Genomic DNA, 72089 nt, shown 5'->3' on the forward strand with positions numbered 1-72089 from the left:
AAAAAAATCACGAAAGACTATTGCATGTGCTTACTGATCATGAAATTGTCCGAATTTTGTGATGAAAGACACATTTTGCAGCGTGCAGAAAGGTTGGACTAACAAAGGCATTCGAAAATTTAATTCCAATATCAAAAAAGTGCATTGCTGGAACCATACTAAGCGAGATGTTAAAGAAAGGCTAAGACAACGAAAAAGACGACGAAAAGTACACTGTCACCTTATTCCCCAGACCATCAACCAGTACGTGTTACCAAATCACAGCCGCCATAAAATCAATTTGCATTCCAACAAAAAAACCCAGAAATTAATAAGCCTTATGCGATATAAAAATAGACCAAATAATAAAAAAAGAATTGGCCTAAAAATACATAAACCTACTGACTTCGAGTATATATACTGCCCGCACCTGATTAAAAACTAGCAAAGAAAAAGCGCTCGGAAAAGGATGTTATCGAAATTATTTTAGACAATAACACAACCATAAGATGAAAATTGCTATGATAATAATATTTCGGACAATGACAAAAGAAAACATATCTCTAATTCGCCAACATCAACTCCTAACAACAAGAAAAGAAAGTATGTGTAAAGTCGCCTACATTATAGTGCTAATTTCGGACACTGACACTTGTTCGCCATTATTTTAAGATTTAACCGAAGATGAAGCATTAAGAATTTCAGAAAGTACAACAACAACGAAACTTTTAATATCGATGATTAAGGCAAATAGTATATGATAAATGGCGTACTGTTTACATAGATGACAGCAGAATTTTTTTCACAAACAATTTCCGAATAAGAATGAATTACAGTCGACAACTAATATGTCATTTTTTGTAGAAATAAATAAAATAAAGAACACGGACAGAATATTTCGCCGGCAACCAGTCCCCAGTGTCCAAATACATTTCAACGGCATGAGTAATAGGTAGACAAGTTTTCAGTCGTCCGAAGAATGCGTATACGTTTTGGAGAGTTTGAATAATTACAATAAACATTTTAAATTAAACCTACAAACACAACTTCCTCAAATAAATTTAACCTCAACGTTCAACAATACTTTAACATTTCTTGATGTCATCAACAGACAAGTAATAACGATTGTGGACTTATTTCCATTGCGAACGCAGTAGATTTTTAGTTTAATACTGAGAGTTTTTATTTTAACACACTATACAATGTTTCGGAATTACGAGATCACTTTTAATTTAATAATATTTTATTGCATAGTTATAAACATTATTACAATTGTCAAAATATTTACATACATGTTTATAGAAAAGTTTGAAATAAATGTTATCAAAGTTGTATGCAAAAGGGTCGGGCCACAAGTTATCAACAACATTAGTTACGGCCCTCCCCTTATAGTTTCGTTAGAGTTAACAAGATGATTGGTATGTAAAGTAGTATATGCTAAAAAGAGCATAATGCATAATATGCTAAAAGTATATAATGTATTTAATTTGTGAATTTGCGTGTATAAGTAATATTCGTTATATTATTAGAAAAAAGAGAAGAAAAACAACATTGTATCAAACAAGAAAATGAAGAATTGATATAGAAGAAGAAAAAGAAACTGACGAGAGAAAAAAAGGACAGAGAAAAAACATATAAAGGAGACAAAAGCACACACCCCAACCACAACCCTCACATAGCGTTACATCAAATGTTACAGCGCTTATGCTTCCACATGGCTATTTACTATTTCGTATACTCGCTTAGGTAGTTTGCTGGTGAAATCTTCCTGTATGTTTAATATAGGCTTGGACTTGTTGAAAGAGTTTACTATTATCGTCATCAGTTAAACTGTCTATACCATTCAGGAGTTTATCAGGACTTAAAGGGTGATAGGGTCTAGTTTTTGTAAATAAAGTTAATCTCGCATTTTCATATAAAGGACATCTGAAGAAATAATGTTCAGCATCTTCATAACTATTGCCACATTCGCAAAATGGATCGTCACGTAGAAAGTTGTTAAAAAGATCTGCACGAAGATTGCTACATTTGTTTCTTATTCGAGTGTGTTGAATTTGCATTAATCTCTCACCATGATAGTAGTAGTTTGGGACTGTTGGGGGTTTGTACATCTTTTTAAGCTGATATTTAAAAGCTGCTAGTGTGTCAGACATTTTTATTTCTGGGTTAAGATCATTCCATAATTTCGCTGAGGATGGTATCGTGGAATTAGAATACATTTCAGTTCTTCTTGCCAGTGTTTCAAGGTTATCATTATTTCTAAGATTATATGGGGTATTATTTCTAACAAGTTGAGGCATATCGTCAATTAAATAATGTGGCAAGTAACCTCCCTTATATTTATACATCAATATTAGTTTTTGCATTTTTCTTCGATCAGCTAAAGATACCCAACCTATTTCATTTAATAAATTGTTAATAGAGACGGAACGGGTAAGTCCAGTGACTAGTCTTGCCGCCTCATACTGAATTCTTTCTAACATGTCTTTCTCATATTTAGTGCAATTGTCCCAGACTATTGACCCATATTCTAGAATTGGACGAAGGTATGAAATATATATTTGGTTAATAGTGTTCCGCTTCAGTTTATATTTAAGTAGTCTCATAGAGCCCAATACTTTGCCTGCATAATTAATTATAGAGTTAATATGTTCATGCCATTTTCCATTCTCACTAAGTGTTACTCCGAGATGTTTATGGTGTTCAACAAAGTTGAGTTGGCTGTTATTGAAAATAAGAGTTGGACGGTTATCATTGGTTCTTGAGAAGAACATAACTTGCGTTTTAGCAGAGTTAAAAGTTATGAACCATTGCTCTGCCCAACGATGTATTTTATCAAGATCATGATTCAATGTACGTTCAATGTAATTAACATCAGTTGAAGTAACAGCTAGCGAGCTATCATCGGCGAAAAGGCGTGTTATACTTAATAACGGATCAGCTATATCGTTAATATATATAAGGAACAATAAAGGGCCTAACACGGACCCTTGAGGGACTCCAGCATTTATTGACATTTTTTGAGAGAATGATGATTTTACAAAAACGAGACCACTTTCTTTATTGCCATGAAGATTACAAATTTCGTCCGGATTAAGCTTGTATGATTGAAATGGTATTTACTTTTTTTGTAAAATAATTTTTATACTATAAGGAAATTCAATCATGTGCAAAACAATATACATATACAAATCAAAAGACAATGAACTCAGATAAAATTTAATATCATATATCATAGTTTTATTTTTGTAATGTTATCAAATCAACAGACTTGGAAATCCAAGAGGAACATTTTTACTAAGTTACTTGGATATACTTACTGTATGTGTACATTGAACATGAAAGGCCAGCTTGGAAATTCAGTTATACATTTTAAAATGTGATTGTAGCAGGTTAGACGTATTATATTATGCAATTTCTTGATGGACATGTATTATATGCAGCATAAATTGAATGTGAAAGTGTCATTTTTCTGTGCCTGTACCGTAACGTATTTTGGTGACTTACCGATTCAATAATGCCGTTTTGACTGATCCAATTTGTCAAGGGAAGTAACTCTGAGAAACCAAATGTCAGATTGAAATAAATACTCGTTTCCATTGAATATGGGTAAGGATCGTTACGTTTAAGATTGTCACTACAGACTTATGATATTTCGCTGTCTATGTGTATCTGTTTTAAAGTACACAATGTAAATATTTGGATTTCTACCCCTGGTCAAAAGTCATTTTTCATTTTCTGTTATTTTTGTTATTGTATTCGGTTTATTAATCATCATTTCATTTAATATGTAACTTTTGACTTAACTGTCGTTCACGTATTAATTCAGCCAGCGACAAAGCTAAAATTTTAAAAGCAAAAAGTATCAAATGCATGTATTTAGATACCTGTATGCCACTTCTTTGGTAATTTTATATCAATTTCGTCTGGCTGAAGTTACAAGTTTTAATTGACTTGCTAATGTTTTATTTAACTTCTACATTATTTGAACCTTTTGGCAACTGAAGTATTTAACATTTTCATTTTCCTTGTGTTTGTTGCCAGTACAGAGAATCAATGCAAAAAATATTTTAATTAATGTACTAAAAGAAGCCAGGCTACCAGACAAATCTGCCCCTTACCAAATCGGCCCCTAGCTCAAACGGTTACCTTTTCGGCCCCTTACCAAATCATCCCCATCACATAGACGTTTCGGCCCCTGATTACCGAGACGTTTCGGCCCTTATTTTTATTTTATTTCTAAATATAAGAAAAAAACATGTAATTTCATTTTTTTTATTTTAATAGACAAAGCTATACTGTATACATGCATACAAAGGTATAGATAAAAAAAGATTTAAAGAAAATATCTGTACACTTGAAAACATGTAAAGATTTCTTCACGAGATATTTTTATAAAACGAAATAGAGTTGAAGAAGAAATGTTTAAACTTGTTTTTTTTAAATAATCTTTAAATATTATACACAACTATGTTGCTAATAATATGCATAATGACATGCCCATTGTCTAACATCAGTCTTGACCAAACACCAGATGCCTTTTAAGATGGATAATGATTTATGAATAGAAGAGAACATATATTATATAAGAACTATTATACAGTACATCTTCTTATTAACTACAATTTAATAATAAATAAACAAACACATAGAAAGAAAGTTATACATTTTATGAAATTCAGTAATTTATATTCAAATCAGGTAAGGATGAAAAAAAACTATTATTAATCTTATATTGAATATGTATGCAAAACCATACTGGCTTAAAAGGTGTTTTTAGACAGAAGGTCTTATGGCGAATTGTCATTCCACAGAGGTATCAGGCGTTGGTATTGTGACACTTTGTGTTTACAAGCTTATAAATACGTCTACAAGGATTGTTCCGACTTTCCCAACCGCTAATTCTCACACTTACAGAATAATACCAATCAACTGTAAATAACATTAACAAATTAAAGACAATTATTCATTCACAGGTTTTTGAATGTCTTTTTCACACCCACAACACTTACAGTTTGCCTTGCAAAGAACACATGGTTCAAAGACAATTTTTCTTTGAAGTCTTTAATGATCAATTAATAATTAACAGTTATAACAAATAAACTTTCTTAGATTTTCTAACATTTTATATTAAAAATCAGGGTTAATAGTTATTTAGATTTTAATTATATTTTTTATATCAGCCATATCATTGTTTTTCATGCATATTTGTCTATTTGTAAATTTAAATATGTTATTTACAACTTATTTACAGATCTCATTTACATTTATAAGACGACCTACAATGTTTTACTTTATACTCAAGATAAAAAAATAAAATAAAATTAAGGGGCCAAAATGTCTCTGTTGAAAATCACTAAGGGGCCGAAAACGTATGGAGTCATTTTAATTAAGGGGACGAAATGGCAGGGCCGAAACGTCTTAGGGGCTGATTTGGTAGTAGGCCGATTTGGTAAGGGGCCGATTTGTCTTGATCCCAGAAGCCACAGCAGGCTGCTACTGGACAGGGTAGGGGATTATTGCACCTTACTACAATACCACTTTAGGCAAGGGTACCAGTCAGAATCAATCATAATAGTTTAATATGAAGGAATAAATGTATTTCAGCTTGCCTAGGATGTTGCAAGGCTATGAGGCCACGGTACAAGAGGCTGGTGGATGACATTTTCCCTGTAAACCCTGAGGTGAGAACATGTACATTATTCATGTAGTATTGATGTATAAATACTTGAAAATATTAAAAATTTATTCACTATTACTGAGATGTTAGATGAATCACAAGGCCAATTGTCCAGAGCTTAGATAAAGTTGTACTTGTTGTTAACTTTTTAACTGCTCTGGAAGTTTAATAGAAACACAAGTGATCTGCAGTATTTGAATCAAGCTTTGAGACAGCTGTTTCAGCTGTACTTGTTTCATTCAAATAGATGAGCGCACCATCAACTATTAAAAGTTAACAACAATTTCATTTCTGAACAATCAGCTCATTGTTTATCCAAAGGGTGCATATTTATCCTAAATCATCAAATTGTTATTTTGTGTTATTTTGTTGAGTACAACTGGATGGAGTCAGAAAATCTTTAGAACAAAAGTAAGGGAAGGTGAATTCAAGGTATGAAATCAAAGACATAAAGAATTTCTGATAAATAGTGTTCAGAATCTAATGCTTTGTAAATTATTGTGTAGTTGAAGGTTGATGAATTTCTTTCAATTAAAAACATTTGTATAGATTAGGAATAATCTAGAAAGTCAAAGAATTGTTTAAAAAATCATCATCTTCTTTCATGATCTTTTTACTTGCATTTAAAATTACATTCAAAATACTTCAGGATGGCCTAGTAAAGAACAACATGGACAAGTTGACATTTTACGCCCTGTCTTCCCCGGAGAAACTAGACCGCATTGGAGAATATCTGGCATCCAAACTGAGCCGTGATGTTTACCGGCGCAGAATCACGTATATTGCTTACAGTTATATCTATAAAAGAAGAAAGAAAAAATATTGCATACACTGTCACCATAGTTCCTGTTCCAAAAATTGTTAATAATGGCGATGAAATCAGTTGACAAGTACTAAATAAAATAGGGTTATCTTGTAGTTTAAATTCTCTTTAAGTCATGAATACTTGGTATTCATGATTTGAATGCTCTTACTTGTCCACTTAATAAGAATCTTTGGTAGCATGTTAGATCCCATACTTGTTTAGTTGTGATGTCATGTTGTAAAAGTCAAGATAACTGTAGGCTTCAAACCTGAAGTAAAGTTCATTATCCATATACATGAGAGCAAGGTGATGGTGAAATGTAAAAACTAATTTGTTCATTTCCAGCCTGGTGAAGATAGCAATGGACGCCCTTGACCAGCTGCTTGTGTCATGTCACGACTACTCACTCAACCTGTTTGTTGAAAGCTTCCTCAAGATGGTGCAGAAACTTCTCGAGTGTGATGAGCTGGAACTCCAAGTCCTCGGCACACTTTCCGTAAGTCTATTAAGGCCTAAAAAAAGACCTTCTGGTTCGGTTATGTCGGGTATTGACCCAACCTGTGAAGTAGGTCTTCCTTATTTTAGGTAGTTTGTGTACTCTAAAAGCCTGAAGATTACTTTAGCACCATTCCCCTTTGATGAGAATAACCTTCTTAAGTATAGCCTAATAAAGAAAATAATAAAACAAAGAAGAAAGCTTGCCTAGCCTACCTGTTTCTGGACAAGATGTAACCAAAACCACACACAATATTTTTTTGGTCTAGACTATAGTTTCATAACTACTCACTAAATCTATTGGTAGAAAGTTTTCTCAAGATGGTGCATAAACTCCTCTGGTGTATGAGGTTGAGCTAAAGGTCCTCAGCACACTATCTGTTTGTCTCTTTATGTTCAGTTTTTCAGGGCTCTTTTCCCCATACTTCACCTGTTGTTGGAATATAGCAATTTATCATATGCTTTCTAGTGGTTTATAGAGATTTATCAGTCAACATGCACAGGGCTGGGGCACAATTTCAACATCATTTTTTTAGAAATTAGACTACATTCGCTTACAATTTAGCCCAATATTCTGAAAAACTTCAATAAACTGTGGTTTTAAATCCATTTAAGGCATATTATAAAAAGAAAAATGACTTGTTTGAGTGTAAGATCTCAAATATGTTTTACATTGTGAACATCAAAAGTATACGCCACATACATGTCGATGAAATACAGCTTCTTGTGCTCACTCAGTGAAATATATCTTACACCGAAACAACCGCTTTCATTTAATTCTTTGAAGAAATATTTCATTATCTTAATCATTTAAATCCATGAAGAAATATTTGTTAACAAACTACCAAAAAAAAAGGACAGGATGCAGCAACCTTAAACCTTATGCTGTAATTCGCCTGTAGTCCTCTTCTCATATTCATAATGTCAACTTGCCATGGGTTTGCTTTGTGAATATATTGTCTCACCCATTTTTTTTCTTTTCTTTCCAGTTTGTAAAATATGCCAATATCGAAGAGGACACTCCTTCATATCATCGCCGCTACGATTTCTTTGTGTCAAAATTCAGTGCCATGTGTCATAGCTCGGAGGAGAATGAGGCTGACAGATGCAAGTAAGCATAGACAATATCGTGTACCAATGTTAACGACAGATAGTATGTAGCTAATCGCCCCAGAATATTATTTAGATTATTGCCTGCAAATTATACCAGAAGACTATATTAAGTTTTGGAAAGTCGTTTACCCTACATTCTTAAACATATTTTTGAGTTTTTATTACCCTTTTTTAAACCTTTTCACTATTTTTTCCTGCTGCGCGTATCATCTACATGTACTCTAGGGTTTCATCAATTCTAGCGGATATAATTATTTAATTTGGATGAAATTTTTCTCTATACAAAAGACAAGGGAGATGTTAGTATTTGAGCTTTTAAAAAATAATGTGCGTCTCTACTCCCCTGCAGGATTCGGACTGCTGGATTAAAGGGAATACAGGGAGTTGTAAGGAAGACGATTACAGACGAGCTCCAGGTGAACATTTGGGAGCCAATCCATATGGACAAGATTGTTCCCTCTCTCCTCTATAACATGCATGACCCAAGGTGAGCACCATACTTCCTAGATACATTGAAACTGATGTTTTGAACATGGGAATATTTGTCTGTTATTTTTAAGAAAAAATGTAGGCCAATGTCATAGTCTTAGTGTAATTGGATGCAACGATGCCTGCGTGCATTCCATTGCCTTAACTTAAATAGTTACTAAGGGCTATAACTCTGGCTTAAATAATTATCAAGTTATGGCTCTTGTTTGAATTAAGAAAAAATATGTTGGCATTTGATGTGCAACATTTGTTTTACAATTATTGGATCTAAGCATCTTGAAAATAATATATGAGAATATTATTTAACATGGGTATTCTTTTTACCTTTTATATATTTTATTGATTCTTTCAATAATATGACAAACTGGTCTATTGTACATTGAACATCCAATGTCGATAGACTGTATTTGTTTAAAATAATAATAGTCTAATGTCTGCATAATCTGTATATTTCAAGCTGTTACCTGGTTTCTTGATGTATGATTCAAGTTTTCCAGCTGTTTTCTGACTTCCCGCTGTATATTTCCAGTTTCCAGCTGTTAACCTGGTTTTCAGCTGTATTTATTTAGCTTCCAGCTTTAACTTGACATCCTGCTGTTTATTTCCAGTTTCCAGCTGTTACCTAGTGTCCTGCTGTTAATAATCTGTTTAAGTTCTAACCTGACTGCTGTATAATTTCCTATTCCAGATGTTACCTGACTTTCCGCTGTATATTTCCAGTTTCTAGCTGTTACCTGGTTTCCTGCTGTATATTTCCAATTCAGGCTGTTACCTGGTTTCCTGTTGTTTATTTCCAGGTTTCAGCTGTAACTGTTTTCCTGCTATATATTGCAAAATTCAGCTGTTACCTGCTTTCCTGATGTATATTTATTGTTTCAGTTATTACCTGGTTTCCTGCTGAATATTTCAAGTTTCAGCTGTTACCTGATTTCCTGCTGAATATCTCTTGTTTCCGGCTGCTGACTGCTTTCACGCTGTATATTTCCAGTTTCAATCTGTTGCCTGCTTCTAGTTACATATTTTTAGTTTCCATCTGTTGAATGCTTCACCTGCTGTATAATTCCAGTTTCCCGCCAGTGGAAGTGGAGAGCCCACGTGAAGAGGAACACCCAGCTCAGGTCGCAGAAACCGTGTTCAGAGATCTCATTTGTCGTGCATCATACAACAACCTTAAACCTGTCCTTAGACCAATTCTTTTGTACGTTGACATATTTACTATTGTTGTTGGTATCCCAGTCAAACATGTTGTTCAAAACTATATGTTTGCCATTATTTGAAAATGTTTTCAAATTTTCATATGAAACATAACACACATAAGGCAATAGCATTCTGTGGGTCAAAAAAGCCTTAAAACATCATTTTAGTCAAATTATATTGTATATGATCATTTACTAAAGTATCATCAGAACCCATGCTACATTTACTCTACAAAATATATTGTGGAAAATAGATTAACATGCTAGTAATGCATGAATGTTCATTAACTTCTTGGCAAAATCCATTTTACTTGAGGTTTGTTTGATTACACATCGTGAACTATTCTTGTTTAGAGGAAAAGCACTCAATTGCTCTTTTTGTTACAGGCACATGGACAACCATTCATTGTGGACCCCCAATACGTTTGTGACCAGATGTTTTAAAATCGTCATGTATTCAGTGCAGGTTTGTGTGTAAAATATTACACATATAAAGTAAAGTAATCTTTGTGTTTCAAACCTATATATTTTCACTTCTAGTGCTCTTCCTTTGATGGAAGGTTTATCCTAACTCCTTTCAATTCAATTCATAATCTGATGAAGGCATCTGCGAAACACCTCTGTAATACAAAAACACTTGTGATTGGTCAGACATTATTTTATAGTGGTAAAACAAATGTGATGATGATGTATTAAGTGACGTTATTGATGCTGAAGTGATTCAAATTTTATTCTATTTTAAAGTCCAGTTGAAGTAAAGTTTTTAAAATTACAATTTATGTCCCCGAAGGGTGGCATATTGTAAACAGACTGTCTTTCCATCTGTCTGTCTGTCATGCTATCGCCACGGTTTCAAATCATTTACAAGGGACCTCAAATTTGGTAGGTAGGTTAGTCATGACCAGCAGATGAACCTAGTTTATTTTGAGGTCAGTGGGTCAAAGGTTACATTGAGCTAAAAACTGTTTGCTATCTATAATAGAAGACCAATTTGGCCAAGGAAATTAAACTTGGTTGGTTTGCTGGTTAGTCATAAACAGCAAATGAACATTTAATATTATGGTTAGTGGGTCAAAAGTCATGGTGACCTTGAGCTGACAATCAGTTTCCGTTCAATGATTGAAGTCCATGAAATTTGGTAGCCAGGTTGGTCATGACCAGCGGGAGAACCCTTATTGGTAGGCAGTTTGAACATCTAGCAGATGACCGCTATTGATACCAGGATCACAAAAATGGTAAACATAATAAAGTCATTCAGCTACAGATTTTGCATATTCGATTTCAGCAACAATATGCATATGTGGTGATCCAAGCACTGATGTCACACCTTGACAAACATACGCGATCACCACCGGAAATTAAGGCAGCTATTGTGGAGGTCCTATATGAGTCTGTGTTGATAGCGGCTGGAGCATCTGTTGGTATGAATATAAAGATATAGTAGTTTGTCCAGCCATGATTATGAACAGTCTTACACCCTAATTTAGACTCAGTCTCAGAAAATAACTTTTATTAAATTACAAAGAATCATCTTTATTTCTTTTGTTTTAAAAATAAAATCCAATAGTATTTAAACTCAGCCAATTGCATCACCAAAACTTATGTAGAAGGAAAAATACAATGAAATGAAGATTTGCCTCTTGAGTCTTAACTCAGACTTGTGACTGATTGGCAATATGGCCCCATTTATAGTGATCCAACTATCGTTTCATAAGGTAGAAATTCCGTGTTTTCTGCACCTTTCTTTCAAATTAATCATGGTATCCTTCATAAGAACCATTGTTTTCGATATTTATTCATCCTTTTTGGTAAATTAAAACATATTATTGTATTAAATGTGGTACATCTTATTTGGGAGTCAGAGATCTTTAAGATACAATTGTTGATATTTACAGGTCCGTCAGTGCTGGACGTGTTCAATACCTTAGTGAAACATCTCCGTATCTCCCTTGACAACAAAAATCAGGACAAGGCTATACGCACGCAGGAGAAGAAATTTGAGGAGGCGCTTATTAACACTATAGGTAAGAACATGTATGGTTGGCTCATGGGTTTCTTATCTATTTGTAAATTTGTTGGCCGTATATATGCTTTGGATAAGTGAAGCACATTGATGCATACTCAGTTTTTGGCCTTTTTTTTCTTATTTATTTTTTCACATAAGAGTTCAAATGCCATACCTTGTTTTAAATAGAAGTTTCACTATTCATAACTGTACAGCTGTCACTAGCAACCGGTCTTCCATTTATACGCAACACAGAAAACTACCTAAAAGCAATTCAAGAACAAAATTTTCTCAAAATACAATTTTGTTTGAAAAATTGCAACTTTGTTTGCCGGAAAAAATGTGAAACAATATTAATGTTGAACATATAAATATTTTGGATGTGGAGTGAAGGTTTGACAGACTGTTTATTTAAGTTGAAAGTCGTTTTTTTATATTTCATAGATAATAATATAAAATTTCTTTAGCAAAATAAAGAAGCATAAAGGCCATAAAATGATAACAGAGCTGAACGTATTCTTACCACAAAAAAACATGATAAATGATACTATGTAATATATTTCAGGCCAATTTGCCAACAATCTACCAGACTATCAGAAAATTGAGATCATGATGTTTGTGATGGCCAAATTCCCGCAGTTCGCCCTGGAAGAGGATTATGGGTATTGGTTTTTGTTATCCCGTTAATTACTATTAAATTGAAATAAGTTTTTTTATAATTATGACAATTAATCCTTGATCATGGCAGTGCTAAATATTACAATGGTCTTGTTTTTTCACTGAAAACGCGAGGGTTTCATGGCAGTGCTAAATATTACAATGAACTTGTTATTTTACTAAAACAGTAATGTTTTAGTATTCAGCACTATAATATTTCCAAGGTAATATTATATTTGGCAGCAATCTGTTTTTTTTTAAACTTCTTTCAACTGTTATTCAAGATAATAATTCCGTTTTATGTTAAGGTTGAAAGAACTCTCTCACAGATTGGCAAATAGCAACTTTTGGTGGATTTTGTTTTACTGGACTGAATGTCAGTAATGTAAATCATAGCAGCAGTAAAACTACTTCACTGAAAGCTTGTAGCGTGTATGAAATGTCTATAAATGATTAAATCTTATCTTTGAAATTGTTGACTTTGAATTGCATAAGTAACATGATTTGAATGAAGACAGTGTATGCTCAGTTGGCAATACTGCAATATATTCTACATGTTTATTAATAGCACTATGATAATATTGGTAAAAATGTAGTATATATTGCAGAATTTCTAGTATCACACTGCTGCAGTATTATCATGTGATACTAGAAATTCTGCAATATATGTCGGGCAGTGCAGGTACTAATACCAAATTTAAAAGGGGTTTCCCTATGAATGCTTTTTTGGTCCCATGGAATGTTGGTAAAAAGCTATAAACAATAAACAAATATAGACTTGACTTGGTATACTTTGGAAAACATCAACATTCTGATGATGATTCTGAAGTTTTTTGTTGTTCTTTTTAATTTAATAAGTGTGTTGGTGTTATGCATAATGCTTATTGGCGCCAATCTATGGGAGAAGTTCTTAAAGCTGAACTCTCATAGATTGAACGTTTTGACAACATTTATTTTCGAACGGAAATATGAAAATCTGAGATCTGATCTTTTTTTGTCAGCAGTCTTATATCCCTGGTTTTCAGATATTTGCGCAAAAATTGCCTCATTTCCAGACAAAAAATAATAAAAGACGTCAAAATGGTTAATCTGTGGGAGTACAGTTTTAAATCTCCTTTAATTTAAATATTGTGTGGTGCAGACCCCTTAAATGTATCAATCACATATAGAAATTTGTTCCTAATCTTAGCCAAACTCATTTATAAAAAATAACCCCTTGCAGTTCTAATTCAAATGAGTAAGTACTTTGTAGTTTTAACCCTTAATCAGAAGTGTATGATGATGGAGATTTTAACATCACACTGAATAACAGCAGGTCCTCTTATAGTACATAAGTCTGTCTAACCCATGCAGCATATAATTTAACATGAAAGCTTGTTTGGAGCTTATGAAAACAATTCTTTAACAAATGTAGTAAAAGTCAAATTGACAATTCTAGAAATGTATCCATTATCATGTTTTTCCGGAAAAAACACACATCAACCCCCAAAGTAATTTACCTGTAACGCTTTCATTGTGAAACACTTCCTATTTTGCGTGTGTTATTTATCTACATGAAAGCTATTTATGATTACATTGGGTCAATTGTTCAGAGCTTTATTTAAGTTGTTACGGGGTAATGTCATTCACAACATCTTTTAAATGTGAAATATTTGATGATGTTTTCACATATTTAGAAATAAACAAGTACAGCTGAAACAGTTGTTTCAAAATTTGTTAGAATTATGGCAGATCACAAGTGTATCTATAAAACTTCCAGAGCAGTTATGATCAGAAACTTTATGATGTTGATGTTATTAGGATTATAACTGAACAACCAGCCCATTGTGCAGGTTATATGTCATCTTTCTAAAAATAGAATGTTATCTTTTCTAAAAATAGAATTTTTGAATAAACAAACAACATGTAGAATAAATATACATGTACTAGAAATGTAAGGAATGCTGGGACTGTCTAATCGAGCAATGTGTCGTACGATCACTGATTCAAACTTGTTAATCTATTGGTCATGTAAAACACAGCTAGTTTAATTTTCCAAATGAAACATTCAGTAAGCATACATGCCATATTTTCTGGAGACCATTCAGGGGGATTTGTTCAAAAGGCTGAAAATTCAGGGGGATTTTGGTTGTATTCAGGGGGATTTTTTTAGCAGGTCTAAGTTGGCGAAATATTAAAGTATTTTTAGACGCAAGTACGAAAAAATGTATTCACATATAGTTTGCTTTGAAAACCTCCTAACTTTTTCATTATACAGAATTATTTTATGTCATGATTTATCATATTCTTATGATACACTGTCATGTCATACTGTAATGCACTTGCAGAACAAAAGATGTCATTGCAAAAACATGTTTTCGAGACAATTAAAGTAAATTTACCTTCCTCCAAAGCCTTTTAAAAAATTGTGCTTAATTCTATCAGCTTTGATGACTTTCAGACAATAAGAGAATAGAATTAATATTATTAATTTCTTCCTTCCAAAATAGTAATATTTCTTTGCCTTTGATAATTACTACAAATTAATTGATCACTTGTTGTAAAAGTTTCCTTTTGGCATTTCACCCTTGTGGATTTGTACATTCAGTTACACTCACATACTGTGGTTTCACTTTGTCATTATTGCCTAATGTAAAATTTCTAAAATTTTTAATTCCGGGGGATTTTTATCTCCCGCCGGGAGACCGGGGGATGGATCGAAATTTCGGGGATTTTTCTCCCCGCCGGGGGATATGGCATGTATGGTAAGAGATCTTAAGGCAATGTTTAACTAAAACTCTTATTCTAATGGTAATTGGCCATACACATGTTTATAAGACATGTTGTTAATGAAATTATAAAAGGTCTGCATGCCCCCTATAATGGCTGCATTATGGCTTGACCCAGTCACATCCCCAAGTTTAACTTAAATAAAATTTTAAGCCAAAGGGACATTTGTTTATGAGACATTCCCACCATGAAGCATGCCATTTTGGGATGAGATTTTAGATATTGTATGTTGATAATATTTCTTATACCATTCTCAGGGTACATATGGATGCTCAGCTGCAGACGATGCTCCTAAAGACTTTACTGAAGGTAAGACAGTTTAGAATTTATATCCTTAGATAAAAGAGTCATGGGATCTCCATAATCATATCCGTTCTGGTGGACCATTTTACCTGCCAAAATGGGATACCCTGGATGACAGCGTTATCTCAGTTGATGTCAGTGACTTCAGTATCAGTTATTTCAAATGTCAGTGTATAAATGCTGAAATTGATTTGAAAGAAATACATTACCGTAGGCTTAAATAATTTATTGGTGGCTTTGTTGAACTTGATTTTGAACCCGTTTGTATACCTTACTTTGAATCATAGCAAAGAAATAAAGGTAGTTTTAGATATTGATATACTCGGTAGGAAAGTATCATAAAAGAAGGGAATTAAATGTCCCAGATCAACTTTTTTTACTGGTATGTGCTCTCTTACTCATTTGTTGTTTAAGTTTGACATCTCATTCCCAGGTCGCCACTAAGTACAAGACAGTGAACATGTCCAACGCGTTTCCCCAAGAGTTCCTCCAGCCATTGTTACGTATGTCGCTGTTCGAGGAGGCGGGCATGAGAATCATCGTTCAAGAGATCCTGCACACACTCATAGACAGACACGAAAACTCACAAAAATTCAAACATGTTGTGTAAGTCTCAAGTTTGAAGAGTTTATTTTGATTTTTTACTGTATGTCTGAAGTTTTATATTGCTTTGCATGTAATAGTTAGGTGATTATGTGTGATTTTCGAATCATCTCCATTGAGTTTTATGAGATAATATAAAAGGAATAAAAAATATCTGTAGCTCTGCCTGCAAAACATGTTTCCCCAGCGGCACAGCCATTTTGTTTTCAGTACTGTAGTAAAATGTCAATGAACTTTGTGATAAACCTATTTTTGGCTGTTTTTTTATTGAATAATGCTCTATAGAAAGTTATGTGTTGTTTTGGCCTTGATCATTGTTCCTTTAAACAGGATCTCAGTTATATTCTGGCTTCTGGGCTTGTCCCTGTAGATTCCATTCTCTTATGGTTAATTATGAGAAATTCTATTTTAATATTGCTCTTTATTGCAGAGTAATGAAGGATATATCCAAAGCTGGCATTACACTGGAAAAGGTTTCCAGATCTGATACACTCTTTATTAAAAAGGTACGCTTCCTCTTGATTAAACAGATACACTTCCTCCGTATTTATTTAAAAGATTATTCTTTATCCTTACTAAAAAGGTATGCTTTCTCTTGATGAAAAGGTATGTTTCATCTTAAATCAAAAAGTTACGCTTCTTCTCTAATTTAAAGCTGCGCTACCTCTTTATTTAAAAGGTATGCTTAATCTTATTTAAAAAGGTACACTCCACATTTAAGAAAAGAATGTCTGCATAATTTTTAGCTCTACTGGCCAAAGGGTAGAAGAGCTTATGCGATGGTAATGTGTACGTAGTATGTGCGTCCGTGCGGTCGTGCGTCTGTAAACAATTGCTTGTGAACACGATACAGTCTTCAGTTTTGATTGTATCTCGATGAAACTTGTACAGTATCTAGATATCCATTAGAGCTCGGTTCCTTTCGAAAACCAGCCAGATCCGCCCATGCATGCCTAGATTATGGCCCTTGATAGTATAAAAAAAAGCTATTGTGTAAACAATTGGTTGTGAACAGGATACAGTCTTCAGTTTTGATTATATCTCGATGAAACTTGTACAGTATCTAGATATCCATTAGAGCTTGGTTCCTTTCGAAAACCAGCAAGATCCGCCCATGAATGCCTAGATTATGGGCCATGAAAGTTTTAAAGAAATGCTTTCTATTTTTAGCCAGGTCTGCATGAGCGAATTCTATTTTTAGCCAAGTTTACATGTATATGTTAATTCAAGTCTAGAGTTAAGGGAGACAATTTGCAAGTCTAGGATTTTGAGAGACAATTTGCTTTTTGCTTCTGCAGTTGATTTTGTGAATTACTCTGCCTTGTTCTTGTTGAAAGCCCAAAGGCCATTTTTTAGCTTTAAGTTCTGTAGTTTGCGCATTCATCTTAACAAAATTGGTTGTGAATGTTTAAGTTATGCACCTGGTGTCATTACTGGCCACACCCAGGGTTCACAGGTTTGGTAAACATAAATCTGGAAAGGTTTGAAAATCTTTTTGTGTGTTCGTGCATCCATCTCAGCACAATTGATTGTGAATGTTTGTTCAAATTGATCAATGTTGTCCTAGGATGCCCTTGACTTTGACCTTTTGACCAACTTTTTTTAACTTTTAAAACTACAGAAAATTTTACTATGAGTACAGTTTTGAAAGCATTTTTTTTTTGTCAGATGACTTTTACTTGGCACATATTAAAGTAGTTCATGCAACTAATCTGCTTACAATACTTTCTGGGCTCAGATGTTGAACGTGCTACGTTTTCAGGTAACCCAAACACAAAACATAAACTATATGTCTGTTGCCTTTTACCCATACATACATTCTCTGGATTGATATGGCCACAAAAGCCATGCCAGTAGAGCATAGGCCCTTTTGGGCCTCTTGTTATATAATACCTTCTACATAAATTACACAATTTGATTGGGTAAATTTGGTCACATGATCAAGATTTATACATGTATTCCATACACCTATAAACAGTGAATCAAATAATACCGGTATCTATTGATTTTATGCCTTGGTGATACTGATTTTTTGTACAATTTGTATTTTAATACTAGTAAATGATATCAGTATTAGTGATATAAAAAAATATGCGTTGACTGTGAATAATAATTAAAGAAAATAAAGAAATATTGAAATGTGTAAGAAGTATTAGTCCTCAGTTAGATTTTTGAAAAATAAGAAATAGCCTTTAGATTTCCAAATAAATGCTTTATTTTACACATGCTGGATGCATGTTAATTGTTACAGTACGGGATGCAGATCTACTGGTACCTGTGTGAGAATGTTAAGCTGGAGAGTAACAAGGTGGACAATTTCGAGGCGCTGTTCTGTACAATGGCCCTTATCACCGCTGAGATGGGGTGTCGGGACATCGTGGCTGACCTGGTTCGACTGGCTCTCGATATGCAGGTATGTGTGATGGTGTTCAAGGTAATTGCTTCAAGCTGCTATGCTGAACATTGGCCCTTATCACTGTCAAGATGGGCTGTCGGGACATCATGGCTGATCTTGTAAGACCAGCTCTTGATATGTAGGTATGTTAGATCATAACATTAGTATTCAGTAATTGAGGCTTTATAAGATGGCTCTTATCACCAAGGAGATGGGGTGTCGGGACATCGTGGCTGACCTAGTATGACTGGCTCTCGATATGCATGTATGTTAGAACATTAGTTTTCAGTTATTGAGGCGTTATGCGATGGCTCTTATCGGAGTTTCGGGACTTTGTGGCTAACCTAGAAGGACTGGCTCTCGATATTCAGGTATGTAATGATGGTTTTTATAGGTATTTGCTTCAAGGCCCTTTACAGTACCGGGTAACATGTCCCTTATATCTGGCAACAGTGATAGTCAAGACATTGTGTTAGATCTTGTATGACTGACTCTCTGCAGAAATTCACAATGATAACACAGTTAAATGAGTTACCGATAACACAGTTACCATCTTCAATCAGGGAGGTACATGTATACAAGAGGAATGAATTGCGGGGTTGATGTCATTATCGGGGTATGAACGCAATTGGGTTGGTCAATGTGTGTGGAGTCCGAAGGACTTCACGCGTACTTTGACCAACCCAATTGCGTTCATATCCCCGATAATGACATCAACCCCGCAATTTATTCCTTATATTTACACCAATAAGTCATTATTTCATTCATGAATTGTTAAAAATCTACTTTATTTCATTTAAGAAAACCTTTCAGTAATCCGTTCTTACCCATTCTGTAAATAGAACGACCCGAATATAACCGGAAACATTTTTTTCAAATGACGTCACAATAACGCGGGAAAAGATCAACCACTTGAAATCACTTTAAAACGTAAAAATTGAAACACTTCTGGCACCAATATATTTAAAATATAATAAACTAACACTTTCTAAAATGTTGATCTATATTTTACGGGACCTGCTGACACAATACAACCAATAACAAGATCAATATAAATAATAATAAAATGTTTGAGTTTGAAAATCCGGTGCCAGTGGGCTAAAGTCAGGTTTAAAAAAAGTGCTAAAGGTAAAAAGGGCACATTGAATTGGGCTATGAAGAACTTGAACATTATGAATTTGGCAGGAAATGTTAGAAGTTGTGTTTAATTGAAGTTATATAAGGTTTCAACAGCCAGATATGTAAAGTGTGTATGTATTTGTAATCTTATTATATTAAGTTTTAAACCATACAAAAGAAATATTCGACAGTAATGAGTATTTTATTCTATGAAGGCAGAAGGGTGTCCATGCTGGTCTCGATGAGGGCAGAAGGGTGCTACTGAAAAAGGACAGTGTGCAGCACCCTTCCATTCACCGTTCAGCTAAAACCCTACAGTGTTAATGTTACAGAAGACAATGTTACATTTCAGAATATCTCCTCTAACAACTTGAGCCTACCTCTGACCCACAAGTGTGCTATACATGCACTGGTCGGCGGTTTCATGTGTCTACTGGCCCAAATCTGCGAAATACCAGCGCTTCATCAGTATTCTCTAGAGGTGAGATATGGAGGAAGTTTATATCATCAATTCTTTTTAACTTGTCTGATTTTCAAAGAAAGAAGTTTTGTCATAGACTTAGTGTCATTGTCGGCGGCATAGTTCTCAACATTGAGGTGCAAGAACTTGAACCTTAGCCCAAACTACAAAACTGGTAAAGGTGTTCAAATGAAAATTTAAATGTGTGTGTCTATAGGTTATTGTGACTTTGGCTTTGCCTTGTGCCCCTTAACCGGATTTATTTTTGAATTTCCGACTACTGGGCTTGTCCCTGTAATTATACCCCCCAAAACAAAGTTTGGGGGGGTATACTGGAATCGGGTTGTCCGTCTGTCCGTCTGTCTGTCTGTCTGTCTGTCCGTCTGTCCGTCTGTCCGTCCGTCTTTTTTTTGTCCGGGATTCGCATGATCCTGAGTGGAGTTGTGGCCCCTTAATGAGTTAAATTGGGCAAAATTAGCTTTGTCCGGGATTCATCTTTGTCGTTATTGAACGTATCTTTTTCAAACTTTCAAATATTAATGACCATGATGTAAACCTGTGCCTCCGTGGATTTGGTCGGAATCGCATGATCCTGAGTGGAGTTGTGGCCCCTTAATGAGTTAAATTGGGCAAAATTAGCTTTGTCCAGGATTCTTCTTTGAAGCTATTGAACAAATCTTTTTCAAACTTTCAAATATTAATAGCCATGATGTAAACCTTTGCCTACATGAATTTGGTGGGAAATAAATGTATTGCCTTGTGCATTCTAGTGATACCATAACTAAGGCCAGGGCAAACAACCTAGTTTTGTCCGGGATTCATCTTTGTCGTTATTGAACAAATCTTTTTCAAACTTTCAAATATTAATGACCATGATGTAAACCTGTGCCTCCGTGGATTTGGTCAGAGTCGCATGATCCTGAGTGGAGTTGTGGCCCCTTAATGAGTTAAATTGGGCAAAATTAGCTTTGTCCAGGATTCTTCTTTGAAGCTATTGAGCAAATCTTTTTCAAACTTTCAAATATTAATGGCCATGATGTAAACCTTTGCCTCCATGAATTTGATGGGAGTCACATGATCCTGAGTGGAGTTGTGGCCCCTTAATGAGTTAAATTGGGTAAAATTAGTTTTGTTCGTCCTACTCCTTCGTCATTTTTGAATGAATCTTTTTCAAACTTTTAGCCATGGTGAGAACATTTGCCCCTGTGATTGTGGTTGGAATCACATGATCATGTCTCCAATTATGGCCCCTGAATAAGTTAAAATAGGCAAAAATTATACAGCTTTGTCTAGTTGTTACTAAAAATAGAAAAACGGTTTCCGGACGATAACTCATGAAAGGCTAGACAGATTTGAACAATTTTTGGTACACAGGTGTAACATCAGAAGATACAGGTCAAGTTCGATATTGGGGCTGGTGGGGCCAAGGTCAAGGTCATTGTTACTAAAAATAGAAAAACAGTTTTCGGACAATAACTCATGAAAGGCTAGACAGATTTGAACAATTTTTGGTACACAGGTGTAACATCAGAAGATACAGTTTGGTACACAGGTGTAACATCAGAAGATATAGGTCAAGTTCGATATTGGGGCTGGTGGGGCCAAGGTCAAGGTCACTGTTACTAAAAATAGAAAAACGGTTTCCGGACGATAACTCATGAAAGGCCTGACAGATTTGAACAATTTTTGGTACACAGGTGTAACATCAGAAGATACAGCTCAAGTTCGATATTGGGGCTGGTGGGGCCAAGGTCAAGGTCACTGTTACTAAAAATAGAAAAACGGTTTCCGGATGATAAATCATGAAAGGCTTACAGATTTGAACAATTTTTGGTACACAGGTGTAACATTAGAAGATACAGGTCAAGTTTGATATTGGGGCTGGTGGGGCCAAGGTCAAGGTCACGGTTACTAAAAATAGAAAAACGGTTTCCGGACGATAACTCATGAAAGGCTAGACAGATTTGAACAATTTTTGGTACACAGGTGTAACATCAGAAGATACAGGTCAAGTTTGATATCGGGGCTGCTGGGGCCAAGGTCAAGGTCACTATTACTAAAAATAGAAAAACAGTTTCCGGACGATAACTCATGAAAGGCTAGTTTTTCTTGTCAGCAGTGTAACTTCTAAATTACTCAACATATTTAAATAAAACAGTACATGCATGATAAAAGAAGATGCAGTTTGCAGTAACCTTGGAGTTATGGCCTCTTTTCAAAGGAATGGTTTGCCATTCCTGTGTCCAGGCGGCATTTGGGGGTATTCGTCACTTCTGTGACAGCTCTAGTTTTCATTGTATTATTGATACTACACATACGGTCATTGACAATAGGCACATGTACAGCAAGGCCAATAAATCTGACTTGTATATTTGTTGAGTTATGCCCCTTTTTTGAATGAAAACACATCCTACAAGCTTATGCTCCGTATTATGTGTGAGGATATCTAGATTTAAACATGCATACAAATTCATTTCCTTCCCCAAACAAAATTAGGCTAAGATACATGCCACAGGAAAACCTTCTTTTTTTTTAAACATGTTGCGATTTTTTTCAAATCTGTATTGTTCCTTGAGTTCATGTTTCAAACAGGAAAAATATGGCTTTAATTGTGTCTATTGTAAAATGCCTTTATATACATTCCTATTCAGGTCTTAGACCAACGGAAGCAAAAGGCGGAACACTTGCTGCCAGAATTTGCTTTCAACAGGAAAAATAGACCTACCAGGTAGTTAAAGGGTTACTTGCTTACAATAGATTGCTAATTTTAAAGTGACACTCTAATTCAAAATCAATACATGTATACACATGTGTAACAAACATCAATTTTGACTGATAAATCTTTAATTCTTACTAAATAATACAATTATGGAAAATATAAATTACTGATAACAAGATTGTAACCATGTATTTAATAGCAGAAAGCGCCAAAAATATTAAATGATTGGTGAATGCTAAAAGATTTATTGTGTTCTACTATAGTCTCATAAGGTAGAAATAACATGTTTTATGCTAATTTCTTTCAAATTAAACTTGGTATCCTTCATAAGAACCATTGTTTTCGACATTTATCAATTCTTTTTGGAATATCAAATCGTGGTAAATCTTATTTGGGAGTAAGAGTGCATCTTTAATGGGGTCATTTTATCAATTAGTAAACAACAAAAATATTATAAGGTCAAGTATTTCAGCTGTTATTCGAAGTGAGTGTCTCAAATAAACTGAGTTTAATTATAATGTCAATCAACCAATCATGAAAAGCCTTTCATTGCAATGTGTTTGTAAACCATTTCAAACTCATGGACTTCAAAGGCATTTTTTGAGCATAATTCAACATTTGTTGGAGGGTTCCAAATCAGTATCTTAGTTTAAACACTCCTAATGACTTGCCGAACTTTATTTTGTAATAAAATAAGGATTCTGTAAAAAGTGCATATTACATACCAGGAAAGTGTCCCTTTAATGTATGTTTATTTGTTTCTGATATTTAAGTTACCCAGAGACAGAGGTGATACAAAGTGGGTGGCTGTTCCAACAAGAGCAGATCTCAGATATGTTGGCTAAAGAAGAAATAGACACAGGACGCCTAGCTACCCCATTTACGCAGAAACCATTTGGTAAGGAAAAACTGTTCTTTGTCAACATAATTTTAAAACTTAAAGGGATATAGGGTGCTTCACCTTTTTTTACTCCCTTAAAGCGCTGCCGAAATTCGGAAAGGAAAACTGTTCTTTGTCAACATAATTTTAAAACTTAAAGTGTCATAGGGGGCTTCACCCTATTTTACTCCCTTAAAGCGCTGCCGAATCAGGGTTCCCTCAGGGTTCTAAAAAGTTGTCGCCACTTTTTTGCGGGAGGTTAAAGGGGCCGCAGAATCGCATAGCTAAGATGGTTTCAGCCCTTCCGCTGTCTGGTCAATTACATCCCTGGCATTTTATGCTGTTGATTTTATTCTTATGAATATTGACAAATGTTGTTTTTTTAAAACACATTCTATGACAAATTGCACTTTTGTAAAGATTAAAAATTGTCACCTAAGTGTAATAACTCAATATCTGCTTATATTTCTATATGCAGTTATTAATTTATTTCACTAAGGTGACGAAATAAAGGATTTTGAATATTGTTCTCTTATGTGGTAAAACGAGATAAAAATGAGATGAAGATGAGTTTGAGAAATGAGATATTGGAGCCTAGTTCAAATTTCTCGAAAGTCCTATTAACAGAATTAAGCTAAGCGCACTATTTATTTTTCTATTATATGCCTATCATTTACTTCTTTGAAAGATTGTATACTTTAAATTGGTATTCTCTTTATGATAATAGTTATAAGCCATTTTTCATTTATCAAAATTAAATTTAAGTATTTTGGTGAACAGAAATAAGCTACTTAAACCTTTTAGGCTTAAAAAGTTTTGAGAAATTGGAGCCATCACTTTAAACTGGCCATTTTAGTTGTACTTAAAGCTGTGTTTATATATTTATCAGGTGTTGCTGATATGGAAAGCAGCAGGAGCATTATTAGTGACATCAACTCTATTGCCCTGGATTTCGATAGCCCAGAGACATCGCCCCATCCTGGCAGAGTAAGTGGTGCTTCTAATTGTTTAATGTAATATAGTTATATACTGGTGTTGTTGAACTTAACTACTAGTATTCAAAATGAAAATCAATAAAAAAGGTCAAAATCTTTGACTATTGATAGTGATTTAGCCATAATTTTGCCATAATCTTTTATTGAAAGTATGTTGTTTAAGACTGACTTCAAACAATTTTAGATCACGTTTGGCTCATCTTTTTAAAATTTTAGTAAACTTGTTTAATAAATTCCTTATGTAATGGCCACTACTGTAATATTTTTTATTATTTTCCGATGGTCATTGTTTCAGAGACACGAAAAAGAGGAAGTCACTGTTGAATCTTTGAAGAAATTACTTGGTGAGTATAAAAGGATGTTTTGTATGCCAGTCATTTAACTCATTTGAAAATGCATGGCAATTGAGCAAATATACAGTAATAATGATGTTATATTGCCTTTCATGCGATCTTCATTGTTTGTTTCACATATTGAAGAACCATTTTTTTTCAATCTTGATTTAATAGGTACTTTATTTTTTAGAAATTATGAGGACATATTTATTTTGGTATCCTGCAACTTTATCATATGAAGGAATTTGTCCCCTCCGAAAAAGGAAACTTAGAAATTTTGATTTGAGGCCTTTTTCCATGCAAAATAAAACTTGAAGAAAATTTGAAAAGTTTTCTCAGTGTTGTCATATATGTACTAGTAACTAAGACATTTTTAAAGTTTAAAATGATTTAGTTTGTCTATTTGGCTGGAAGAAATCACAGTTTTTTATAGTTGTTACCAGCAGCGTACAGGCGAACAGCGTCAAGTATTAGAAGCTTTTGTCCAATCATGACCAAATTTGGTCAGAATGTACATGGGCATAATATCTCAGACAGGTGGAGTAATAAGCCATATTGCTCTGGTCACTTGAGAGTTATCTCCCTTTTATTATAGAAATTACCTAAATTTTGTCTTGTGTGATTTACAATCCTTTGTCAAATTCAAAGAAGAAAGAGGTACAATATCGATATGAGATAGTTGTCACATTTCAGACAGCACCATTACCATACATTTAATACTAATGTTTTTAAGATGGATTTTGATATTGATCGAAAACTTCTTGATTCCAGCTGCTGATAGTTTGATAGGCAAGGAGGAAGAGGAGAAACGCCGATTCGAGATAATCCACACATTCCAGACTGCCCCGTTCGAGGAGATAGTTGCACGATCAGAGGCAAAGGTAATGGTCAGGTTCTCGTTCATGCCAATAGTCTAGACAAACCTTAGTTAACTCGCAACTTTTCTCTAAATAGCCTTCCAGAAGTTAGTTGCATGATCTGAGGCGAAGGTAATGGTCAGGTTCATGTTCATGCCATCAGGCTAGACAAACCTTGATTCACAACTTTTCTCTGTACTGTAGTGCCATTAAATAAGTCTCAAAATTAGACTTTCAGGTGAACAAACCTTATTACACTCGCGCTTGGAATCTAACATTTTCAACAATGACTGCTATATTGGATCAAGAATTTGAGCAAGCCTGGGAATCATTTTATGGATGCAGGGCTTATGGGTCTTTGAAGCCCCTCAACCCTATTTATGGCTTCAAACTAAAAATGTTAACGAATTGGGTCTTTGGACTGTTGTAATCCCTGAAATGAAATGTTAGGACTGGCAAAATGTTTCTTTCTTAACATACTTAAAAGTTTCTAACATTTTAATGATAAATCTTACACTTAAAAGACTTTGTGTACTCTTGTGTTAATTTTACTGTGACATTAGTAGAATAATCCCAAAAGCTGTGAAAAACTTTTATTTTTCAGTCTAACCTTTTCCATAACAAGCTGAATGAGATTCTGTCAATGGTAACACAGGGCTCCGAAAGTCCAGGGACGTTACGTCGCAACGGAGAACAACCGCCCACAGTGTTCGATATTCAGTATCCAGAACTATATGTGTACTAGACTAGAAGTTGTATAGTTAGTGGCGCTGTTAATTTGACAGTGTTAAATAGTGATGAGCGCATTTGGACAGTGAACAACCCCCCAGTATTTGACATTAAGTATCCGGAACTCTATGTAAATGAGACGAAATATTATAGGCATAAGCCCTGTTTTTATATTTATTGACATCAACATGAAACAGTGAACAATATCCCACAGTGTTTGACATTAAGTATCCAGAACTCTGTGTAAATGAGACAAAGGATAACAGGCTTTGACCCTATTTTTAAATTTATTGACATATATAATGAAACTGTGAACAACTTTCCATGGTGATTGACTTTATCTTGAACTATACTATGCTTAACAGTGGTGTTCAGGACCTGGATCAAAAGACTACAGGCAATGTTTCATGATGAGAATGCCGTCAATGCCAGATACAGAAGTTTGTTCACCTATGTTAAATGTCAGTGGTGCAACTGAAGCATTTACAAGTGTGTGTTAAAGAAAAGAGAGTTATGTTAACTAGATATGAGATTAAACAGTTGGCTTTCATTGGATTCCCGTGGTACCATGTGTACTGTAACCCTAGTGCCTACATTAATTGTCGTGTGAAGAACTTATCAAATCCTGGGATGAATCAATCTAAGAAATTAAAACTACTATAATAAATATTATTACTGTTAATTATATTCTATGACCTACTGTTTATGTCGATGTTTATAAGAAGTAGTTGTTGGTAAATGGAGCATATTTAGTGAGTCATTCCTGTAGTGTGACACTTATATAATTTATGTTATTGAATATTTTTTCTAAAGATATCGTTATTAAGTTATTTAAAGATAAAGTATAAATGAGCTCAAATACATGTATATTTAAAGCCATATAATGCCACTAACGGAAAAAAAAGAAATATTTTACCAAGTCATATTGACTAGTAATTAGCCTTCTAAATGATTAAGTCAGCAGGCTTGGCTCAGCGAAGTGTTCAATGTGCAATGCCACGCAAATGCCTTTATATAAGCCAATGCATATGCTTGAGCTTCTAAATTACTCACTTGATAAAACAAATTGATGAGTAAATTGTAACTTTACGGTTGTTTTCGTCACTCTTAAAATAGAAATCTGGTGGTCTTATAATCTGCTTAAAGTGACACTCTTATTCAAAATCAATACATAAACATGTATAACAAACATCAATTTTGAGTGATAAACCTTCAACTACTTACTAAATAATGCAATTATGGAAAATATTAATTACTGAAAGCAAGATTGCAACTGTGTATTTAACAGCGGAAAGCGCAAAAATATTAAATGATTGGTGAATGCTAAAAGATTTACTGTGATCTACTATACATTTTTAAGGTAGAAATACCCTGTTTTATTCACATTTCTTTCAAATTTAATTCGGTATCCTTTATAAGAACCATTGTTTTCGACATTTAATCATATTTAAGGACTGTTAAAACAATATTTTTAATTATGGTAAATCTTACTTGGGAATAAGAGTGCATCTTCAATGGATGTTTTGGTTGTCAGATCTCTTTTAAATGATAAAATGTGAATATGTTCAGCGATTCCCTTGGCAGAGGCATGGGCCTGAACACTCAATGGCTCAAGTGCTTTAACCCTTTGCATGCTGGGTAAATTGTCGTCTGCTCAAAAAAGTCGTCTGGTTTATTCTAAATTTCTTTCAATTTACTTAAAACTTTGGGGATATATTGACCGAGTTACTCGGCGTCTGGTCTGGTTCCAAGCTGTTTGCAAAGCCTTTAAAATCGCCATCAGTAGCTTAAGGGTTAATGAAAGGTTGTTTCAATACTTTGTTATCAGTAACAGACCATAGTGAAAAAATACATTGTCAAAAGTTGATCATTTGGACTCAAAGTGGTTGATAATAGATTTTTTTAAAGCTATTCTGGTAGTTAAATCATATAAGAACTTTTATTTGAATGTTTAAGATAAAACTAGGATTTTTTGCCAATGACAAGTGTTTTAACGCAAAAATAGCTCTTTTGATGTACTTGACAACCAATTAGGGTAGTTTTTTAAAAGCAAAGGTCAAAATTCTGATTGACTAAATATCATTTCCTATCATTCATGAAAATCAGTTAGAAACAAAATTTGGCAACTGATCTTTTACATGCATATTTTCAGTTTTAATTATGATTAATCAAACTAACCATTCTGATTATTATTTTATCGTTGTAAGCTGATGAGAGTGAATGTTTTATGATTATAAGGGTCTACATGCACAAGATTCTTATGTCTCAAAACATCCAAAGTCCTTTATTTCTGGATTAAGCTAAGATGAATATTTTTGTTTGGGTATTCTTTGTGTTCAATTTACATTCTAAATAGATTTTGGACTTTGAAGGGAAATTATCATTATGATAATCGCAATAAACTTATTCTTATTTTATAAAATATAGATTAAGTAAGAAACTAATCTTAATGAAATAACCTTTTTAGGCTTGTTTCACTTAATAACTATCCACATATTTGGGCCAGATTCAAATTTCTCATAGTGTCTGAATGTAACGGGTTTATGTATCATATTTCTTTTAGTCAAATGACCAGCATAAAGCTGATTTTTTTCAACCAAAATTAAGTATATCATGAAATTCTTTAAATATTTTCATATTTAAAACTCATCAATCTCTTTAAACGGAGAAAAGTACTGAATTTTTTATTGGAGGGAAAATAGTGAGTTATCCTGTTTTAAGGGAATTAAGATTGTTCATGAAATCAGATCATGAGTGCTAACAGTGTTATAGTTTTGTTCTGAAATTCTTTTATAATTAAATGGGCATTGCTATGATTTTGTTTCAAATTTACTGTTTGGGCTGTGACTGTCATTCAAAGGTGCAATATTTGAATTTATGATGTGATGAGAAATAAATTATTTAAAAATGAATGACTTAGTTGTGTTTACATGTTTAATAATAGACCAGTTGCAAAACAAAATGTATACATGAACTTATACATGTAGCTACAAATACCAGCAGTTAAACATGTAGCTACACATACATTCACTTATACATATCTACGCATACATGTACATGCACTTATACATGTTTCTACATATACATGTACCTGCACTTATACATGTAGCTACAGTCTAGACGTATATAATAGTACATGTACTTGCAGTTTGGTTAAAACGTCCTTTGCGAAATTTGACATTAAAGTTGAACGTGTAGGTTTGCTGACAATAGCATGGATCACTTTCCCCTAGCTAAAATTATAAAAATAGTCATTCTAAAGTTGAACAATGTACGGTATTCACCATGAACACGTACCCGTACAAGTTGTTGTTCGCAACCTCCCTATTAACAAAAACACTAGTATTAAGATTTAAGGTTTTGCTCACAGTACAACTTCACCTTATTGTTTGGTTAAAGTGACCCTAAAATAATACTTTTACCTATGCCTGGTGGTGGAAACCGAAAGCTAAACTAAGTCAAAATTGGACCAAATATTTCCTGAGTTTGTCTAATATTATAAGCATACTATATACATCCCAAACAACCAAAAAAAAAACTATCGTAGGAATAGGTCAGAGGGTTATAACCAGAAAATCCAACATGTCTTTTTAAAATGAAAATTTTCCTTTTAATCGCAAAATTCTACATAACGACAAAAAAATCCCCAAGGGGAACTGTTTTTTTTTTAATTTGGCAAACCCATCTTCCTACTTCTCGCACTACCATGTATTCTTTTCATCATACTGTACAATAATTATAACGGATACTATTACAACTTAACATACAGATAGTAGCTGTTCGCTTACATTTGTATCCTACTATCAGTGTAACGGTTAAACGTGTTTCAACGACTTCCCTTACATATCTATAGAACTAGGCAATCTTTTTACCGTAATGGTTGAATGTAACCTTACCTGTTACTTCCGGTCCAAGAATGCCGGATTCAGACGATTTGTGGAAAGTGTATCAGGAATATTTCGTTTTCTAAAACTGTTTGTGGTGTTTAATGGATAATCTGATAATAACTGTAACAATATCGTCTGTTGTTGGATAAATCTAGATGTTGTACCGAAGCTCAGTTGTCTTGTTTTGCAAATCTACATAAAATTTTGGATATCCCGGATACTCTGTTTCGGATAATCAAAACATAAGATTATCGCAGCTATATTGCACATCTTATGGCATATTAGAGCTGGCGATGTATTTATTGAATGGTAAGACATATTTTACTTGTAAATTCACTTGAAAATGTCCGCCATTGCAAGTTTGGCCAAAATAAATAAATTCCTTGTTTCCACTTGTAAACGGTCCCTTGTAAACATTTCAAAAAATAAATAGGGTAGTAGATAGGAATAACTATCTTTCTATTTTTTTTTTGGACATCCTGGATTTTATTCCAAACCGACCTATATCACTCAGAGATTATCACTATTTTAGGAAGTTTTAAAATGAAATGGCCAAATTTTTACATGTTCACTCAAATTAATTAATTTATTTGCAAAGGTATTTTATAACAATTTCAATAAAACAAACCAATGTGATGAACGCTGTCACTTGATCTTGATCCCCATTTGATGCGCGTGACGCTGTCACTTGATCTTGATCCCCATTTGATGCGCGTGAAGGCAGTGATAACTGTACATACAGCAAAGGGTTCTCCGGTTTCCCCCCACAACACAAGACCACACTCTCGCGTAAAATCGTGCCAACGAGAGTGATTAATATAATGTTGTAATAACTTGTTTCACAATCGTTGTAAAATAATTATATTTAAACTAAACTAAGGGGAAGTAACTGTTGTGTTGTATTTGCCTTTTGCAGTGCTCTGTTTATTGGAAGTACATGTATATACTCTGTTCGATCCTGGCGAATCAAAACTCCAACACCGTATCTTCATTTTTTATTAAATTTTTCATATTTTACATAGCTGCAACACATAAACACAAAATAATTTATACATAACACATTTTAAATATAAAATATGCACAAATAATAAAAACAACAGGTTTGAGTCCCAAACCATCTGATCTAATATTTGAGGATAATGAAAAAATGTAAATAAAGATAGCCTTAATGTATCAAAAAGGTCGTAGAAAGTTCAACCAAATCATGGCAAGTTTATTTTTTAAATTAAGGATGTTTTATAATTCAAAAAGTAGAAATTAAACTCAGGCGTTTAACTTACAATCTTTGGACTGTCTAAGTCATAATTGTAATCAAAAACATTTAATTTCATGGTCCCTTAAAAAGTGCACAACATACGCGTCCCATTGCGCCTGTTGCGCACACTATTCAGAATAAACTAGCATGTAGTAGTAACTAGTTATATAAAATTACACATATATTTGACGACAAACGAAATCTTGGTCATTGAGGTTATTGCACAAGAATGATCAGAAGGGTCATAAAACATGGAAATCTCCTACGCAGTAATCTCCCTTGACGAGCGGAGAATAATTAAACACTGTATAGGAAAGGGAAGAAACCGCTGTATGGCGGAGTTGGAAAACATGGTATACATTGTTTAGTAAAGGCGAATAAATGTTAAATTTATGTGCCTATTTATGAATCTTATGCAAGAGAATTCCATGTCATATACATATTTATATATTGAAGAAAAAAATACATTAATCCACATTAGGCCGGGCGTTTTGATTACAACAACAGACAAGCCAAACCAGTATTGTAGAATAACTTTCAGTAATAACACCCTAGCTTTAAACCATTTTGCATACCCATTAATATTCTGACAAAAGTTTATCGAACATGTTGGAATGAGTTCATCTTTCCTGTAAATAACCGTTCGATTCATGAATTTCTTGTATTAAATAACATTTATATATAAGTTATATTAAACATATGCAACGATTTAAATTAAATTGAAGAAATTGAACATTTAAATTGTAACATTGTACAGCTATTTTCTGTCTTTGCTTACATAAAGAAGTAATGCTTTTTTGGTATTTTGTAAACACAGACGTCCATATTCAAGTATTTGCTTAGAAAAATGAGTCTTTAACTACAGAAATGTATGCTGAAATGCAATGCTCTACCATTATATCTATAACAACTGTTATCCATTCATGATTTTTATTCCATCTCTACCAAAGTTACAAACGAAGATATTTGAGAGGTTGCGTATGCTACTTGTACGGGTATGAGTATGTGTTGACTCATTTTTGCGCACTACGTCATCAAATATGTGTTTATGATCAGTTTGAATTGAGAATTGCATGTACGTTTGCACGAGGAAACTGATTTCGGCGATAACAACGAGTCTACAAGTACAATTTCGAAGACTACACTGAAATTCAACTGTAATTATACTTGTGCATATAGGTACAAGTTCACGTACACGTCGTGTTTCGCAGCCTCCAGTGTGTGAATACCACATGATATATTACGTCATATATGCTACGTCGGATTGCAACATTTTGCTTAAAATAAAGACTTAAATCAAAGATAACTTTTCTTATACTGCACCATTTTTAATAAAACAAAGGGCAGTCTATGCCGTTTAAAGAGCCCGTCTTCGTTTTATTACCGAAGTTTCACAAGGTGATTAGTTTTATCAAACACTTCGACAAGCCTGTTTCCGGAACAATGTTTTAACAGTGCTCCGTCAGACGGCCGTATTGTGCAAAGGTTTTTCGAAGTGTTTTAAGAAACTAAACTCGAAATCAAACTCTGGTAAAAGACCGAATGCGGGGCTCCGTAAGCGGCGTAGACTGCTTTATGTTTCATTTAAAATGGTGAAAATATAGTGAAGTTATCTTTGTTTAATGTCTTCTTTCGAAGCAAAATATTGCCTTCCGACGTAGCATTTATGACGTAATTTATCACGTGGTATACACAGACTGATACCACATATTGACCGTTTTGACAACTTTATTTTTTGTCTTGAAATGTGCCATTTTGTGCTTTGATTTGTGGACCAGTGACTGCTGACAAAAGATCAGATCGCAGTTTTCATATTTACGTTAAAAAATGAAGTTTTATTTTAAAAGCATTACTAACGCTTTAAAAATAATGATTTTTTCCGCATTTTTCTAAACAATTGAGTTCCATTGGCGTTTTATATTTAAGCCTAAATAAGCTGATTCTGATACATTTTCTTTTTAAATGTCAAACTGTCTATCTGTGAGAATGCAGTTTTAAAACTTACAAAATCATTAAATGCGTTTCAGAATAATGCTTATTATCTTAGAAGCCTTGATTCTTTTGACTTAGGGATGATATAATATCTATCAATTTATTACAATATTGAGAGTATAGTTTGAATATGGCGTCCGCAATAAATGAAAAGCGATGATGTATTGTATATGTCAGGTCGACATATACATAAAACTGTATAACACATTGCACTTTACCCGTTACAGTTAAGACGAAGATATGCTGTAAACAAAGTTTAAAATGCAAATAAAAGAAAGCAAAATGTTTCACATATTTCAGAAAACATATCTATCTCATTTTCATTAAAGTAATTAACAAATGTTTCACATACACCTCAAAAGCCTTATCTGAATCGATAGCAATTTTAACAATGCACATTGTATACTTGTACCATATATTTGTAATATAAACATTTTCTTCGCAAGTTTGATTATATATACTTTATTACTTATGCTTCCCTATTTTAAGGGATCCTGCTCTTTATCTAAAAGTTGTCAAAATGTATCAATGTTATTACATAATTATTAAAAACCTCATGGCATCAGATACAAGAAATTATTAGATATCTGATGGCCTCAGATACAAGTAACATACATTTGGCGATATGTTAATTAGTTTGCATCATGTGAAAAGATAGGAATGGAATATATTAAGAAAAAAACTACGAAAAAATACATTAACATAATTATACGTATCACTTATTAAAGAAAAGCGGAAGGCTACAAGGTTTTCATTGTAAACATGGTAAAAATAATCTCTTTTTTTTGCGAAATGCTTGAAACAATTATAAGGAAATAAAACATTAAGGAACTCGTTCACTTTTTATATGGCCAGCCATCAAATAATATCTTGTTAATTGTGAGCCAACGGCTTGTAACAGTGATTAAACGTCACCAAACGTTCAAAATAAGAGCTCTGCTATACTGAGTTTTTAAACAAATTGTGAACTGAAATGCACCTTTGGGCCGAAAATAGTTAGTAACGCTTTTGAAAATTGAATACGTTAAGGCAAAAAAGTTACAAATGTCAGTTTAATTGATTATCTGACAGTTTGTGCTTGTTTGCTTTTTGTTAATGGAATATCATGAAACTGCTTTGGCAAGATTTAGATTGAGTGCACATTCATGGAAGATACAACAACACAGTTAGAGATAACGGTAAATGTAAAATATGTAATACCAATACGATTGAATCAGAGTATCACTTCTTGAACATTTGTTTTTTTGTAATCTGACCTGAGCACTTAATATGACCTGAATCAAATCAATGTTTGCCAATATAAAAGCTGTGAATGAGTCCCTTTTAACAATTATGACCTATTATTGATGGGTTTTGCCCAAATATAACCCTTTTTATTCGACTTAAATAAAATATGTCCAAAAACGTATTCACTGTATAGAATTTATGATATTTTACAATTGAATGTAAGTGTTTATTAAATCAATCATACGATATCGTTCTGTGAAATATACGATACCAATGGATATACAACATAAAATAAACTAGCAATGTGCATAAAACCAAATATTTCTATGCTATAAATCGAAAAAATGTTTGATAAAAATGTATTCAATTTACGCCACATGGCATAATAACCAATTTACATACATGTTAAAATCTACACTCTCTTTCAAAACAAGAATTAAGTTGACCCTTGTGCATTTTATATAAGCAGTTATGCACATGCAGAATCTTATAGAACCGTGTTTCTACATTGTTACTAAGCGACGTATTATAACTATAATATCAGATTCGAATCGACCTGTCATCGATTTGAAATAACAGATTTTGAATCGGCCTTTCATGGATTTAAAATATCAGATTTTGAATCGGCCTTTCATCGATTTGAAATATCAGATTTTGAATCGGCCATTCATCGATTTTAAATATTTATAAAAAAATATTGCACGGTAAATGTGAAAACACTTCTGAAAAAAAAGAATTAAAATGGCATAGAATAATTTAAAAAAATCATAATGAAAGTAAGAAAACGTGTTTTTTTATTTCTAATAACACCTAAGGTAATCTAGTCATTATGATAAATACACACGACAACAATTCGCATTCAATTGGCACGGCCTTATTTACTCGAGGAGAAAAAGAGGAAAGGATCTGAGTGACCTTAAATGAAGAAGCACTTAGAACCTTTTCGCGTTATAGTCTCACTATTTCATTCACTCTTGTCACAAAGGTATAACGATGTATGAGTTCGATGTATATATCAACAATGACTTACAAGCAGTGAAAACAGAAACAGTTTATGAAACATTGTTATTCTTGTTTAGGAGTGAAACACCTCTGCTCGAACGATAACAAATAATCCTTCATTCAGCGTTATTCTCAGACCAAACCACTTTACATTTACCGTTATTCTCAGACCAAACCACTTTACATTTACCGTTATTCTCAGACCAAACCACTTTACATTTACCGTTATTCTCAGACCAAACCACTTTACATTTACCGTTATTCTCAGACCAAACCACTTTACATTTACCGTTATTCTCAGATCAAGCCACTTTACATTTAGCGTTATTCTTATTTCAAAACTTTAAGCGTAGTTCTAAGGTCAATGTCTTGAAATTAACATAGTACTAACCATTGTTCTCATTTCAAGAACTTGAATCTAACTTTACTTGTAGAGGTATTCAGTCAAAAGTTACCATAACTGTGAGTGGCATCATTCTCAGTTAAAAAACACCTTCAATATATGTATGTCTAACGGCTTGCAATATGAAATGATAGGCCATCTTTGAAGAGTGAAGGATTTAACAAGTTTAATAAAGAAAATGGCACTCTTATCAAAGATGTTACAAGTTCGATAAAACATGCTACTTGCATCTTGGTAAAAGTTCCATTTTTAGTATAACTGCTTTCTAATACTAAATTATTACAAATCACGTGACACAGATTTTATTACTGACACTTGCATGTAATAAATAGTACAGCTGTTAACGATATGTAAACATCGAAGGGTGACAATGCTTAAATCAGGTCAACATATAATTTACAATTCTCACATTTGTTGCCGAGTCAAAGTCTAAAAAAATCTATAAAACTTAAAATAACAACGGGTAATTTATACAGACGGCATACTTCACTTTTGTATTATAAAATTACGACTAAAAATTGCTACTAACATTACACTAACAAAGAATGGTCAATTTGGCAATTAAATCGAACAGAACACAAATAATGTTGGAATATTCTGTCTTAGATCCCAGAAACGTGTATTACGTGTAAATGACGTCTAACGAAGAACGGTTACAAAATAATCACATATGTATCTTCTCGTGTCTCCCATTGTCCGAAAAAATAATTGTCTTTGCGAGAACACTGAACTATTAAACATCCGTTCATTTAATAGCGTCAAATCTGCGCCCGGACAAAAAAGCACATTCGCCCCGTACATAGTCCCATAGGGAAAGACGGGGCGGCAGTGAACACAGGTAGATATGAAACACGCCATTCGTTCTAGCACAAACATCTTCTGTAGCACATATCTCGCGGCGGCTGCCCTTTTTTAATGGTCAATGTAAACTTAACAACAAGACTTAGAGAGCACCTTCTCTCCAAGTTGTGCAGCATCCAAATCTACCCGGAGAAAAACAATTAAGAAAATCCTAATAACCATATAACTCCCTAATTCATGAGTACTGTTGTATAAGTTTCTTATAAATTTGAGAATTTAAAAATCTCGGATAGGAATCTCGATGCATCAAAGTGTATATTTGCAACTGTGCCTCGTCGAACGTGTGAGGTGTCGGGTCCACCATATTTCGATTTATAACTTCTCTTACTCGCGAGTCTAAACTAACCTGAAAATGAAAAGAAAGGTTGTTTACAAATAAAATTATGAAGCAGATGATTATGATTATTCCCAAATACTGAAGTTACTACTCTATATTCCTTTTAGCATTATACAGGGTGAGGAATCACGTGACTTAAAGGGTTCCCCACATGGGTCACCACGGGTCACAACCAATGTAAACAAACAGTAATCGACTTTAATTTCTAAATAACCTTTTTGACAGAAAAGCTATGAAATATTTCTTATCCTATAAACTACTAGCTATTTTCTGCTTCTACACGTGTGAAATATTTGAGATCTGCTTGTACATTTTTGTACTTTAAGGTTGCAATTCTTGGCAAAATTTTAACTTGACGCTATTTTGTAGAATATGCAACGCTGAAATTTTGGTCAAGGATTGCATCATCAAAATACAAGCAAATCTAAAATATTTCATCCGGGGTGACTTTAGGTGAGAACCCCTTTAAGTCACGTGATTTCTCAACCTGTATACATCCTAGCATGTTTCTAAATCTTATTTTTATTTACTTTAAAAAAATCCTACTATCTCACAAGTAGTATTCATCTATAATACGTTCAACTATCACATTATTTGATATGTCGTATATGCATTACAATGTTTATAACATCTGAGAAATACATATAACATAATTAATATACATATAAGATTACTCTTACGGTGAGATGATAAAGATATAAAGCTTGTATATATCACATGAACCATCACCGTATAGGATGTTTTTCACACATCATATAATTAACATATAATGCGTAAATATCACATGAACACTCACCTCCTTAGGCGAGAGAATTGAGATGTAGTCCTCATATATGAGACGAGCTTTCTCTTCCACAGCTTCGGAGCTCTGCTCCTGCTTGAGCTCCTCACATGCCAACCAAAACAACATGTTCTCTTCGCTGTACTCTGACCGCAAGAACTCGCGGAACACTTTCCGACCCGCTTAAAGAAAAGAGGATTTTTTTTAATCATGTAAGCTACAGAGTATATTATATGGACATATTTGTGTAAAAAAGTCCTCGACAAGTTAAACTATAATTGTGAAGAAAGTTATATTAACTGCTGCTATATCACTCTCATTGGCATAAGGCTGCGCGAGAGTGTTGTCTTGTTATTGTACGGGAAACCGGATTGCTCTGGAGAAAATCCTCGATTATGGGACAACGGAAATAACTTCATGATTTTTAAAATATATTCATGAAATGCTTACATAATTTGCATTGCAACATGATTATGAATGTATCCGAGTACATTGTAAGCTATAACCGTACCTTCTTAAGAGTCATTGACAGTAAAAGGAGAAAACATCAACTACTGTGGAGTCTTATCTTACAAAATTTCAAACATAGTTCAGCTTTTATAAGAGGTAGAAGAGTTGTTAGATTTGTTCAACTTGTATGCTCAAGAATTTGAGGCAAAATTGTCTTTTACTAAAATGCACAGTGAACAGAAAAATCCTCGATTGTCATTGGCCACCTAGTATATGCTACCTTTTATTACTTACACCAATTTAACAAATAAGCCTTGGTGGAAAATAGACTGATTGAAACATAAAACTAAGTTTGGTGCATTCGTCAGAATCAATCTACGTTAAATGTGTAAACAGAAATTTTGAAAAATCATCGACTGTCATTGGCCTACACAGAAATGCAAACACCTTGGGTATATAGAGAATCAAATCCAAAAATGTTACAATTTATCTTTGCTTGATATTTGGTAAACCAAATAATTCTAGGTAGAACGAATTTATGTTTTAAACAAACCTTTGTTTTGATAAAATTGTGATTAAAAACTTTATATTTTGATGTTGGAATTTCTAGTTTCATTTGACGTCTGTTCCTAAAATAGTTTATTGTGTGGGGGTTTATATTTGCTTATCCTAAAATAATATGTTTAGATATTGATGGACCTTTTTGTGTTTGCATAACACTTTGTTGGATCTTGTTGCAATATGCTTAGACAGTGATTGGCCAGACTTCTAAAATATTATGTTAAAAGTTATCTTTGTTTTTTTTTTTTTAAAGAAAAGTTTCAGTTTTCGTTAATGAGATAGATTAAAGATGCATCAGCCTAATAAGCGACATGTTGTTGTTATTGTTTTCTTTTGATTCGTACTGCATATTTTTTGTTCAATGTCATTTCCAGTAGGATTACATGCATTCATTGCCATTGTCAAAAAAAGTCAGTTGCACCTATTGTAATTTATACTTTTTGCTTTCCTACTATGTTGCAGTGTCATCGCAAGGTTCACTTCAAACAGATTATGTCAAACAGAAATCGGAAACACGTTTAAAAAATTGAAAAATATGTTTACCTGCAATGAAAATCAGAAATGAAAAAAAGAATAAGCTGCTTCTTAATTAGATATTTTAGACTAACATAAATTATTTGTGTTAATTTAAAACATTTCTGATATACATGTGTTTGATAATAAGCTCATTGTTTGTCATGTAGGATATTCGTCCTGACCATGAACTTGTAAATGGCCAAACGCAATTGTGCCGATACCGGTCAATCTGAACCTAGTAATTTTCATAAGGAAACATATATTCCTTATGACGGATAATGAACCATGTCGATGGCATGGAGTCCGAACCAAAACTGACTAATTTCGCTAAAAGCTCCACTAACAAAACTCTTGAAAGTTGATGACTTGTCTCCCGATATAATTTTGGTATACATTAAAAGGGTAATTGCTTGCTAACTACCAATATGAAAAATCCATTATCCATAAAATTATTACAGTTTGTGTGTTTGCTTCTTATTTCGATTGAACTTTAATGTAAAATGAAATACTTTGCAATTTTTTAAGCCCAAAAATGTTGGTTTTCTCTAGTTTTTTAGGTTAACATTTTGGTATTTTTTCTGCACATAAAACCCTTTCAAGTGACGCCAATATAATATGTGGTCAACCGTCATCACACATTTGAATGTTTTGGTTACTTAAACTTTCACTTTCACAGATATACCGTTTTTACAACTTTTTTTTATCTTTTGGCTCTGCAAGTTTTGCATATATATCTGCAAACTAAAAAGATTACTGACAAAAGATCAGATCGCAGATTTTTATATTTCCGTTCGAAAAATTAATTTTATGGCTTAAACCGTTACTAACGGTTTAAGAAGCTCGTTCCAAGACAAAAAATAAAATAAAAAAGTTGTGAGAGTGCAGCTTTATAAGTGCATATATCCAGCGTAAGAACCCGACGTACGAAGGTAGAAGGGTAGTTGTTATGTCTTGACCACACCGCAAAGTCAGTTCATAGAATTTATGAATGCCGTACGTGGTTAAGTACTTTTTTAAGTCGTCAGCTTGTCTCATGACATCACGTTCGTAACCCGATATTTTCACAAAACATGTGTTCGTGATGGAATGAATAGAGAAGTGTCATATGAATACGTAAACAAATTATAGGAACTATAGATTACAATACGTTTATGGTCTAGACTATTTATGCATAGTATGTGGGCGGGAGAAACAATATAAAAATCATACTTATTAGTGATTTTAGTGATGCAATCACACTATCTTTTCAGAAACACTCTGACATTTGCTATTGGTTAAGAATTTACGGGTGTAGCAACTTTGATATTTTTAATTGGTTTAGGAAATTACCAATAAAGCATTTTTATGACTATTGGTATGGAAACTAGCGGTGATGCAACAATGGAAATTTACAATTGGTTTGTAAATTATTTGTGCAATTTCTTTGATGTTTGAATTCGGTTTAGAAATGAAGATGACTATTATAGTATTCAAACCTTCTCAGCTCCCAAGCGAAGTTTGAATTGAAATTTGCTGAATAGCTTTCATATTTGACTATTGGTGTTCAAAATAACAATGACTAATTTGATGGTTTATGCAATCTGGTGCAGCAAACTTGACACTTGACCTTTAACGAAATGTTGGAATACTGGCACAGCGAACTTGACTTTTAACGAATTTTCGGGATTATGGTGCTGCACATTTGACTTTTAACGAATTTTCGGGATAATGGTGCTGCACATTTAACTTTTAACGAATTTTCGGGATAATGATGCTGCACATTTGACGCTAACGAATTGTTCGGAAAGGGGTGCAACAAATTTGACTTCTACCGAACTGTTGGGATGCCGATGCAGCATCATTGACCTTTAATGAAATGTCGGGATAATGTTGATTTAAAATTGACCTTTAACGTATTGTTTGGAAAGGGGTGCAGCAAATTTGACTTTTGACGAATTGTTTAGATACGGGTGCGGCAGACCTTTTTAAGTTATAGGGTAACTGGTGCAGATACACTGACATCTGAAAATTAGATCAGTAAACGGCTGCAACACTTTTGATTTATACAATATAATATTTGAACGATATTTCCAATGGTGATAAAACTTTGAAATTTATCAAACTGTATGGAGAAAAATGGTCGATTGCTTTTTATTTCGAATTTTTAAAATGTATTTGGAAATACCTATGAAGCAACTTTTATGTTTAGTTAATCGGCGTAGCCTCTAAACATTTTGTAACTGCTTTTGAAAATGAATCGACTTTCATGTTTGAATTTTTGTTTGGAAATTTCCGATAAACAAACTTCCATTTTTGCCTATTGTTTTTTTTAAATACCGGTGAAACAATTTTGATTTACAATTTTCTCTTTTATAAATATTTGACTTCCGGTTGGGAGCAGATGTGTTTAGCAAGTTTGGCTTTGATCAATTGACAAATTTACTTGTATTGTTATAATACCAAGAAATTACAGTGACAAAATTTGACCTAATACAATAAATCATTGCCCACTTCTAAGCAAGTAACTTCGAAGAAATAATTAGTATTTTGTATTGTTTCAAAAATATAATTCTTGGAATACTTGTTAATCAAGGTAACATTTTGATGAACATTTGATGGGGGCGTTCTGAGAGCGGCCAAGGCAAGGATATGCAAATTCTAGTTAAATTGCTCAAAATATGGGCCAGCAGAAAACCAGAAATGTCAGTTTTAAAGAAAAGGCGCAATACATGTTATAATATATAATTTGAAACCGTAAACAAATAGTGAACAGCATCAGTAAATCGTGTAATGTCCCAATGTCTTCAACAAGCATAAGTGTAGCAAGCATAAGTATCTTATTTTATTTAGCAAAATTACTTTCTTAAACTTGATTTTAAATACAAAAAAATAAGTTGATCGTGATAATAATAATCATCTAAAGGTCTCAGAATTCTTTAATACGAGATAAAGACACAATCTATACTTGGTTCTATATCTATACTTGGTTCTATTAAAGCTTATTAGAGACTCTCTTTTCGAGAAATTTCGCTTAATGAACATAAGGGTATACGTCTTTAATTCTTCTTTTACATATTCGATCTACAGTAGCTAAATAATATAGCCTTTCGTTATACCATACATTACCACTTTTGAAGACAACTGCACTTTTACTTACTTGCTTCTGAAAGAAAACAGAAATTGAATAAATAAATGATATCATCATCATCATCATCATCATCCTCCTCCTCCTCCTCCTCCTTCTCCTCCTCATCATCATCATCATCATCATCATCATCATCGTCAGCATATGTTTTTCTCTTAACCATATTCCAGTGATTAAAAAGATATATGATTGATATGACATAACTGTAATAGATTGAATAGTTCACGTTCAGGAAACATTCACAAGATATAGTAAATACCCGATAATGATCTGACAGTTCATATAACGTGACCATAAGCAGATCGACTTGATATGTAAACCTATTTATATCACTTTGTTAGTGTTAATAACCATGCTTATCGATATTACAAATACACTAAAGATATTAAAATGTATAATGTATACTACTCAAATTTTGCTACGGGTCACATGTAATTATTTTGGTTTCAAACTTCATTACCGTTGTAGGAAGCAACTGCTATGTTATGCTTTATCAAAAGTAATTAGATAATAACTGTACAACACAATGATTATTTAGGTAAAAAGTCAATATTAAGTAAACTGACATCAAAATGACCTCAAGATAAATATTAAGATTTTCTAGTGCGATACATGTATATAAAAATAGCAAATGGTTTCTAAAAACCGTTTGTCAGAAAAGACACTTAACTAGATGAACTTTGGTAAAACGAAATGTTATTTTTAATTTGTATCAACATCGCCAGTCAGTAATGTCAAATAAAAACGCCGCCTAAGCAGTTGAAGTAGCTGACATATTTTGCATAGCATATTTTGAGTTGTATACATAAATGTATAATTACTTTTCATGAGCTTGTCAAAGGATTCTGCCCAGCTCCGTATTTCTTCTATCGTTAACCTGAAAAAGCAAAATAACAGTAGGCCTCATTAATAAGAGAAACTCTTCATACTTTACCAATTTTATACCGAAAATAACCCTCCTCTAATAACCGCCAAAGTATCCCTATAATAACGACCTAGTAATTGAAGGTATGAATAGTTTACGAACGCAATAAACAATAATTATATGTTGGTTTAACTATATCTGTATCTGCAGAGTGTTCGAACTGCCATAATTAATCATATTCATGTGTTACATCTCATTACCACAGTCGTCGATTTTTCTGAGTAATAATGATATCAGTTTCCGAAATAATACTTTGGTTTGTCATGTCAGACATTTTTATATTTTATTTTTCAAAATTAAAACGTCCAATTTAACTTGTAACGCAGATATACATTGAAACTAGAAAATATTCATTATACGGAATTCAGTCATGCTCTCGTTGAGATTTAATGACCTCACAATAGATTGCCTTACTACAATATCAAACTCGGAAACAATGTTACATTAGAATTACTCCCCCCAGAGAGGGTTTCTTTGGCGTCAGCTTTTGTAAGTCTGATTTCAAACGCACCTCTTCATTTTCAAGACCAACCAGCTGATCTTGAATGCTTGCAGTATGCTTTGATACTTTTTCTTTGGGACGAGCCCCAGTATCCGCCATTTTTGGCAACGACCAAAGAAAACACACGTCCGAACCGGATTAAAACTAGAGAACAAGTGAGAAAGGCGCCAAAATAAAGAAGGGCGGACAATTAAACATTCGGCGCTAAGAAAGAGTTCCCTCCCTTGATAATTATTAAATTTTCTCAAAATTAGTTAAATTACTCCCCCCACTCAGTGTCAACTAAACAAATACTAACTTGACAAGCATTAACTGACTCGATGTCAATAAATCAATTACTTACTTAACAAATTCTAACTGACTATATGCCAATAAAACAAAAACTAACTGACGATATTCAATAAATCAAATACTTTCTTAACAAATTCTAACTGACTCTTTGCCAATGAAACAAAAACTTACTAACTCGATGTCAATAAATCGAATACCAACTTAACAAATTTTAACTGACTCGATGTCAATAGAACAAATACTAACTTAACAAATTATAACTGCCTCAAGTCTATAAAAAAACTAACTGACTCAATTTCATTCGATGTCATTAAAACAAATACTAACTTACTCAATGTCATTAAAACAAATACTAACTGGCTCAATTTCATTAAAACAAATACTAACTGGCTCAATTTCATTAAAACAAATACTAACTGGCTCAATTTCATTAAAACAAATACTAACTGGCTCAATGTCATTAAAACAAATACTAACTGGCTCAATGTCATTAAAACAAATACTAACTTGCTCAATGTCATTAAAACAAATACTAACTTACTCAATGTCATTAAAACAAATACTAACTGGCTCAATTTCATTAAAACAAATACTAACTGGCTCAATTTCATTAAAACAAATACTAACTGGCTCAATTTCATTAAAACAAATACTAACTGGCTCAATTTCATTAAAACAAATACTAACTGGCTCAATTTCATTAAAACAAATACTAACTGGCTCAATTTCATTAAAACAAATACTAACTGGCTCAATTTCATTAAAACAAATACTAACTGGCTCAATGTCATTAAAACAAATACTAACTGGCTCAATTTCATTAAAACAAATACTAACTGGCTCAATGTCATTAAAACAAATACTAACTGGCTCAATGTCATTAAAACAAATACTAACTGGCTCAATTTCATTAAAACAAATACTAACTGGCTCAATGTCATTAAAACAAATACTAACTTACTCAATGTCATTAAAACAAATACTAACTGGCTCAATTTCATTAAAACAAATACTAACTGGCTCAATTTCATTAAAACAAATACTAACTGACTCAATTTCAATAAGACAAATACTGACTCAATGTCATTAAAACTAATATTAACTTACTAAATGTCATTTAAACAAAAACTAACTTACTCGATATCATTAAAACGGATTCTAACTTACTCAATGAAATTAAAACAAATTATAACTTGCTTAATGTCAATAAAACAAATACTAACTAACTTAATGTCAATAAAACAAATACTTTCTTCCCAAATGTCATTAAAACAAATACTTACTTACTCAATGTCATTAAACAAATTCTAACTTGCTTAATGTCAATAAAAAAATTCTAACTTACTAAATGTCAATAAAACATACAGTTTCTTTCCCAAATGTCATTAAAACAAATACTAACTTACTCAACAAAAACTAAACCGCCTTACACGACCATCCACGTTTTTTCTTTGCACAAACAAGATTACGATATCAATATATGCAACCACGACAAAAAATCAATTCTTCACAAGAATGATATAGGTTACTGGAAAAAAATATTCAACAAAACTTACATTGTTAATGTAACAATACAGTCCGACGATGTCCAGAAAACCGCATCCATTGAATTAAAGACTGTTAATTCCATATAGGAATTACTTAATTATAATTCAGTACCAACTAAGGAAATTGTACACCAATAAATATTGATGTTTATGGCATAAACAAAATATTTCAACAATCTTTAAACAAACACGACTTCAACTTGACTCTATCCAGGTAATACTGAGTCTTTCTGCGAATTTCTATGACTACACATATGTTATATACAACGTCATTCGCAGCATGTTATGATTGGCGAATAACAACTGTGGACGGGAATAACTGTGAACTCCGTTCAAAGAACCCTACATTAGTCCAAGTCACATAATCATTTCAAAAATAGATTTCTCTGAATAATCGACTGGGAATACTACACCTCCAGTAAACATTTTTTGCTTCGTGCCATATACGAAGTACTATAAATGCTGCAGCTCAGTTTACAGTAATTTATCGGCACCCATTATCATCTATCGGTACGTCATATGGCGAGCGTATCAAATCCATTATAATTCTACCAGTCTACGAAGGGGTACCAGCACCAATATGGCCATACTGCAAATGGCCGAAACGACAAACAACAAACAACTCGTACATATTTTGCCAAGACATTTCCTCCTTAATAAGGACTAAAATCACAATCTTCCAATGCGTAAAGCAAGTCTACAGTATCGATCTACTCGCCTCTGTCTGCTAGTCGATATAAATGAAATCCGCCATACTTACGGGTCTTCGCATACAGGCTCCGCGTTTTTCGTTGCCGATCGGTCAGCTTTACTGGGGCCATTTTTCACTGTTAAACTGAAATTGAATGAAAACATTGCTCACACATCCATATGGCAGTCACGTAGGTCCTGTTTCACTTTATTCCGAACACCTATCGATAGTAACATATTTGCCATATAGGAACGGGCGACATTTAAGCTTATATATGATGACACCAGGCTAAAAATACAGCCTCAGTGTTGGGTGAAGCCAATGCTACACCAGCTGAGAGGGAAAATCAATCGGAGACAATGTACAGGCGATATGACGTCAGTGTGGACTTGCGTTCCTTCTGGTGAGGCGAAAAAGGAAATAAAACCTTAAAGCTGAACTCTCACAGTTTTAGTTTTTGTCTCATTCACAGCTGATTTTTAATTACTCACAGTAGAATAGATCTAAATCGTTTGGAAAACTGCCGATTTTTTTTATTTAATAGAGCGTTAGTAGCTCTTTTAGTCATAAATCATCAACTTTCCAACGTTAATTTTGAAAAACTGCGATATGATCTTTTGTTAGCAGACTTAAATTCCTGATTTCCACTGGAATCGTGTATTTGGAGTACTCGGGTACTCGTTGCCATCCCTTGTTTCCAGGCATTTACGCAAACAATTGCTCATTCAAAGACAAAAAAAGTTGTCAAAGCAGTAAATCTGTGAGAGTAAAGCTTTAAGCATTACTTATGTTCAAAAAAAATAAAAATAAAAATAAAAAAAATGATACTTTGTTGAGGGAGGATGTCATCTGACATACTTCCGGTGGTTCTAAGTATAATTACATACTGAAACTTAAAGTGTTAAGTGCATACTGAATTGGTTGACGATGAGAATACAGAAATAATACATTTAGAATTTAATGAGCCGACTGTTCAGAACTTTGTATACGTTAACAACGTGATCAACGGCATTGTTGTTTATGTTTAACCGTAAACTATTTAATGACGTATTTACCTATTTTAGTATAATCAAGTACAGTTAAATCTTGTTAGAAATACAGCAGATCACAAGTGCTTCAATTAACTTCCAGAGCAGTAATGATTTGAAAGTTTACCACGATGACGTTAACAAGGAATTTCTGAACAATCGACCCATGTTTTATTTGATACAAAGGAAAGATAGTGTGTTATCTTGTATGGTTTTAAGTGCATGTGTATATATATAGTGTATGTGTACTATTCCAATTAACCCGATGCAAACATACAAAAAAAGTCAAAAACATTGATTTTGATTTGAATGGAAAATCTGTTACTCTGTAACTGGAGAATGTCACAATTACACTTCCGGTAGCTCTTAGTGCAAATATTTACTTATTTAATCTATGTATATAATATTGTGGTGTTAATGTGGCTAATTCTAAATATGTTTTATTGTCGCTTGTCACTGTTTGGTTAATATCATAACCATATCAATAATTTTGACTGCGCTGAATCACTTTTAAAGACTTAAATGCCTTTGCATTTGCCGAAACATATAATTTTGATTATTGTGCAATTATGTTATTGTTTTCCCGTACAGGTGAATAACATATTAAAAAAACAACATTGTAAGTTACCATTCATATACAGATAAATAAATAGATAAACATTAACATTTTGCCGACTTCGGTATTCAATATACAACTAATCTTCTGGTCATACATCGTTGACTTCTTTCACATTCACTATCGGTCACGCAATCCGATTAGTTATACAATCCTAAGATCCAATTGAAATCAATATTGAATACCACCAACGCAAAATATGACCTAGAGCACATCTGTTAGAGTAATAGGCATCTGGGTATCAACGTTTATAGATAAAACCTACAGCATCAATCACATCATGAATTCTATTAATGATAATACAATAAATTTCAACCATTTACAGACCTTTGAACGCACCCTGTTTACACGCAGAATGGTTCGATAGTATCTACAGTTTATACAGACCTCGTATATGCATAAACGTCTACTAATGCCATCTCGTATTTGCTAATATGTTAACCATGACACACTAGTTTTGTGCAGATATCTACCGTTGAAAGATCTTGTATATGGTCGTTCAATTATGTCTACCATTGAGACAGACCATTTATATGTGTATAATTGTTCGATAATGTCTACCATTGAGACATACCTTTTATATGTGTATGATCGTTCGCTAATGTCTAACATTGAGACAGACCTTTATATGTGTATGATCGTTCGATAATGTCTACCCTTAAGACAGACCTTTATATGTGTATGATCGTTCGATAATGTCTACCCTTGAAACAGACCTTTATATGTGTATGATCGTTCGATAATGTCTACCCTTGAGACAGACCTTTATATGTGTATGATCGTTCGATAATGTCTACCCTTGAGACAGACCTTTATATGTGTATGATCGTTCGATAATGTCTACCATTGAAACAGACCTTTATATGTGTATGATCGTTCGAAAATGCCTACCATTGAAACAGACCTTTATATGTGTATGATCGTTCGATAATGTCTACCATTGAGACAGACCTTTATATATGTATGATCGTTCGATAATGTCTACCATTAAAACAGACCTTTATATGTGTATGATCGTTCGATAATGCCTACCATGGATGGGGTCAAATGAAAATTTTGAACAAACTAATACAGTCTGTTTAATTATCAAGTTGTGCAGCATTATGAATAGAGTATATTTGTTCATTTCCGTGTATAATAGTTTTTTTTTTTTTTTTATTTCGCGTGTGCTTAAAGGGAATAAAAAAAACTATATATATAGTATGACAAAGAGCTTAAAAGTGCATCTAGTCCATCAGTCACTGACATTGTGATATTCTGTTTTCCGCACTTTAAGTACTTATGTATATAGTATGTTGATTAACTTTGACCGTACCACGGGGTAACATCCGGTTGTTCACCGCAGTTTAAGCCAAACTACTGCCTTTGGCAATGAGCTCCACTAAAGAGTAGGATTTTACATGACTTAAACAGACTGACTTGCATTGGTAAGCATAACTCGGATTACTAATGCCTTTGGGAAATATATGAAACTATCATTTTAATATGCTTTATATGGTAACAATATCAATATTTTCATAATTTAATAGTAATAGAATAGTTCGTTGAAAGATTGGAAATAAAACGTTCTATGAAAATATTGAAAATATTTAATTTTCTACATAAATCATTTTTATGTTTATGTTTTTATAGCTCGCGGATGGATATTTAAAAGATGATTGTGAGTGTGTGTGTGTGTGTTTATGGGTGGGGTATATTTTATTGTTCATATGTCACACAACACAGAACAGAAAATTTTATTCAAACCCTGGGTTCTGCACCGAACAAATACTACATACACATTCAATGGCAAACATAAAAGGTGTTTTAACATATAAATGGCCTTATAGTACCCATGGTAAGAGAACAAGCCGTCATAAGGAAATAGATCCATAATCTAGATAATAATTTAGCTAAAATATGTCCGCGAAAGGTATATTTTGAACAAAAACACATTTTCAAGTCACTATTTTTTATATTCACATTTTATGTTAACAGTCATTGAGCTGATATCTTCAGTACTTTTTTGTTAAGGCCTCTAGAAACATAGGTTAAGATCCGAGAGGAGGCTTACACGTCTGGCGTTTGGGTAGGCGTATTATATTACGACAACAGTGATATTAACCTACCTACCAGGTCAAAATAGCCTTCGAAAATACAAAAATATACCAAAATAATCCGCCATTTTATTCAGCACTGTTTAGAATTAGTTCGTTAATTTCAATTTCCCATTTTTCTTTACAGTATATATACATGTATATGTATATGCGCTTCCTTTTTATTTGCAGATACGTTCGAAACTTACATTTTTTAGAATGAAAGCTACCAATCTTTCTTTATTTTAAAACGATGACTTTCCTTATACTCAAATATAAAAATACCGACGTCATTTCCAGACAGAGACGGACTACAAACATGGACCATCCTATAAAGTTTAAATTTAATTTTGCATATTATCGACTCGATTTATTTTTAATCGAACTCGCATACTTCCTATTTATTTTTAAATAAAACAAATCAGTCACTTTTTCAATATGCCGTATAATGTATATTTATTCTTGAATTAAGATTTTGGACTATTAAGGACTATGAAGCATATCTTTGCAAAATAACCACGCCCCGTTCTTTTGTTTCGTTAGAAAAGGAAGAATATTATACTTAGGGTATAACTAAGTGAGCGGTCAACTATGTTCTTTTGTTAAACGTAAACTACGTCGGAAACGGAGTTCAGGCATTAGATACCTGTTTTTTGTGTTTTCTTTTCAGTTTAATTATACATGTATTTCTTTGTGTAACGTTTTTGGAAAGATAATACAATATCACCAACATAAATGTAAACGTTTTACAGGATTAGTAGTTAAAACCTTTGTCTAGTGCACACAATGTCGAAAATGAACATCATCTTACCAACACAGGATGGCCACCGTCTCCTCATCCCCCATCCCCCGCGCTACCCTTGACCCCGTGATGAAGTGTGACCCCGTGGTGAACTCGAGAAAAGGGACCAACACAAGAGAAAAATGTCTTTGATTTCTTTAACACACGAATATGGATGAAGGAAACTTTAAATCTGCAAACGACAGGAAACCAAACGTTAATACCGTTTTTTATTGCATTTTCAACGGTATTTTGACCTGGCGGAGCGTGGTTATTTATTCAAAGGTGTGCTTCAATTTTGGTGACGGGTACTCTCATTTTCTTTTAAAAACGAACCTAAACTCGATTTATTATGTTAACCAGACTGATATCTGTTTAAGGCATCCTCTCCCCGCCAGGTAAAAATACCAAACTAAAACAATTCAAAACAACAATGTAAACATAATTCATTTCAGTAATGATAAAATATTCACACGTATAATGAACACCAAAAAGAATGGGTGTATGTGTGTCTGAGATTTTATCATTGAAAGATATAAATAAATCTTAAATAAGCAGATACTGAAAGCGAGGTGGTGTTTTCACCGGCGGAGAGGGATCATTGCATTTAGTGCTGGAAGTCATTTTCTGCCAAAACAACAGCTCAGCATCTCTGTCCACTGAGAACCAAACAGTATGTTGGTAACGAACTATACAATTTGATTACGAAATTTACAATTTAATAAGAGATATTGATAAATCGACAAAAGGTAAGCTTGAACTCAATTTGTCATACAACAAAGCTATAGTCTAAGTAGCATTCAAGTACAGTGGGCAATTCAAGTGATCTGGTACATTCGACGTGTGAAATGTTGAAACGGTTTCCTCAACAACAACAAAGGTAGGTAAAAAACTGTTAATTGCGCAACGGGTTCAAGCATGTCTTTAGGCAATTCCCTACGCAGTGATCTCCCCTGACGAGCAGAGATGATCTCTGACACTGCCTGGATTTAAGCTTTACCAAATATGACAAATTGTTTTTTTTCAACACCCATGTATGTAATATTGTATTCAAAGTTCCATTAAAGATGTTGTCTTCAACAACACAAATGTTTGTTTAAAAAAAAAACAAAAAAACAATTTGAACTTTGAATTAACTAGACGTCTGAAAACTATTTAGACATACGTGTCGCTTGATATGGTATTTAAAAAGCTTCGAATATGTATATACTGAAAGGGACTTGCTCATGTCTTTGTAAAATGCACATTTTTCCTATGACGAGGTAAATTGTGGCAAATTATTAGGAGTGTTAAAACTAAGATACTGAACCCGGCTGGAGCCTTCAACAAATGTTGATATGTGCTCATATTGTCTTTGAAGTGCACAATTTTGAAAAACGTTAAGTTGTCCTTGTGTTTATGAATGAGTCCTTGCGGGCGTGTGGTTTTGTTGTCAATTTGTTTTACTTCATTGACTGTACCAGCGTGGGTTCTCCCCCAAACTAAAACCAGATTTTTTGTTATACTTTAAGTATATTCGTTTCTGAAGTTTCGGCATCAAAGAGTAAAACAGTTATTATTTAAGTGTTTTCAGATGCATTTTCGGGAACAAAAAAAATTGTGCAACAACATGAGCGTGTCCCTTTAAACAAGCAGATAAACATATCAACTACGTCGTTTGTTTTTATTGTTTTTACTTTTGCCATCACAACATAAGTAGATATTCAGCCGAATAACGAAAGATATATACAAAGTATGCGAACGTATGTTATCTGGTTAAGACGCCCGTAGTTTTAAATTAAAATGCGATGATAAACTCATAAATCAGACTTGATGAATGATTCTTTTATGTATGTTGTGCTAACCAAATCGCCATCTTTCGAACTTGATTTGTGGCGCTTAGATTACAAGGTCTCAGGCAGTGAGATCTGATGAATTAACGTGGAATCGATAACGACAGTATTGGATTTTCCGAGCAGATTTTACGTCTACACGACGCGTCTTAGAAATGGTCTACAGAGAAAAACAGTACACACAGTGAATTGGTTAAGAGAGGCTGCACTATATGGTTGGTTTAGAAAGGGTATTATAATGGTTGGGTTCGAAAGGGTATTTATATGATTGGTTTAGAAAGGGTATTATTATTATTATTATTAAGAATGTGTGTGCATGTGATTGGTTAAGAACCTGTGCCTATGTTATTGGTAAATAATGTATGTCCATGTGAATGGTTAAGAATCTGAGTCTATATACTTGGTTAAGAAAGGGCATTATTGTCATTGATTTAGATAAGGTATTCTCTTTTGATTGATTCAAAACGAATTTTCATTTAAATCCATTAATAGTGATCAATTTGTTAAAAACAGGCGATAATAGGTTAAGAAACACGCGAGGCAACGCGCGAAGTTCCCCATGAATTTCAATAAAATCGGTTTTCATGAAATTTTAGTGTTACTGCCATGAAACGTTAAGTGAAAAACAGAATTAATAAGCAAGTTTTTAACCGTTATATCGAATACTCAACCCCAGACTTAATTACGCCTTAATGGAACAAACATCGAAAGGAGATACTAAAAAGGCTGCATGATTGATTGATTGATTGATTGATCGAATTATTGATTTTTTGTTTGATTGATTGTTTGATTGATTGTTTGATTGATTGATTGATTGATTGATTGATTGATTGGTTGGTTGGTTGGTTGATTGATTGATTGATTGATTGATTGATTGATTGATTGATTGATTGATTGATTGATTGATTGATTGATTGATTGATTGATTGATTGATAGAGAACGGACGGACGGACGGACGGGCTGGCTGGGGCCGGTCGGCCGACCGGTTGGTTGGTTGGTTGATTGATTGATTGATTGATCGATTGATTGATTGATGATTGATTGATTGATTGATAATACAATTCTAATGTCGAACGGAGCAAAACCAGTTAATGTCTTGAAATGGTAAGCAAAACACACCGCTGAATCTTGAGGGGTTTAATCGATTTAGGAACCTTAACCCCACACAAGTAGTTTGGATAATATAATGGAAACAACATTGACAAACGCTGTCAAAGCCTTAGGCCAAAAAAAAGAACTTTGTTTGCACTTACATCACCAACAATAGGGTAGGTAGGTAGTAATACCTTTTTTCCCATTTTTTCGAGAACCGGGAATCCATACCAAACCGAAGTATATCAGGCTATTTCACTTTAGTAGGAAATTTTAAATATAAATTGGTCAAATTTTAACATGCTCACTAAAAAACTTTTTTCGGAATTTACTAAAATATCCAGGTGTCATTAAAAACGCTAAAAAACAGAGTAAAGGGTTGCATGAATAATAAATTTCTGGAGACGAACAGTAGGCCAGTTGATCGAAAACTCTGTCATCCCAATAATTTCATCACTCGAAAACTTTGTCAACTCAAGACAAAAGTGTACTTTTAATTGGATAGCGACTATTTCGTATGCAGTTAATCTTTTTTTTTTTTAATAGTTTTGACTTTTTAACCATGGTTGAAAATAACGTTATTTTCACAGATTTTTGCAGGGGGTGGGGAGCGGGGGTGTATGGTATAAAGTACGTTAGAACTAAATGACAAGTGCCAGGATTTTACATTGAAATACAAAATGAAAATAATTGGTATATTGCAACAATTTATGGGTACGATACAAAAGAATGAAACTAACAATATTTAGATGTGAAAATAATGACAAAATTCTGATGCAGATCACGCAATATTGCCAAGAGTGCTGTAATTAAGGGCCGGCCACAACGTAAACGTCGTTTGAAAGACCATAATTCAAAATGTTTAAAAAAATATTTTAGTTTTGAGGTTCAATATTCAGCAACAGAATTCATATATCAGTTTTAACATATGAAGCTGTAATTAGGAGTTGAGCAACTTTACCGAAAGAAGATTTTATCAGATTTCAAATAAAAAAGCATGTAGGTTTTCCCGGAACTGTCTTAATACAAAATGAATATGTTTATGAGTCAAATTTATCAGAACCCAATCAACAATGTCTTGAGGCTTTGTCATGATTGCAGCATTTAACCCCCCCCCCCCCCCCCCCCCAGATATTTGCATTTTATAACCAGGAAATGAATTTCATCCACTATTTTCCTTTGTTTTTAATAACTTTCTTATTTTATAAAGATATCATCAATAACTCTTAAGACATTGTTGATCAGGAAGTCTGACACAAAAACAAAGTTATAATGTCGACAGACTTTTCCGAAAGAATGTGAATGCTTTTTGATCCTAAATCTGATAAAATCTTTTTTTTTGTAAAATTTGCTCAACTTCCTGTCCCAAAACATGTCACCAAGAATGTATGTTTTACTCCCCCAAAAAGATTCCGCAAAACTATATTAAACATAAACATTTGAAACATTTTATTTTTTGACATTCCCCACCCCCTTTTGCACTGTGGCCAGTCCTTAACAGAAACCTTTAGAAAAAGAACACACAATCATCGCCCTTCTTTGCAGCAATCACTAATAGACTTTTCAATATAAATATAAAGCAATCATCGCGAAGGATGCTGTCACCAATAGAAACCTCTTAGAATAGAACAGAAAAGAAAACGCCATCGTAGCCTTCCTCAGATTCAGTTACTAATAAAAAAAAATCCTAGAAAAAGAAAACGCAATAATCGCCCTCGATGGATTCAGTCACTAGTAGAAATCTCTTGACTAAGGTCAAGCAATCATCGCTTATGATACATGTCCTAATTGAGACCTCAATCTAATTAAAATAAACGATTAAGTCAACAAATAATAATGGTAATAATTGATTTCAAGGCGGTAGTCCTTACATTTTAGAACTAAAACCTTTTGGCCGCGGCTAACGAAACATATGTAAAGCTCTAAGTGTACATAACCTCTCGAGAACTGTGGAAATACGTTGATCAACAAACTGTTATACAGCTATAAAGCGAAAATTAAACTCTTGATCAAATTGGTCGTGACGTACGACACATATTTTAGGCACTAGAATACTCCATACTGAGCATTAATGCTAATTTTAATGCAAACAATCCGGCTGAAAATGGAGGAAGAAACTGTTAAAGACGTTTATTCAACATACTTCTTGCGACAAACCCCCTGACTCTCGTATACCCCATACAAAGTTTCTTTGCTGGGTTTTAATAAGTCATTGCTTTACAGTTCTATACAGCAAAGGTATTTTTGTAAATTGTTTTTCACGTATGTGCCGAGTCGCTAATAATGCAACAACCATCGCTTAAATAATCTGAGAAATGCTTTTACAGACCAACGCAACGATTGTCTGAGAACCAAGCAAAACTATCAGGGTATGTGGTCAATAGGAGAAGTAAGCTGATCACACTCAATATTTTAGAATGACCACGCTGATACTATTATGAGCAACATATTATTTACAAATGTGTATAAATGTATAACTTGATGAAAACAATATAATTCTCCAAGGAGAATATTGTTTCTAAATTTGAAAGGCTTTATAAAAGCTGAGATATAAAAAAGCTGATCGTCATACCCATGGTGTGCGTAGCACGTGATTTGGCGTCATAAGTAAACATGATTTAAATAAGTATTTCGGACATCTTTCAGTCGGATAAAATTGTTTTTCACATATTATTATTTTTCTAAAATAAACAATACTACAAAGCCAAGGAATGATGGACGCATAGAGTTATTGTTCACCATTCGAAATACTTTTCGAAGTGGAATTTGTTTGCTTGGTACATAAATAAATACAATTTGATTTTTTTTTCGTAATCCTCGTGGTAACAGTAAAAAGCCTTATTTGCTGAGCATACTCTGCTCAAAATCAAAGCATCAACTGTCTGACATTGTATCGGTTTAAAAAAATATTCGGGGTTGAACTAGAATACCTTTAATATTGGAATTTGTTTTGGTACATCAATATATATAATGTGAATGTTATTTCAAATATTCCGTTATATGTATGGTCTCAGCACTAAACATTCTTAGCCTTCCTTGATTAATATCGATTAAGTAATTGTCAGATATCGCATCAGTTTCAAGAACCAAAACCTTTTTCGGGGCTTCATGATACCAATATTTATACCTCAAATAGCCGTTGTTTAGACATGCGGATGGTTTCTGCTACAATCGATCAAAAGAATGCAGAAACACGTGCTGCAACATATTACGAAGATGTGGGCCCCTAAGGGGATAATCTGTCCTTAGATCATAACAAGTATGGCAAACAGCCATAAAATGGTATTCATCTTCTAAATCGTTCCTATTACATGTATCGGTACTCCTATATAGCTTCAACATTTAAATTATGTAATGGTAAAAAGTTGTTAGTTTAGAGTGTCGTTTGTTTCCGGTTAATGATGACAAGGGCATGTGTATATAATGTTTCCCACAGGCGTCCGTTGAATGGACACACTTAGTTTCACATTTCAGAAACCGTTGCCGCACACAGTATGCCATTAGTGGAGATTCAAAAACGGCTTTTCATCGGCTATATGGCACTGGCGTTCGGTGAATAGACACACTTGGATCGTTAGCATCGTTACCAGATACCAAATAATGCAGTATGACATTAGAGGGAAATTAGAACAGTTTATTAACCTGTTATTTTGTAAATGGACACTATGATACTTGTATCCACAAGCCATGTCAACAGGTAGCAAATACCAGATAATGCAGTATGATGTTAAACAATATTTAGAGACGGTTGTTTGTCGTAGCTTCTGCCATTTGTCCGGCACTGGCGTTCGGTCAATATATATACTCGGATCCACAAACCAGCAGTCGTTACCAGATACCACATAATGAAGTATGATATAGAGAAAATTTAAAACATGTTGTTGATCGTAACGTGAACTTGCAGTTCAATATTAGAAATTTAGAGCAGGATTTTGGTCCTACCTTTCATAAACTATAGAATAGTTTGATTTCAAATATAATTGTGGCATTGAAACAGGTACTTTAGCACTATTATTTCTCTTTACTTATTATGGAAAAACAATACAAGCTCAGTAAAAAGTCATCAAAATATTTATAATAAAATATTTCCAATGCATGATAATTTTCTCTTCATGTTTTGTTTAACAGCTTAAATTTCGATAATAGTTGTTGATTTTTAAAAACAATACTCATTGAAAATATTTGCAAACTGTTTCGTGATAGACTATATTCAAAGTGAAAATGTTATTGTTGTTGTAGTTGTTGTTTTGTTTTGTAAGTATGTTTGTGTACTATTCTACATTGCAATGTTCATATTTGTGGGGTGTATGTTTGTATGTATATATTAATATATGGAATGTATTAACGAGTATTTCAGGCACATGATTTAATTTTTCGTAAAATTCTACAATTTCAAATTCTCGTTGTTGAAGGATTTCTGTGCAACGAATAGAAATATAAATTGGCAAGAAAATAAAAATAATCGGATTTTAAAAAAGCTATGAGTAATTCGTCTAACGCTAATAGAGTGGCTTGTTGCTGGCTTACAAATCAAATATAAAGTTGTTTTGCACAGAGACCCACTATTGCAATCGAAAACATCTGGCGAGAAAAAGGGATTAATGTATGAAGTAATTGAGCTTAATTAAACATTGAAATCAATACAAGTACGGATTCTGACAGTTTGCGAATTCAAAAGCATTTTAATTAACTGCATATCACAGTCGCATTTGAGCTCATGATTTCAGGTTTGTATACAGAACATACTTCATACTCCTTTTCCTTACTTATTCTTCTGTAAACATAGAGTAGCAGTTTTAGTTTAACAAAACATGATAAGCCTTTTCAAGTGATGAAACATGTCTTTTTTGCGGGTCAATGCGTTGTACTTTTTATTGTTAGTTGTCGAATACGCAAACATACCACAAGGGATTCCAAAACAGCCGGAAATGACACTTTTATTGCTGAATCAGAATTTATGTAAGACTAGCATGCGTGTCGGTATTATCTTTCAATCGCTCTTGTCTCGGTCCCTGATATCGTTTTAATGCAATGACAGCAAAAAATTAATGTTAATTTACGGTTAAAATGTAGCACCGTCGTATAAAATTGTAAGTTACCAATAAATGTAAGTCACATAAAACAGTCCCATTTAATGAGAACATAAGATAACCATTAATTTCGAATGGAAAACTTCTTTTCAACGTGTGGTCCTCAATCGGTAAGCTCATGAATAAGAAACTCATTTTCATATTTATCACCTACAAGCAAGCTGATAATCCCTGGTATACATAAATTTATATGGGCCAAAACATACAAAATGATACAAAATACGTCACATCTAATTGGGTAAAGAAAATAATCATTATAAACAAACATCTTGACAAAATATATTGCCATATCTCGCAGGCGATAAAAGTCACAGGTATGTTAGGACTACGACAAGTATTTTTACTAAATGCAGGAATTAGGAATTTTTGCTTACTGAAACAGTGTTTGAATGGTTTATCGACTTATTTTTTATTTCTTTATAATTAAATTTAAAACGGGTCAGCTTTGAAAGGTTACGTTGAATAACTGGGTGTGTCAATGTGTGCGGTTGTTGTTTTTTGTTGATCCTAAGGAATTTCTGAAATTCGGATACAGGCGCTTGCATTTGTGTATTGTGTAAAGCTAACGATCATTCAGCGTCGTGGTGCCTAATCGTGTCCGGAATGTCTAGGTGATCGCCCAAAGATCTTAGTTTTTGTTGTTACTGACTAGAACACTCGACAGTTTTATATTTCCATTGTTTTAACTCACGCTAACTTTTAAATCTAAAGCGCTAGGACTAACTGAACAGACAACATTGTTTAATCATTTATATGAATTGATTGAAATTAAATAATTTTTGTTGTTGTTGTTTTTATATAATTATGTTTCATTTTATTTTATTGGTATTATTTGTATTTACTTTACATTTCCATGTGTTTGTTTTTGTTTGTTTTGATTTTTGCAGAATTTAGAGATCTATAGCAAAGCAACTATTATTGAATTGAACTAACTTGAATGTATATTATACAAAAAAAAATTCGGTTGATTCTGGGTACGATTTGTAAATTTGTAAGTTTGTAGTCAAAGAGACGATCGCAATCTGTAAATAATCCAAATTTTCTCACGATCGATCTGCGTAGTTCAGACAGACATTTCCTTATCAAAATATCTAGAAGCTGGTTGCAAACGAATGGTTTCGATCAATCATTATATCGATAAAGGTGTTGAATGTAATGAGCTATCTTGGAGGAGTTCAGAAGTTGAAACCTTGCCGTTTCATTCGGTTTTATCTCGAATCATACATCGCTTCAAATGTCATCAGATTTATTAGACCAGCAAGCCTAACCTTTTGTTGTCATAGAATTAAATGCTTAACATTATTAAGAATTTCTTTTTTTAATTAAAACATGTTTATAAAATATAACTACGTACACACTGTACATATTTGGCAGCTTGAACCTAATAGTTCTTCAAATAAAAAACTCCTAGCATATTTTGTCAAATTATTGATGTTCAAGTTCTTTACAGGCAAATATAATTCTACAGCAATGTTTCTTTTTAAAAACCTGGCTAAAATACTAGCTTTAAGAAGCCATGTTAAAACATACATTGTGGTTTCACTGAAACATTGTGCAGTTGGGCGAAGAAAAAATTAAATAATCAATAAACAAATAAATAAATATATAAATCCTTCCAGAAAATTAATCTATTATTTATTTGAATTATTGAGCTGACACTCCTTCTGGTGGAAAAGTATGTGTTTGTGATTTTTTTCCTGCGTGAATATACGATTGTGATGTTTCATGTTATACTTATGGTCCATATATTAGGCCTTGTATTTGTATTTTGTAAGTAAACAAACAGAAGATATCAAATACGAGTAAAAGATGAAAGTAGATATGTGGGTACTGGGCGTGTACCTGTTGTTTATTTTGAGCTATTTTAGATGTTTATACGAGTACTTATGTATCATATATATTTACTGCTGGATTGGCTTAATGTAATTTAAAGGGATGTTATTCAAGATAAAGTAGTGTACGCAATTGTTGAGTTCACGTCTTTAATGAACGATTGATTTCGATGCCATAAATAATATATAGCTTTAGCAAGATTATACAATGACGTCCGAATTGTGTGTGTTTTTTATAATACTTACTTACTTTCACATGACGAAGATTAAGTAATGTCGAAAATAATTGTTGAAATGAGAATGTGTCTTCTGTTTTATATTTACAATGACATTTCATTCATATTATGTTTGCCCTGTCCGTCTGTCAGTCCTGTCAGTACATACGCCACACTTCGTTTCCGCTCAATCACTTTAGAACGCTTTAACCCAGGAACTTCATACTTAGTATGAAGGTTGTTTATAGCCAGTAGATGACCATTATTGATTTTGGAATTAGTAAGTCAAAGGTCAAGTTCGCAGTGACAAAACGGTTTCGGCTCAGTGAATGATGATACTTTTGGTCCAGAAACTTAGTACGTGTTGTGCGAGTTGGAAATGACTAGAAGATGACCCCTGTGTATTTTAAGTTCAGTAAGTCAAAGGTAAAGGTGACATTCAGAGTGAAGAGGCTGAACAAGGGGTTGTTGTTTCGTCTCCAGTCCAAAGGTACAAATGCCATGTCCATCAATGTGTATTTCTTGTTACCCGGTAACTTAATGTTGTATATATATTTGACACATAATTGTACTTTTAGACTCAAAGAGATCAATCCGTCCGACCGTCACAATGACGGTGGCCAACGTCAGCTTATGATACAATCTCGCAGATATTAACGTTAACGCATTTAGGTCGTGAGCCTCCTCCCCAAGGAAATCCAGTTGGTGTGTTGGATATGCCAACCCTAAGGTAAGCATAACATGTTGCATTCAGGTTAAGTTTATCCTTTTTTACCTCTATTTTGATATTTACCATTTTGACTTTAAAAGTTCACTATGACAATTTTAGAAGGGCGGGGGGAGAAGAAGGGGTACCGGATGCTTAATCTTAATTTACGTGTTATCATACCAATGCACATGGCCAGTAGATTTTCAATCGATACCTGATTTAACACTTCACCTCGGTCGTAAATCGAGATGAATGTTTGCATTACATACTGCATATAGTTTTATCTCTTCTTACGTCAACTTTAGGTGGAAAACTAAGTTACGTATTTTGAAACACAGAAAGTATATGGTGATAACTGAGCTAATGAGAAGGCTTACCCTCAGGAACAGTGTAAATCTTGTTTCATGTGACTTGTGTGTGCTACTAATGAGCTTCATCCTCTTTGAACATGGTTTATTTTCAAATTATATTCTATTTTTTCCAGTCTTAATGTTAGCTCTGGAATATGTTGCAAACTGTAATGACGGACTAAAAATAAACAATTAACATGTGTTTACTTATAATAAAATGTTCTTGAAACCTTCCTGGGAGGTTATGCACGGAATGCCGTTAGGGCCATCGCCTATGAAGTGTTGATCTGAAACGCGGTACTCGATAGTACGATGATGAAAACGCGAACTCACGGAACTACGATGGTGAACTTCAACTGAAGTTTTATCACGCATTTTGAATTGAACTGAAATACTATTCAATAAAAGTTTTAACAACGATAGACACAATAAAGATTAAAATATGAATTTTCTTTATACAATAAACCAACCAGTCGAAAGAGTATCTTGGAATAGTTTTCCAAATGCACTACCTCTGAGGTCACATCATTATCATCATCATCATCAGCAGCAGCAGCAGCAGCACCACCACCACCAACAACAACAACAACAACAACAGCAACAATAACAACAACACCAACACCACAGAAACTTCTAATTCATCATTTAATTTGTGTTAAATTAGTCACTAGCAAGCACTCATTATTATGCAGTCTTCTTTGAACAAAAGCGACTACAATAATCCATAAGTGCTTGCAACAGCAACAGCAGTAGGAAGAGAAGGAGGTTGAGGTGGTGGTGGAGATGGTGGTGGTAGTGGTACTACTACTACTACTACTACTACTACTACTGCTGCTGCTGCTGCTCCTACTACTGCTATTACTACTACAGTAGTAGTAGCAGTAGCAGTAGCAGTCGTGAATGGTAGTAGTGGTAGTTGTGATAGCGGTAGTGATTTTTGTTCTAAACGTCTGGAGAGTTTACGAGACTTTTCTTAAACGCCTATGTAATTGTCATTTAGTTGGTCGTTATTATAATCGTACATTTACGATAATGGCAGATCGTAAGAATGCTATGAAACGCACCCATGCATTCGACAGTTTGTCACATGGAGGGTAAATTCTTCTCTAGGCATGCGCGCCGGAAAGCGATAGTACGATGATGAAAACACGGCAGTACGATGATGAAAACGCGACAGCACGATGATGAAAACGCGATTGTACGATGATGAAAACGCGATAGTACGATGATTAAAACGCGATAGTACGATGATGAAAACACGACATCGCGATAGTACGATAAGTTATCGCATGATCATCATCGTACTGACGTATTATCGCGTTTTCGTTATCGTACTGTCGCGTTTCATCATCGTACTGAACGTTTTCACCATCGTAGTTTCGTGATTTCGCGTTTTCATCATCGTACTTTCGAGTATCGCGTTACAGATCAACACATTCACAGGCGATGGCCCTAACGGCATTCCATAGTTATGTACGGATGAACACCAAACAGCTATAACAACCAAATAAACGTGGGATAAATCATTATCATTTTGCGGATTCCTCGGACGTTTATGTGTGCTTTTTGCGTTTGTAATTAGCAATAAAACTGTCAATAGTCACTACTTATGATTAGGAGAGACGTGCTAGTATACTCTCTGGTGTTTCTAAGTTCGTTAGAATGTTTCGTATCGTCTTTTACTGCAAATGAGATATCATTATGCATACCATTAAATGTATCATCCTCTAAGGGTTTTGTTATTTAACTATGTGCCGTGGTCCCATTTGGGTAATAAAATGTGAACTTGTGTAATAAAGGCAATATTTATATCCGAATATGAATTACAAGTATATTCTGAAATCTTATATGTGACCAATTGCAGCTAACCCGTTTAAAAACAGTTCTGTCCTCGTAGGTGACCTGTGCCATGGAAAACTTCCATCCCATGTATGGATGCTCAAAACCGCCAAACTCTTTGATGGCTGTTCATTTTTGTTTTTAATCTTTTCAGATGCACATTCTAATCAATCAGACTACCGGCCGCGTGTATTACCGAGCAAATCTGATGCGAGTTCGTGTGGAAAGCATAAACCATTTTCTGGACCCATGGTTTTACATTATTCTCCGAAAATCCGTCATAATAAATGTTTTCAGAACAATAAAAAGGAATAGTGACCTTCACCTCAACCATTGATAAAAAAAACCGTCATCAAAGTAGCAAATTCATCATGGGTCATGACCCTTATTCGTTAAACGTGTTAAAGGAAATGAACTTGAAATATATGGCAGAACTTGCGCAGAAGTAGTGTTGAGTCTGAGAGCAGTGAAACTAAGATAAATGCCAATGGCGTAACTTCCACCTAGATTTCTTCACAGGTCTTAGCCATTTGAATTGAATCCTGTTCATATGTACGAAATACTGGTGGGTACATTACAAATTCAATATTGCATGATTTCCTTTTCACAATTTAACGATTTCAACTCTCCTTGTCTTCTAAAACATTTGCCTCAGAAACAAAACAGTATTGTTCCTTGACCTTATCTATCTAAACTTAATGGCAAATTTAAAGCACATGCATAAAAATGCTCGATATTATGGTGCTAATAAACATTGTAATCATGATTGATAAAGAAAATATTAAGAAAGAGAGAGAGAGGAGAGTCTCTTACCAGTCTATAAATGAAAGCGCTGAAAGCGTTGAAAGGTTGTTTTTGGACTAGGGCACTTGTGGCCTAGTTCATAGCCTTAAACGCGCTTTCTGCATTCTCAAGCCGCATCTGAGGGTTCACTGACGTAATGTATTCATACGCTGTATTTTGATTGGATTGCCGTTAGCGAATTTGAATAATCAAAGTAGTACCAGAACTGATTACAATGAAAACATCCAATAAAAATAGTTTATCGTAACAATTCAAGCTGTGTGTTTTTTTTAATGAAGCACAAGAAATGCATACGTAGCGAGTGAGTTAATCGGGTTAACTACATGAATGTTCTTGCATACGGTCAGATTATATGCAATAAGAATATGAACATATTGGAAAAGTACGCATCGACATTTTTCCGTTCAATGCTCTGTATTGATAGACTGGTACCCTCTTTCTCTTTTATCCGAAAAGAAACCAGTATCAGCTAACCGCCTAGCCCGTCGCGCATTCGAAATGTCTTGTGAATTCATACGTAATAAAAGCGAATAAAGCGTGCGGTCTAAGTAGAAAACAACCAGGAAAGTTGGTTTAAAAAAAAGTATTGTTATCCTTTGTATACAATGTTGGTATTCCGAAGTCGGTCCCTGATCTTTTTTTCGACATAATTTGCATGTTTCCGTGATATTTTCTTTTCGATACAAAGTTTTTTAACTAATCATCGCATGGCACTTAGCATTTTTTTTAAACACAACATGGTTTTTGGTATTTATTGTTCAAACACTATTAATGTTAACTAAAAACCATATGCTGCGTACCTGTATAACTTTATATTTTTTAGGAAAAGTAAATCAGGGTACCAGTCTACTTATTGACCTCAAAATTTACTCTGATCAGAGCAGCCGAATGATTCAGACATGAATGATATCACTACTTCCGGATGCTGATGATGTGAATTTCATAGTGTTTTACTGATGAAATTTATCAATAAAGCCGCCATTGAATGATTACCACCATCAAACGGATTTATTTTCATCTTACCGTGGGTAGCATATTTAATTTGACACGTTGATTTTCAAGCAATACAAGTTCGTTTGAAAAAATCGTGTGATTTCAATTTTGCAAAATGGAGATAAAACCATGTGTTTACCTTTCAGGTGGCCCCGCAGTGCCAGGTCTTCCCGGAAAATACAGTGTGGATGGGGCTTAACCTAATGTCCCTTGGGTGCGGGGCATTTGGTGGGGACTTTACCATCAGATTATCTCCGCAGGTCGGGGATTTTAGCTGGGGTTGGCTGGACCGAAAGTAAAAGTCCCCGCTATTCCGGGACCGGGGGGCGGGGGGCATGGTTACAATTGACTGATGCATTAGCTTGTGTATTCAGATAAAGTTAAGAATATATATTTATTTATATAAGTTATACTTTGTAATCTAAATCAAAGATTTGAAAAAGGTATCCTTTATCAATAAATGCAAGTATACATAAATGACTGTGCAAATCTTTATGTATCATCCAAATATGAGTACCTTGCAGGGTGAATGTTATTTGTAAAAATTATAGTAAGTGAGCTTTCAAGATTACCTTTCCAATCGCATACATTACTATTAAATATTTGATAAGTCACAGACATTATAAGGAACAGTTTAAAGGGGCTGTACAAAGTTAATGATGAAAAAGCAAAAATTTAAAGAAAATTGTAGAAACTTGGTATCGATGTGTACAATTAATGCATTGAAACTTACTAACTGATGATCCCCTTAGTTTACAAATGATTTATTAACAGCAGTTATTTCGTGTTTTCCATTAAGAAAGATTACTAGGTATTGTCGTTCCAAGACAAAAATTAAAAAAGTTGTCAAAATGAGAGTGCAGCTTTAAACTCATAATAAAATGTTAATGCACTTCATTTGACATAATTTTAAACAGATGAAAAAATGTTATTTTAAAAAGCACAATATATCCTTTATGTGACCTTACATTATAATGAATTTATTCAGATCAGTGACTTTTCTTGCACTTAAATGTGAACAAGAAAGCATGGGATTGAAACAAGAATGAAATTAAATGAATCACAAAATATCATCAAAATTATACACACAAATGATCTTTGATATACCAAAAAATGAAACTTTTTAGACTTTCAAAAATTTAACATTTACTAAATACGGTTATATAAAATGATGAATACATTTGTAGGATTTGATAGCCTACTAGATGTAACTCGACTTCGTTCATTTTTCTAAACTTTCTCTCAGTGATGAGGAATAAATTTTATTCACTGCAGTGTTTTCTAAGTTTATGAAAATAAGAACAATTGAAACAATTCATTAACTACTGTTGATCAGTGCAGATTGTGGGAGGTCATGGTTGATTTCAATGAACCACCAATAAGCCCTGCCAAAATTGGATACTGATTGGTCATTCAGGTGCTTTTGGTAGGCATGATAAGCATGAATGTTAATTTTAAACCATCATTTATGAATGTTTACACAATCATTGAATATTGAAATAACAAGCGAAATGTTAGTTTGAATGATGAAAGCCATGAAATATGTGAAGTATTCAAAAAGAGACCATTTTTTTAGCTTGTGTAAAAAATGAGAAAATTGTTAAGTAAAATTATTTATTGTTTATCAGGAAAATGTTGAAATCTCATGTTTAGGCCTATAGTGATCATACTTGATTGCTATGTTATTGGCACTTATTGCAATATGTTTTATTCATTGCAATATTTATGTAAAACTTCAATTATTATGTTGACTTAAGTTTGTAGATAAGAACTAATGGTATAGGTGATGTGAGAATGATCTCATAAGTCTTTAAAACCCCTTTTGGTATTGTGAGTTTTTTGCTCAAGTCTTGTTCAGTTTAGCTTTTGAAGATTTTCAAAGTAACTGCAAAACAAGTCCAGCTGTTTAGAAAGACTATGTCAAACCCTGACCAGATATAATTTCTTGTCTTTTCAAATTACCAACTTGGCAATGATTTTATCATAACATAGGATATTGGTTTGAACATGTTAGTGTTTTTGTATGTGGAATGAAATATCATAAGTGGCACTATATTGAACATAATTTATAGTTCTCATTGATATTACACATAGCCCCAAGTACATGTTGATCTAAGATTTAAGGCTTGGATGGAGTCAGGGCAAGAAAAATGCATGTTAATACATTGTACTTTCCAACACAAGAACTGTTTGTTTATTCAAGTAAATAAAGCAATCCCAACACCAAGGAACTGCAGTATTGCATAACCAGCTTAATTGACATTATGAGATGGAGTTCACATTGCTGCAATTAAAGGCACATCTAGTTTTCAGAATTATTCAAACTCTGATTTAGCAACCTTAATTTAGTTATATGAACTACTTTTGCGAAATGAAAGCTTTTTAGATTTACAAGGACGGGTGAAAAGTATTTGCCAAATGTACTGCAACACCTGATACCTGTTGCCTATGAATCCAACAAATTCTTGGCACTCCAAATGTTACAGTACTATTCAATTTGGAGTGCCTGAAAAGAAAGCTTCTTGATTCTACATTCAACATCTTCTTTCTGTATGACATATTGGACCATGAGAATCATGAACCTACAACCTTTTGCATCTATTGAGATAGGGAGCTATCAGGACAGTGACAGAGGACAATATAAGAATGGCCAACTGCTGCATTTATTGAGTTATCTAATGCATACAAATTAAGACGGAGAAAATAATTCTAAATTTTTCCAAACTACTTCCTTAAGCATCTTGTACATGTATGTAGTTGTCTTTTACAATGATTGTTCAAAGTTACAATGGCCCTGTGGGTTAAAGATGCTCTGTCCACGGGGTAACAGGTTTTGTACATAATAGGGTTATAAGTACTGCGTTTTGATCCAGGAGGTTGTATTCGACTCAAGTAGATTTTTGCAGATTCGGACACCACAAGGCACAAGCCGAGTAAAATCAAAATCTACAAAAAAACTACCAGAATCAAATATGACATTCCGCCATATCCGGATCAAAACGCAGTACTAATAACCCTTTTATTATATACATTACTAATTATATGACTTAGATGCCACATCTTTGCATAATAAATTTCATTTTAAGGATGCACTCATTGGTTTAATGACGTCAATTTAATATTGCGCAACATAATTGTTATGACGTGACGTCACAAGAGTGGTATATGGCCGTATTGCACTGGAGCGGAATATGGGTTAAGGTATTTTGTGATATGTATTGCATGTGGATTGATGATGGGTATAAAATAAAGAATAAAATTATGTTTGGTATTCCATTCTCACTAGCAGTGTGATGAACTGCTGACACCATGTTATGAAATTTTATGGTCAAAGTATTTAAAAGACATTTCAATATTTCATACTTTAAAAACGATATTCATCTCATCTTAGTCTACTCAACTTGCTTTGCTATGTACAAAAGTCTGCAGCAGTTATATGAATAGCATGAGACAGAAGGCAGTGCCTAATATTCATCAACAGCACTATCATGGTAACATGTTATATGAATTGAATACCAAGCACAAATAATTCTTCACTTTTTAAATAAAAACTACTTCCTAATAGCATTCTGTATGCAGTCTGACATAGGTGTACAATGTAGATGTCTTTTACAAAGATTGTTCAAAGTATGGCCCTGTGGTTTAAAGCTCCCCTGAAAAAGAGGTAACAGGTTTTCTATATAGTATATAATTACATCATTGAAAATCTTCTCTGAAACTGCAAATAACAGTCCTTTGATATAAAAGGAATTGGTCAAATTAAAGAAGTATGTGTGCCAACCACGTAAATTAATTTGTACAAGTCTGATTTAACGACTTGGAGAAATTCAAAAGAACTATAACTATCTGATTTAACGCTTTAGCCCACCATCCCCACCCCCTCACTCTACACACACTTAACTAGATTTTTCAAATTTCCTTTGCAGCTTGCAAGCAGTTTCAGTCTAAAGTTTAAGCTAGCCCATTAAACAGTGACCCCTTGTGATGTGAGCCGATTTTTTCAATGCTTAGAACATGGTTGTCAACATTCCCCTGAGTGAAGCCCTAGTCCATCAGTGCTTTCAGCACTTTGATTTACAATTGTGTTCACAAGCAATATAAATCGAATCCAAATATTGTTGAGTGGCCCCAAACTTTAACCGATATGTACATGTCTGTCATTATCGAGGAATAGGTTATGTAAATTGATGCTATTCATCATACAATAAACTTGTTTCATAACAGTAACTGATAAAGCTATAACTACTAAGATATATGAACATGGAGTTCATCTCGCAATTGAATTGCAGTGTAATTTTAAACCCGAAGTAAGGCAGGTCTTTAAGGCAACTCATTTCCATTTTTTTGCGTAATTAAATATTAATATACGAGTTATGTTCGGAAAGTTCCCGGACTGTACTAATAACTTTGTTATTTTTCAACGTTTATTTTTCAACGTAGAGCTTTGAAACTTCGGTCAAGTTGAGACACGTATATTCTCAAGGGTTCATCACACGATTTAGTTAAAATTCTTCGCATTGCCTTCAAATTTACATAAACGATGCAATCTTATGAACGATTTTTTTTAAAAAAAACTGGTTGTTTAATTCGTATAATTTTAAACCACATAAAATATACGTCACATTGTGTAACCCTAACGCATTACAATCTTTTAACATATTGTCAAGTCAAAAAGCAGATCCGTCGATACCTCGTTTCGATTTGCGATATAAGTTCCCTTTTATCACCGGAGGGCACAAGTTCAAACGCCAGCTCCTGCACCTTGGATGTACGCCTTAGATGACACATAAATCTGCTGCCATGTTATTGAGGCGTAAAAAATGTTTTCACTAACCCGACCGACTTTCTTTCCTCCCGACCCTACAATTTTTTTGCCGTGGGGTGAATGGTTTTTTTTTTATTAATTTTCTAAAACATGTGCATTTTTAGGGAACGTGTAAACATTTCACCATTTCATATTTACAATTTTCAACAATAGTAATAAACCTTGATGTACATCGATTTGGTACAGGATCCCGGTTCTTCAAAAAAATGGAGAAAAAAAGTTATGCCTTCCTACAAACCCTATTTCTAAGAGGATGTTACAAAGAATTGATTTACCTTAGTGTAAATCATTTCTAGCAAATAAAAATGTCAACAAACGTTTCCAACAAACCCATTGACAGTGATAGTTTTATTAAGATCATTGGATAGGTTTTGGTCATTAAGTTGTTGACATTCATTGACTATTAAAGTGCCAAGTCTTCCTACAGCAATATTTCTTACACAATGATTTCAAGCAAATGAAAATAATGTATTGGGGGACACATTGGAGAAACATTAACTACGCAAACTCGCCATTAAAACACTGAGGTGTATGATGTAATATCTGATCATCACAATCTAAGTAATGTCTTTCAAAGGGATTTCGATATGTTACTAGCTAAAACTCAGATAATATATTTTAGTTCAACTTTAAAACACAACCTATATTTTAAGCCAATGCAATAGCAGATAGGCAATTATTAAGTTCTAGGCTCAATCATTAAGAATTTCGACTTATTCGAGTGTTTAAACGTTCGCCTTTCCGTTGATGATGTGTCAGCCAATGAGGTTGTATTTTAAGTCAGTCAGTTGACCTGAAGTATTATTTCGCTTCACTCACTCCACCCATTCTTAATCATTAAAATGTTACTTCATGCCATCTAACTATATCATATACCCCTATTCACCGATTAATAAAATTCCAGCATTTAGTTATTATTGCTTGCCCCTCTATAGCCACCAGAATATAGCATGGCAACCTGTTTGTAGTGTCAGTTTTGAGCACGTAGGAGAATTGCATAAACTAAATCAAAAGGAACTCAATTACAAGTCCCATACCAAAGCGGGGGTCATTTACTGGTCAAACTTAACCT

At 33.6% G+C, this 72089-nt stretch overlaps 2 protein-coding genes across 3 annotated transcripts; one reads left to right on the forward strand and one right to left on the reverse strand.

Annotated features, from left to right (window-relative positions):
• The first annotated feature begins 3511 nt into the window (after positions 1-3511).
• LOC128214049 (protein EFR3 homolog B-like) lies at positions 3512-29495 on the forward strand. Of its 2 annotated transcripts, XM_052920285.1 has the most exons (23): positions 3512-3588; positions 5587-5663; positions 6309-6436; positions 6810-6960; positions 7949-8070; positions 8422-8559; positions 9628-9759; positions 10145-10223; positions 11043-11178; positions 11653-11781; positions 12328-12424; positions 13642-13656; positions 15446-15497; positions 15925-16097; positions 16525-16600; positions 18346-18507; positions 19961-20089; positions 22720-22796; positions 23561-23685; positions 24557-24654; positions 24958-25006; positions 25769-25878; positions 26459-29495. In XM_052920285.1, exons 1-23 carry the CDS (start codon positions 3585-3587, stop codon positions 26597-26599), a joined length of 2400 nt encoding a protein of 799 aa, XP_052776245.1. In that variant the 5' UTR covers positions 3512-3584; the 3' UTR covers positions 26600-29495. The 2 variants fall into 2 exon arrangements, with proteins under 2 accessions (XP_052776245.1, XP_052776246.1); XM_052920286.1 differs by lacking the exon at positions 13642-13656.
• A 1957-nt stretch (positions 29496-31452) lies between these two features.
• LOC128213574 (regulator of G-protein signaling 17-like) lies at positions 31453-52214 on the reverse strand. The gene is made up of 5 exons (XM_052919441.1): positions 51466-52214; positions 47005-47079; positions 43795-43856; positions 38344-38510; positions 31453-37556 (listed from the first exon to the last, which is right to left on the reverse strand). The coding sequence occupies exons 1-5, from the start codon at positions 51498-51500 to the stop codon at positions 37386-37388; spliced, it is 510 nt and encodes a 169-aa protein (XP_052775401.1). The 5' UTR covers positions 51501-52214; the 3' UTR covers positions 31453-37385.
• Positions 52215-72089: the final 19875 nt, after the last annotated feature.

The sequence above is a fragment of the Mya arenaria genome, chromosome 13, assembly GCF_026914265.1.
Source record: "Mya arenaria isolate MELC-2E11 chromosome 13, ASM2691426v1".
NCBI lineage: Eukaryota > Metazoa > Mollusca > Bivalvia > Myida > Myidae > Mya > Mya arenaria.

Bases quoted from the DNA above. Each gene is read 5' to 3' on its own strand.
- LOC128213574 (XM_052919441.1), bottom strand. From the start codon at position 51,500: ATGGGGGATGAGGAGACGGTGGCCATCCTGTGTTG. The intron at 43,857-47,004 runs GTAAGTATGGCG...TTGCTTTTTCAG, and splicing joins GAGCCTGTATGCGAAGACCC to GTTAACGATAGAAGAAATAC. The intron at 37,557-38,343 runs GTGAGTGTTCAT...TTTCATTTTCAG, and splicing joins CAATTCTCTCGCCTAAGGAG to GTTAGTTTAGACTCGCGAGT.
- LOC128214049 (XM_052920285.1), top strand. The intron at 11,179-11,652 runs GTATGAATATAA...TGATATTTACAG, and splicing joins AGCGGCTGGAGCATCTGTTG to GTCCGTCAGTGCTGGACGTG. The intron at 23,686-24,556 runs GTAAGGAAAAAC...TATATTTATCAG, and splicing joins ATTTACGCAGAAACCATTTG to GTGTTGCTGATATGGAAAGC.